Raw genomic sequence first — 72,089 nt, 5'->3', positions numbered from 1 at the left:
CAAAGTTTGATCGAAAATATGTCGCATTCATTTCATAAGTGTGGATGTTTCAAAGTTTACAAAAGTAGTTTTCATAACTAGTACATAATGATCTTTAAAGTACAAATGAAACACGTGCGACACAGTTTAAAGTAGTCAAAAGATGCTCCACATATGCAAGTATCAAAAGAATGAGCGGAAGCATGTATCACCTAATGTTCAAGGACCTGAGAAAAACATAGAAATCTGTCAACAAAAACGTTGGTGAAATCATAGGTTTAAGTAAGTAAGTGAGTAAAAGTAAGTCGAACCACAAGATTTGCATCATTGATAAATAGTAATACATTCTAAAATTTAATATTCACGAGCACCCAATTATCAAGGCTTAACGTTTCCTTCAATAGTACCCCATCACAATAGTGTTAGAACATACACTGTTTCCCGAAAATATATTTCATCCAAATAACGGTAGCGAACCATCCGAATGAGGGTTTGTCAAACCCATATGGCCATACAACATAAGTTCACGCCTACACTTACACCCTGAAAGTGTAACTAATGATAATTGAATTGAGGATTTTGTTCTAAACTCGTATGTAGAATGTTTGTTTTCCTGTACTTGTGTTCACTTAGTTAAAAAGAAACGTTTATGTTTTCTCATCCCAAATGTGTAGTGACCCGAACGTTTTCGAACCTTTCTATGATTATATGTTTAATGAAAACTATATTTACATGATTAAATGTTTCCAACATGTTAAGCAATCAAACTTGTTAAGACTTGGTTAATTGAAACGGAAATTTTGTAAACGTCTGATTACCCAGTTTGACCAATGATTCACGAATGCTATAAGTTGTATATGACATGATGATACATAAATGAATAAATATATATGTTTAACATGATATAATGATCATCAAGTATCTCATTAAAAATATTAACAATAAGTTATATACTTAAAAAGGAGACTATTGACGTATGAAACTTGAAACGATACATATAACGATTATCGTTATAACCACGTCTTACTAAATATATATGAAGCATATTAATACATTGTTATATTATATATAACATGATAATATTATAATTAAATATATCATTAAGTGTATTAACAATGAACTACATAAGTAAAAACAAGACTACTAACTTAAGGATTTCGAAACGAGACATATATGTAACGAATATCGTTGTAACGACATTTAAATGTATATATCCTATTAAGATATATTAATATATCATAATATCATGATAATATAATAATTTAAAATCTCATTTGATATTATAAACTTTGGGTTAACAACATTTAACAAGATCGTTAACCTAAAGGTCTCAAAACAACACTTACATGTAACGACTAACGATGACTTAACGACTCAGTTAAAATGTATATACATGTAGTGTTTTAATATGTATTCATACACTTTTGAAAGACTTCAAGACACTTATCAAAATACTTCTACTTAATAAAAATTCTTACAATTACATCCTCGTTCAGTTTCATCAACAATTCTACTCGTATGCACCCGTATTCGTACTCGTACAATACACAGCTTTTAGATGTATGTACTATTGGTATATACACTCAAATGATCAGCTCTTAGCAGCCCATGTGAGTCACCTAACACATGTGGAAACCATCATTTGGCAACTAGCATGAAATATCTCATAAAATTACAAAAATATGAGTAATCATTCATGACTTATTTACATGAAAACAAAATTACATATCCTTTATATCTAATCCATACACCAACGACCAAAAACACCTAAAACACTTTAATTCTTCAATTTTCTTCATCTAATTGATCTCTCTCAAGTTCTAACTTCAAGTTCTAAGTGTTCTTCATAAATTCTACAAGTTCTAGTTACATAAAATCAAGAATACTTTCAAGTTTGCTAGCTCACTTCCAATCTTGTAAGGTGATCATCCAACCTTAAGAAATCTTTGTTTCTTATAGTAGGTTATCATTCTAATACAAGGTAATAATCATATTCAAACTTTGGTTCAATTTCTATAACTATAACAATCTTATTTCAAGTGATGATCTTACTTGAACTTGTTTTCGTGTCATGATTTTTCTTCAAGAACTTCGAGCCATCCAAGGATCTGTTGAAGCTAGATCCATTTTTCTCTTTTCCAGTAGGTTTATCCAAAGAACTTAAGGTAGTAATGATGTTCATAACATCATTCGTGTCATACCCCGTCCAAAATCTTCCGAACGAATACAATAACACATGGTACCATCGCGGTGAACTGACGTCTAAATGCCATGAACGACTCCATGTAATATGAGCAAATGCACAGCGGAAGGTTTCTTTCATACCTGAGAATAAACATGCTTTCAAGTGTAAACCAAAAGGTTGGTGAGTTCATTAGTTTAACAAAAATAATCATTTCATAAATTTTAATAGACCACAAGAATTTCATTTCCAGTTCTCATAAACATACGTCCCATGCATAGAGACAAAAATCATTCATATGGATTGAACACCTGGTAACCGACATTCACAAGATGCATATTAGAATATCCCCATCATTCCGGGATCCTCCTTCGGACATGATATAAATTTCGAAGTACTAAAGCATCCGGTACTTTGGATGGGGCTTGTTGGGCCCGATAGATCTATCTTTAGAGTTCGCGTCAATTAGGGTATATGTTCCCTAATTCTTAGATTACCAGACTTAATAAAAAGGGGCATATTCGATTTTGATCATTCAACCATATAATGTAGTTTCGATTACTTGTGTCTATTTCGTAAAACATTTATAAAAGCGCATGCATTCTCAGTCCAAAAAATATATATTGCAAAAGAATTTAAAAAGAGAGCAAATGAAACTCACGCATATAAATATTGTAAAACTGTTAATAAAGCATTTGCATGTATTCTCAGCCCAAAAATGTAATGAGTAAAAAAGGAATCAAATAAAACTCACCATAGTGTATTTTGTAGTAAAAATACATATAATGACATTGAACAACTGAACAATGCAGGGTTGGCCTCGGATTCACGAACCTATATCATGTATATATATTAACACATATTATCACATAATTCCTTCTATATAATATTTATATATATATATATATATATTTTTAAATGTTGTAGTTATATACATATATATACTTTATATTTTCAGTTATATTTTACGTATAGTTATTTTGTAAAATAATCAATATTCATTCATATAGTTATATATATATATATATATATATATATATATATATATATATATATATATATATATATATATATATATATATATATATATATATATATATATATATGTGTGTGTGTGTGTGTGTGTGTGTGTTTGTGTCTGTGTAATTGGTATCATAACAAAAATCAATAATTTGTTAAATGTAATGTCTATATGATTAATGTTAATAATATTAATAGTTATAATAATAATAATTTTTCTAGTGAGGATAACAATAATAATAATAAATATAATGATAATAATAACAATAATAGTAATAATAATAATGTTAATGATGATAATATGAATGGTAATACTTGAAATGATAATTTTAATAAAAATACTTTTGTTAATAGTAATAATTTGAAAAATGATAATTTTTATGATAATACTAATAACAAAAATGATGATGATAATTTTTATTAGTAATGGTACTAATAATTATATTTTTAATATTTGTCATATTCTAATAGCAAATATAATTAATAGCAATAATAATAATAATAATAATAATAAAATGAGTAATAAGTAAACTACCTCAAGAAAGTAGCTCTTAAAAAATGCCCAAGTCCGGGTTTGAACCCGCGACGTCCCGCTAACCCGACATCTTCCCAAACCACTCTTCTATCTTAACATTTATGATTTAGTTCGCTAACCACAACTATTTAACCTGGTTATATCTTTTTCCTTTTCTTCTTCAAAACCCATTAATCATTATTTACCAAGCTAAACCTTCATGATCTTATCTCGTCACCCTTTTCATCTCATTGTTGGGATTTAACAAGTTCCATTATACTTAAAACCATTTAAGAATCAATTAAAAAGCGGAAGCATGTAAAATTACCAATTGAAACTTGTATATCTTTAACCATATAAAAGTTAAATCCCAAGAAAAGGATCAAGTTGAGAAATAAGCTTACAAACTACAAGCAAGAATAAGATGTTATACCTATTCCAAGCTAGTTGAAAGTGATGAAGATGATGATGTTGAATGGAGCTTCAAATGGATGAAACCTCAAGTTGTTATACCCCAAACTTATGCACCAACACCTTAGCTTTTGGTTAGGATTTAATATACACTTGAAATGGACTTGCAAAATCAAATTATGAACCTCTTTTGGCCTTAGAAACCCCACGGCAGTAGCAGCAAAAGAGAGCAGATTTTTTGCAAGTTTTTGATGTATTTTGATGTGTGTAGCATGTGTGTGTCTCTAGGAGTCAAGATGCTTGCATGTATATGGAAAAAGGGAATTGTCTTTGACCAAGAAGGAATCAAAGAGCATGTGTACTCTAACTCCCATGTCACTCCCATTATATTTTATAAAGAATGGTTTTTATAAAATTTAGATTTTATAAAAACTAGTTTTATAAAACTTCCATATTAATTTTATGTACATTTCATTACATAAAACCAATTTATATAAAATGTAACATAAATTAATTAATTATTTAACCTATAAATAATTAAATCCATAATATATAAATTATTCCATAATTTATATGTACACATCAAGTAATATTTAAGAAAACCATTTTTCTTAAAGTTCAAGTGTCGCGTATTTGATTAATGAACCAATCGTTAAAATCAAATACAAATAAGGTGTCGGTAAGTTTGTTATTGGGTATGACCCGACTTGGATCAAAACATATTAGCCACGTTAATTTAATATGTCTCTCGGGCATACGAAATACTTTCAATCTCCCACTTGCACGAGAAACATAAGAAATTAATGCAAGTGATGGATACAGCCTAACACACCGTCCATCACCCCTAATATGTCATGACTTTGTGCCATTCAATAACATCATCCCTTTCGAGTTCCCATCTCGAATATGATCAGGTGAATCTTTCATTATTTCCTTTCGTCCTAGATGTCATGTTAAATCCAGGAGATACAGAGTGATCACTCTCTTATAGATTTAACTTTTCAGGCCTTAGACATCTGACTCTCAACGAATAAGAGGGACAAATTCCATCTTGACTACATACGTCCTAGATATACACTTTGTAGTATACCTGAGTTCTTCCTTATGTACTACCATATTTCAGAATAGTGAAGGAAAGAATCAAGGCACAATACTCGGTGAATATCCGAACCCAATATGTATCTCAGGTCAGAGGATACAATGATATTCTCCTTTACTCAAGATTACATGTGATCAACCACAAAGGCTCTATACAGTAATTCTTGAGAGCGGGTCTTCCAATATTTGTGTCCCACAAATATCTATGAACCTTGGTAGCAACCTTGCCCTACATTCAACCTGAATGTGTACCAATCCAAGTTCATAATAGTCTAAAACTCACACTTGTTCCCACAAATGTGATCGACTACGGAAATTTAGAATAATTGCTTATTCATGGATGAAATATGCAAAATAGGAACATAACTCAAATAAATTAACACCATAGTTATATTAATGAGTTTGAATAATTTCGTTCCGGTACAATACATAAAATAGATCATATCCAATCACTAGAATATCGAAGCCCTAATGCACAAACATGTCCCTCATGCTTTGGCCCATGTAAAAGCTTCGTGAGTGGATCCGCAACATTTTGATCTGCGTGAACTTTGTGAATACATATCTTTCCCTTTTCAACCTCATCCCTGATGTAGTTGAATCTCCGATCAATGTGACGAGTCTTTTGATGAGCACGAGGTTCCTTGATTTGAGCAATCGTACCCTCGTTGTCACAAAAGATCTCAAGAGGGTACTGAATGGAAGGGACCACTCCTAAGTCGTCGATGAATTTCTTCATCCATGCCGCTTCCTGAGCTGCCAGTGAGGCGGCAATGTACTCCGACTCTGTAGTGGATAACGCAACAACCTCCTGTTTCGAACTCTTCCAAGAGACCGCACCACCATTTAACATGAAGACATAACCGGATTGTGATCGAGAGTCATCTCGATCAGTTTGGAAACTCGCGTCCACGTAACCTTTTACGGCGAGTTCCTCCTCACCAGACCCATATATTAGAAACATATCCTTAGTCCTCCTAAGGTATTTCAATATGCTTTTAACAGCAATCCAATGACTATTTCCTGGGTTATTCTGGTATCTACTTGTCAAGCTTAGAGCGCATGACACATCCGGCCTAGTACATATCATTGCATACATGATAGACCCAATAGTAGATGCGTATGGGACTTTCTTCATTCTCTCTTGTTCATCTTTCGTGGCAGGACACTGAGATGAACTGAGAACGGTTCCCTTTTGAATAGGTACCAAACCTCTCTTGGAGTTTTCCATCTTGAACCTTTTCAAGATTTTATCAATGTATGTACTTTGACTTAAACCTATCAATCTCTTGGATCTATTCCTATAGATCCCTATCCCCAAAATGTATTGTGCTTCTCCAAGATCCTTAATGGAGAAGCAACTCTTTAGCCAAGTTTTGACCTCTTGCATTGTGGTTATATCATTCCCAAATAATAATATATCATCCACATATAGCACAAGGAACATTATAGAGCTCCCACTAGCCTTCTTGTATACACAAGCTTCATCACCATTTTTAATGAAGCCAAATTTCTCGGCTTCCTCATTAAAACGATGATTCCACATTCTAGATGCTTGTTTCAATCCGTAGATTGACTTCTTTAACTTGCATACCCTTTTAGGATATTTTGGATCAACAAAACCTTCAGGCTGGACCATATAGACATCTTCCATAAGATATCCATTTAGGAAAGCGGTTTTGACATCCATTTGCCATATTTCATAGTCGTAGTGAGCAGCAATGGCAAATAATATCCTAATAGACTTTAGCATTGCCACTGGCGAGAAAGTTTCATCATAATCAACCCCTTGAGTTTGAGTGAAACCTTTTGCTACAAGTCTAGCTTTATATGTATCCAAGTTTCCATGTATGTCGGTTTTCTTCTTGAAAAGCCATTTGCAATCAACTAGCTTAGAGCTAGGAGGTTTCTCAACAAGTTCCCACACTTGGTTTTCATACATGGATTGCATCTCGGCGTTCATGGCTTCCTGCCATTTATCTTTATCAATCCTTGATAAAGCATCTTCGTAGTTTGTCGGTTCATTCAAATCAACCGTATAGCATCCATCCACGAGAAAACCATATCTCTCAGGAGGATTACTAATCCTACTAGATCTTCGAACGTCTTGTGTACTTTTATCATCCACTTGATCATTTTCAACATCCTCATGTTGAGTACTAGTGCCAACCAATTGTGTATCATCGGTTTGATCTTGTACCTCTACAAGATCTATCTTCCTTTCACCATCACCTTCCATAAGGAACTTGGTTTCTAGGAATTCCGCTTTCCGAGCAACAAATACCGTTTACTCGGATGGATCATAGAAGTAATATCCCATGTCATCTTTGGGATATCCTATGAAGATACACTTTGTGGATCGAGCATGTAGCTTATTTGCTACATAATGCTTAGGATAAGCTTCACATCCCCATACTTTCAAGTATGAAAGAGAAGGAGGTTTTCCAAACCACATCTCGTGAGGAGTTCGTTCCACTTTCTTGGTTGGGGCCATATTTAAAATACGAGCCGCGGAGCTTAGACAATAACCCCAAAATGATAGAGGCAACGAGCTTCTTGCCATCATAGATCGAACCATATCCATTAGGGTTCGGTTCCTCCTTTCAGAAACTCCATTAAGTTGGGGTGTTCCGGGTGGAGTAAGTTGTGAGATAATCCCACAACTCCTAAGATGATCTTGGAAGGCATCGCTTAGGTATTCACCTCCTCTATCGGTACGAAGTACCTTAATTGTCCTATTGAGTTGATTTTGTACTTCATTTTGATATTCTTTGAATGCTTCAAACGTTTCGTCCTTGTGTCTTAATAAGTAGACATATCCGAAACGACTAAAGTCATCAATGAAAGTAACAAAGTATCTTTCACCATTCCTAGTCATGGGTTTAAAGGGTCCACATACATCCGAATGTATTAATCCCAATAAATCTTTAGCCCTTTCATAGGTCCCTTTGAAAGGTGCTTTAGTCATCTTGCCTTGTAAACAAGATTCGCATACATCAAACGAATCTATTTCATTTGATTTCAAAAGTCCATTCCTTTGAAGTGTATGCATTCGGTTCTTGTTTATGTGACCAAGGCGACAATGCCATAAATAGGAATCACTCAAATCCCTTTTGAGTTTCTTGGTGCTAGTGTGGTATATAGAGCTCGATGATGCGTCATCATGAACCAATTCATAAATTCCATTTGAAGGCGAAGCCTTGAAATAGAATACATTATCTTTAGAAATATGAATATCATCATCAATAAAATTAACAACGTAACCACATTGTTTTAAGCGAGAAATAGAAATAATGTTTCTACACAAATCCGGAGCATACAAAACATTTTCTAAAATAAGCTCCAATCCACTTGGAAGCTTCAAAACAAATTCTCCTTGAGCTTTAACATGCACCTTTGCACCATTGCCCATATAGAGATTTGATGTTCCCACCATACGATCACTTCTTTTGAACCCCTGCAAAGAATTGCAAATATGAGTTCCAAATCCCGTGTCTAATACCCATGTATTAGAAGAAGTAATACTAAGCTCTATATATACCATATATATATTACCTGAGGTTTTCCCTGCATCCCTCTTGTCCTTCAACTCCTTAAGATAGATCGGACAGTTTCGTTTCCAATGACCCATTTCACCGCAACCGAAACATGGGTCTTCCTTGGGGTTTGCCTTCTCGGCTACCTTTTGCTTCTTAGCCTTGTTGATGTTTGGGGTAACCATCTTCCCTTTCCCTTTGCCTTGATGGGCGGGTACTTTTCTCTTAGCCACCTTTGGCTTAGAGGTGTTACCTTTGGACCCACCTTGATCGATTGCTAACACGTGTAAAGCCCTTTTACCCATGCTAGTTTCCGCCGTTCTAAGCATACCGTGAAGCTCACCTATGCTCTTATCCATCCCATTCATATTGTAATTAATTACAAATTGATCAAACCTTTTTGATAGGGAGTTAAGGATAAGATCGGTGGCTAACTCATTGGATATGTTTAGGTTAAGTCGGTTAGCACGATCGATAAGGCTTTTCATCTTGAGTACATAAGATGAAACCGATTGGGTATCGTCCATACGACAAGCATGTAGCGCCCGAACCGTTTCGAAGCGCTCGACACGCGCTTGTTGGAGGAACATCTCCTTCAATTGTGTTATCATGTCGTATGCACTATGGTGCTCGAAATCCTTTTGGAGTTCGGGTATCATAGTCCCAAGCATTAAGCATGAGACTTGAAGGGAGTCGTGGCAATACTTATCGTAAGAGGCCATTGCCTCCACATCATTCTCATCCGATTGATCGGGAATGGGGTCCTCAAGCACATACATTTTATCCTCTTGTTTGAGGACAATCCGAAGATTGCGGAACCAATCCATAAAGTTTGTATGGTTGAGTTTGTCTTTCTCTAAGAGAGACCTTAATGATAGGTGGTTTAGGTTAAATGGTGCGTTTGGAATGTTGTTGTTGTTATTGGCGGCCATCTACAAAATTAACAAAGTTCGTTTAAGTATCGATTTTAATTTAACATTCAATACCCTTTTAAATTTTAATTGACTTATTAAATATTAGAATCCAACGGTAAATCAAATTTCGGTTAGGTGACCTTTATCCCGTTATTTGATTTAGCTAGGTAGTCATTATATGACAATTGCAATCCTTTTGCAACTTCTAAGTTATGGGATCATGCAATCCTTTTGCATGGCATATTTATCCCATCAACGCCTATTTGTTCTTCATGCTTCGGTGACCCTAAGTTCATGATTCCCAAATCAAGTCGTCCTACTTGTATAGACTTGTAGACTTAACATACAAGTGGTTAGGTGACCTTTATCCCACATGTATGCGAAGTGTACCTTATTCATATTAGTTCGCTCATGACGGTTAGGTGACCTTTATCCCATCAAGAGTTTCCTAATACGTCTAAGTGTTTCCACAAAAGGATGGCGTTTAACTTGTTTGCCTTGTTAATAAGGGATTTTAAGTTTTCATTAATTCTAGTTTGAGAAAACTTTTGCACCATACACCAACATGCATTTAGTGTATGGTTTATTTGAAAATCCATTTTCATGTTATGTAATAAAGCCAATTTTATTACTTTGATATAAACCATTTTATATGTATGATCCTTATCATGTTCTTAATAACCGATTATTAATGTCCTTTTAGCCGTTTTTAATTTAACCATTTAAATTGACGTTTTGCATGTCGTTAATAATGTCAATTTTAACCAATTTAAATTGCCATTTTAGTTTGTTGTTAACTTGTGTGATTAACTTGTAGCATACAAACATACAATCCACATAATCATACAAAACAACCACGCATGCAAAATCATATGTTCACAATCAAGCCATTTTTGGTAGACATTTGTTTAGCCGAAAACAAATGCCTACCGGTTAAGGGTAATAACACAAAGTAGGAGATTTTAAAATCTCCCACTTAATCTTGCATCCAAATGCTTCTTCTTGTGTTCTTCAAGTCTTCATCATCTTCATCATTTTACAAAATATATCCTAATACATTTTGTCTAGAAAATGAAATACAACCTAATCTATTTTACATGCCAAATATAAAATAAATTACATAACCAAAATAATATTATTACAAACCAATTGAATAAATATTATTACAAACCAAATGAATGAATAATAAATCAACCAAACAAACATTCATTCAAACACAAGGTCTTGGCTATGATTGTGAACAACAACATACAACTAAATATGACCAAATGGCAAGTTCCAAACCCATTTGAAACCTCCCTAAATTCGGCCAAACTATGAACCCCACCCAAACCCAAAATTTTTTGCATTCTACTATCATGCATGTTCATAAAATGCAAAAATATAGTGGGTTTAATAGATCATCTCGAAGCATATTTCTACAACTTTGGCTCTAGATACCATTGTTGGGATTTAACAAGTTCCATTATACTTAAAACCATTTAAGAATCAATTAAAAAGCGAAAGCATGTAAAATTACCAATTGAAACTTGTATATCTTTAACCATATAAAAGTTAAATCCCAAGAAAAGGATCAAGTTGAGAAATAAGCTTACAAACTACAAGCAAGAATAAGATGTTATACCTATTCCAAGCTAGTTGAAAGTAACGAAGATGATGATGTTGAATGGAGCTTCAAATGGATGAAACCTCAAGTTGTTATACCCCAAACTTATGCACCAACACCTTAGCTTTTGGTTAGGATTTAATATACACTTGAAATGGACTTTCAAAATCAAATTATGAACCTCTTTTGGCCTTAGAAACCCCACGGCAGCAGCAGCAAAAGAGAGCATATTTTTTTGCAAGTTTTTGATGTATTTTGATATGTGTAGCATGTGTGTGTCTCTAGGAGTCAAGATGCTTGCATGTATATGGAAAAAGGGAATTGTCTTTGACCAAGAAGGAATCAAAGAGCATGTGTACTCTAACTCCCATGTCACTCCCATTATATTTTATAAAGAATGGTTTTTATAAAATTTAGATTTTATAAAAACTAGTTTTATAAAACTTCCATATTAATTTTATGTACATTTCATTACATAAAACCAATTTATATAAAATGTAACATAAATTAATTAATTATTTAACCTATAAATAATTAAATCCATAATATATAAATTATTCCATAATTTATATGTACACATCAAGTAATATTTAAGAAAACCATTTTTCTTAAAGTTCAAGTGTCGCGTATTTGATTAATGAACCAATCGTTAAAATCAAATACAAATAAGGTGTCGGTAAGTTTGTTATTGGGTATGACCCGACTTGGATCAAAACATATTAGCCACGTTAATTTAATATGTCTCTCGGGCATACGAAATACTTTCACTCATCATCATTGTGAACATCATCGTTCGAATCATAACCATCACCTTATGTTTGCTATCACTTTCTTCATTAGATTAACATCATATACATGTCGGATTTTATCACCTTTAACATCATTATCCTCATTATCATTAATGACTCAACTTCTAATCATCATCATCATTTACTATCATGTTTACGGTATCAACAACTAATAATTTACTTATATATATCATGTACCATCGACCACTGGTTTGATATGGTCCAACAAAATAACAGTTTTGGCCCAACAACTATTAACAGTCCGTGGCCCAATTACATAGCATGGATCTTCAGCCCACTCATTAAAACCACACGGCCCAACTGTAAGAGATTTATTTGGCCTGTATACTGCCCGTTTCCAAATAGATAGGTTGATTAATTTGTTGTATATTATCGTGGAATCCAGCACAACGTTACTTTATGATTCTTTGCTTTAGTTACCGTCCCTAGTTCTAATTAAAAACACCAGCTATAATTTTATAATTGGAGTTTAATCACCTAGTAGGAATTCAATGGGGTTCGGTTTTGAAATATAACAGGAAGAAGACAACTTGAAGTCATCATTCGTCCCCTCCCATCTTGCATTAATTTCTCGCAGACAAAATAATCCACCTTCACTATGTGTTTTACCCCACCATTATAACAAAAGTATCATGTTCAATAAGATGATTGTAGTGGTTTGTTTTCCATCGAATATTGGATTAGAATCCAAAGTAGTACCTATCTTGAACCCCACTTGTATTTGAAAAACACGCTGCTTACTTATATTTATATTTTAAGTTGACAACTTTTAACTTGTGGACATATTTTCCTCCATTCTTTAGTATGTAAAGACCACTTTACATAAAGCAATAACAATTACATAGCAAGTGGGTTTTTTTCTTAATGATTTTATCGGCCAAAAGAAACAAGAATTATGGCTTTTAAATTCAAGTAACAAGTGACAAGTGATTTTGAAAGGAGAAAAGAATTTATATATATTAAGGGATGTATAGACTTTTTCATTGACAGTAACAAAAAAAAAGAAGAAAAAAAATATTTCTTGTGGTGGCGTTTGAAAAAGGAAGCAAGAAGAAAGGGAAAGGAAAACGCAACATAGTACCTTTGGTTTGTTTGGTATTAATAAAAGGAAAACAGAATAAGTATGCTTGCACTTGATCATGAAAACAAATGGCAGCATAACAGCAAAAAAAAATATATATATATATAAAAAGGTGATTGATGGAATGGTGTTGTTTTAGTGATCTTAGAATCAAAGTGGTGATGAAGTGGTGAGGATCAATGAAGCTAGTGAGGTCGGTTGTTTTACTCGAGTTGTAGAGAGAGGGAAGAGAAAAGAGGTTTGTGGTAACGATGGTGCTAATTTGAGTATGGTTGTTGTTTTGTGCTTGACTAAAACCAAAAAAGAAAGAAAGAAAATAAGGTGGTGTTTGATGGGTTATGGTTTGTTGATCAATCAAAGTAACAAAGTGATGGTGGTTAAAGATGGTGATCAAGGTGAAGGTGATTATGGTTCAACAAAGGTGGCGTATAACAATGGTGTGGGTTTGGTTGTGTTGGTCGAACTAGGAACAACCGGTTGGTTCATGATTATGATGGGTTTATGTGGGATGGCCAAGGTAGTTAGCACAAGTTAGTGATCGTCTAAAAATGATGAAAGTGTCGATGGTGTTGATGGGTTGAAGAATATCAAGGTGGTTGAAGTGATGGATGGATGGTTTCGGTGATGGTGGTGGTTTTGCTATTGAATCCGTAAACAGAAAACATAAACTATCAAAAGTTATGGTGATGATGGTGGAGGTTTGTTGTTATGTATGTGTTTTTATCAATCGGATGTAAATGTGAATGTATATGTAAATGTGAATGTATATGTAATAGGTCAATATATGGAGCTGATTAAAACAGTAGCATGATTTGATCGAGGCTTGTATGTTTGTGGTAATTTAGTCTCCATGATTGAGATGTGAAACAGAGTGAAGAAAAATATATTTACTCATATTGATTCCAATCAATTTTTGTCTTATAACTGAATTGAGATTGACATATAATATAAAGGTGAGACAGGGAAACAAGTTTGATAATGTTCGATAGTTAAGTTTAACAGAATTTTGATTCTTTATGTGATTATAAATGTATATATAATTAATTAATAATTAATATTAGTAATATAATTATGTTAATAATAACAATACTTTTAATATTTTTATTATTATTATTAATACTAAAAATAGTAATAATAATATTAATTAACAAAGATAATGCTAATCATTAATATTTAATATCAATGATAATAAGGAAAGTAATAATAATACTATTAGTATAATGACTATATTTTAACTTGTACTCAAATGTAATATATTAACCCTACATTTCATTAGTTATGTAATACTTATTTATATAATAATATATCTGAATATTTATATATTTTATATTTATATATACATTATAACATAATATTAATTATATGTAGAAGTCATATATATATTCAAACTTCTATATATATAATTACGTCTTAAACATCAAGTGTTATTACGTGGATAAATATATTACTTATATTTATCGAGACAAATAACCTCAAAATATAACATTATACATTTAATACTTTGTTAACGTTGACAAATCATATATAGATTTATTTTAATCACAACATTATTATCTTATATATTATTTTACATATTCAATTCGAATGATTAAATTGTATTCTATTATTTCAAATCATTATATATAATTATATTTATATATATATACATATACATATTTATTAAAACACAATAGTTCGTGAATCGTCGGGAATTGTCAAAGGGTAATTGATTACATGAATATATAATTCAAATCTTTCGAGACTCAACATTACATATTTTGCTTATCGTGTCGGAAACATATAAAGATTAAAGTTTAAATTTGGTCGAAAATTTCTGGGTCATCACAGTACCTACCCGTTAAAGAAATTTTGTCCCGAAATTTGATCGAGGTTGTCATGGTTAACTATAAAAATGTTTTCATGACGAATATGAGTTGATAAATAGAATTTTATCATCATTGAATAATATGGATAAAACAATTTGATTGCGCGAAGAGTATAAGTGAAGCTATCGCAAGAGAATGAAATGAGTGAATGTATATTCGTTTTAACCGATGACGTAGTTATGATTGATTTCCGGAATTTGTGAAATTTAAAGAAAATCTTCATAATAAGATTTGGTTCTTCGGCGATTAAAGAAATCAGGATCTCCTTTAATTTAATGCGGTAATCTGTTTCGATTGCTATGTCGGATATTTCACTATAAATCCACCCTCTTTGTTTCCTCACAACTCACACCTTCTATTCTTCCCCCCTCAATTCATACTTTAAAACATTCATCAATATGCTCCATCCCATTCTGATCCTTGATATATTCTTAACTTTCATATCTGTCATTCTTCTCTTTCATCTACCGCCAAAAGAATCTATTTACTTCTACTATACTCTTGGGTTTATAGTGTTTTTTCATTCTCCCGTGTCTTTATATTGCTATACGCATTGATATACATGGTTTGTAATTTCGGGGTTATTATCGAGCTTTATATTCTCTTTTAAATTCAAGAGTTCCATACTTTTGTCTCCTCTTCCCGACTTCAAGTCAAGCGAATAATGGTCCAGAATTCGTATGGATTTTGAAATGAACATAGTTAATGTGCTCAGAAAGAAATCGTAATGGCACGATCTTGATTTGGCAAATTACTAGAATATTCAAAAAGATAGAACTATCAAGAAGATATGTTATTAATATTGTTTAGAGATTGAGTAGAATGCAAGATTCGTGTAAATGGCACATGATGATGGTACTGAGAATCATCACGTTTCATTAGAAACTCGGCATGAATTACTGTAATATAATCACGTTGATCAAGTGTCATTATATTATACTAACTCATGTATCAGTTTCCAACACTACTTCAAAAATATTCATATTTTACATTCGAAGGTTCGCAGAATATAGAAACTAAAACAGTTTCCTTTTATGATATAATACGGATAGTGCAGAGAGATAATTAATATCGAACGAGAATATTTATGAAGATATCTTCAGAAATTTTGAGGATATTAATAAAGAAAGGTACGATGATATCTTAGGATTTCAGAATCAAATTGTGATGAAGAAATTCATTCACGATGATTTAGAGTGGTTAAGGAGTAAGGTATTAGCTAAAGATTTCATCAGAAATAGAATCATCTGGATTCTTTATGTACAAGTTTAGTCCTTGTGATTTGTTCAGAGACTCCTTCGTAGTTTGTTCCATCAGTTTTTCAGTTTCAAACTTTTTCTGAGTTTTACCACCATACAATTCTTTATCACCAAACTTTTGGCTGTTAAGGTCGTTTACAATTTTTGTTGCTTCATTCAATGTTTCAAAATTCAGAGTATTAATTCGTAGACCGAGTGCTTTTCAGAATTTTAGAATGTAAGATCATAATTCTAAGAGATAGATGTTATATGTGTACATATAACTGTTGATGCAGAAACGGTGCGAGATTCGAAATACTGATTGCTAATTCTCGGTAATTGATATGACAACTCTCGTTTTAAGATACGGATAAGTATTTGATAGGGTTTTTAATGAACAAATATAATGATTCTTCGGAGAGACTTGAGTCAATGAGTAATGAAGTTACTGGTAAGTTTAATGCTAATGTGATGAAATATAAACGGTTCATCGGTAACGATGATGAAAGGCAAACTTATATATCAAAGTTATAATAAGGCTAATCAGAATGAAAGTCGAAGTTGATTTGCTAGAGCTGTGACAAAATTGACTAATTTTGGAAAGGTATTGTAAAGTTATTTTCGGTAATAACACGCCAATGGATCTGGCACAGTTTTGAATTCAAAGTATGGCTTCGAAAGATGTAGGAATCTAAAAGTGATGTCTTCTGTTAAATCTTGACCTGGATTTTGATAGGTCAAAATCCGAATATGAAATTAGATTTGAATGAAAATAATTGTTCTTTGGTGAACGGATACATATATGTGTGGTTGTATGTAGGATAGTAGGTGACTGTTGAAACAGAACTGAAGGATGTACAGTGCAACATGTTAATGTGAGATTTAAATATTCCTCGGTTTTTACCTACCCGTTAAAATATTTTCACCATTAACAGTTTGTACGAAAGAATTTTTAATCACAATCTTTATGAAAATGTATATACATATATATTTTCTTCAAATGTAATTATGGATTTAATGAGTCAATATAATATTAGACTCATTTGATTTTCGATTTGAGCTAGAATAAGTAATCTCTAAAACTATTAGGATCCACATATTCTTCGCAGAATATTGATGAAGTTATGGATCAATACTTCATCGTTAATTGATGTTGGTACTTCTTGGTAGCTATGGTGCGTATGATGTTGATGTTCGTGGGACAGATTGTGAAATTTAGGCTTGGGATGCGGATGCTATTGTTGGTGGTACTGTTGATGTTGATGATGTTGCTGAAGCTGGTACATTTTGCACCATTTTTTTTTTCAAGGCTACAACTCAGGCGCGAGGCTCGTTGACTTCTTTGATTACTTCGGGATGATTGTCGGTAGGAATGAGCGAGTGAATAAGGTTTTGAATTTGAGATAGTATATAATCATAGCGAGATATTCGGGTAATGAGGGTGAAAATGGTGTTTCGGATTGGTTCGCCGGTGATTGCTTCAGGTTCTTCACCAAGAGATGGATTTGGTTGATGGAAGGATTACCTTTTTCTCACCTCCACTGATTATGCCGACTACGAACCCATCAGATGAATTGGGGATGGATGGTTGATTGATTCATTCTGGTGATGCTGCTCTCAGAGCTGGAGTGGGACTCCATATCGGAATCTGAGGGACTTGAACTAATGGTGAGTTCCATTGCGTACGATTGAATAGAGGATTTTTCGATATGAAATGATTTTCAGATATCGGATGATATCCTAATTACATAGAATATCTATGTATATAGAACAAAAGATTTCGTAGATTACGGAGGAATTTACGAAATATATCAGGCATAGTTTATGGTAACGGATACGCTAAGATATGGATTAGCAGATGCGCTAAGATATGAATTTTGTATATACACTATTCATGCAGTCAATGCAGTAAGATGTGTCTAGACTAAGGATGATAAGCAGGTAATTTTTGACAAGAATGATAAGCAAAACTTTTGACATGCGGACCAGGTTGAAGTCCAGACTCATTAATATAACCTAACAATTACTAGGTCGAAGTCCAGACTTCACTAATGCATCCTAACAACTACCGGTTAGAAAAACTAATGTTGACCTGGTTTGCTAAGACCACCGCTCTGATACCACATGTCATACCCCGTCCAAAATCTTCTGAACGAATACTATAACACATGGTACCATCGCGGTGAACTGACGTCTAAATGCCATGAACGACTCCATGTAATATGAGCAAATACACAGCGGAAGGTTTCTTTCATACCTGAGAATAAACATGCTTTCAAGTGTCAACCAAAAGGTTGGTGAGTTCATTAGTTTAACAAAAATAATCATTTCATAAATTTTAATAGACCACAAGAATTTCATTTCCAGTTCTCATAAACATACGTCCCATACATAGAGACAAAAATCATTCATATGGATTGAACACCTGGTAACCGACATTCACAAGATGCATATTAGAATATCCCCATCATTCTGGGATCCTCCTTCGGACATGATATAAATTTCGAAGTACTAAAGCATCTGGTACTTTGGATGGGGCTTGTTGGTCCCGATAGATCTATCTTTAGAGTTCGCGTCAATTAGGGTATATGTTCCCTGATTCTTAGATTACCAGACTTAATAAAAAGGGGCATATTCGATTTTGATCATTCAACCATATAATGTAGTTTCGATTACTTGTGTCTATTTCGTAAAACATTTATAAAAGCGCATGCATTCTCAGTCCCAAAAATATATATTGCAAAAGAATTTAAAAAGAGAGCAAATGAAACTCACGCATATAAATATTGTAAAACTATTAATAAAGCATTTGCATTTATTCTCAGCCCAAAAATGTAATGAGTAAAAAAGGAATCAAATGAAACTCACCATAGTGTATTTTGTAGTAAAAATACATATAATGACATTGAACAACTGAACAATGCAGGGTTGGCCTCGGATTCACGAACCTATATAATGTATATATATTAACACATATTATCACATAATTCCTTCTATATAATATTTATGTATATATATTTTTTTTAAATGTTGTAGTTATATACATATATATACTTTATATTTTCAGTTATATTTTACGTATAGTTATTTTGTAAAATAATCAATATTCATTCATATATTATATATATATATATATATATATATATATATATATATATATATATATATATATATATATATATATATATATATATATATATATGTGTGTGTGTGTGTTTGTGTGTGTGTTTGTGTGTGTGTGTGTGTGTGTCTGTGTAATTGGTATCATAACAAAAATCAATAATTTGTTAAATGTAATGTCTATATGATTAATGTTAATAATATTAATAGTTATAATAATAATAATTTTTCTAGTGAGGATAACAATAATAATAATAAATATAATGATAATAATAACAATAATAGTAATAATAATAATGTTAATGATGATAATATGAATGGTAATACTTGAAATGATAATTTTAATAAAAATACTTTTGTTAATAGTAATAATTTGAAAAATGATAATTTTTATGATAATACTAATAACAAAAATGATGATGATAATTTTTATTAGTAATGGTACTAATAATTATATTTTTAATATTTGTCATATTCTAATAGCAAATATAATTAATAGCAATAATAATAATAATAATAATAATAATAAAATGAGTAATAAGTAAACTACCTCAAGGAAGTAGCTCTTAAAAAATGCCCAAGTCCGGGTTTGAACCCGCGACGTCCCGCTAACCCGACATCTTCCCAAACCACTCTTCTATCTTAACATTTATGATTTAGTTCGCTAACCACAACTATTTAACCTGGTTATATCTTTTTCCTTTTCTTCTTCAAAACCCATTAATCATTATTTACCAAGCTAAACCTTCATGATCTTATCTCGTCACCCTTTTCATCTCATCATCATTGTGAACATCATCGTTCGAATCATAACCATCACCTTATGTTTGCTATCACTTTCTTCATTAGATTAACATCATATACATGTCGTATTTTATCACCTTTAACATCATTATCCTCATTATCATTAATGACTCAACTTCTAATCATCATCATCATTTACTATCATGTTTACGGTATCAACAACTAACAATTTACTTATATATATCATGTACCATCGACCACTGGTTTGATATGGTCCAACAAAATAACAGTTTTGGCCCAACAACTATTAACAGTCCGTGGCCCAATTACATAGCATGGATCTTCGGCCCACTCATTAAAACCACACGGCCCAACTGTAAGAGATTTATTTGGCCTGTATACTGCCCGTTTCCAAATAGATAGGTTGATTAATTTGTTGTATATTATCGTGGAATCCAGCACAGCGTTACTTTATGATTCTTTGCTTTAGTTACCGTCCCTAGTTCTAATTAAAAACACCAGCTATACTTTTATAATTGGAGTTTAATCACCTAGTAGGAATTCAATAGGGTTCGGTTTTGAAATATAACAGGAAGAAGACAACTTGAAGTCATCATTCGTCCCCTCCCATCTTGCATTAATTTCTCGAAGAAAAAATAATCCACCTTCACTATGTGTTTTACCCCACCATTATAACAAAAGTATCATGTTCAATAAGATGATTGTAGTGGTTTGTTTTCCATCGAATATTGGATTAGAATCCAAAGTAGTACCTATCTTGAACCCCACTTGTATTTGAAAAACACGCTGCTTACTTATATTTATATTTTAAGTTGACAACTTTTAACTTGTGGACATATTTTCCTCCATTCTTTAGTATGTAAAGACCACTTTACATAAAGCAATAACAATTTCATAGCAAGTGGGTTTTTTTCTTAATGATTTTATCGGCCAAAAGAAACAAGAATTATGGCTTTTAAATTCAAGTAACAAGTGACAAGTGATTTTGAAAGGAGGAAAGAATTTATATATATTAAGGGATGTATAGACTTTTTCGTTGACAGTAACAAAAAAAAAAGAAGAAAAAAATATTTCTTGTGGTGGCGTTTGAAAAAGGAAGCAAGAAGAAAGGGAAAGGAAAACGCAACATAGTACCTTTGGTTTGTTTGGTATTAATAAAAGGAAAACAGAATAAGTATGCTTGCACTTGATCATGAAAACAAATGGCAGCATAACAGCAAATATATATATATATATATATATATATATATATATATATATATATATATATATAAAGGTGATTGATGGAATGGTGTTGTTTTAGTGATCTTAGAATCAAAGTGGTGATGAAGTGGTGAGGATCAATGAAGCTAGTGAGGTCGGTTGTTTTACTCGAGTTGTAGAGAGAGGGAAGAGAAAAGAGGTTTGTGGTAACGATGGTGCTGATTTGAGAATGGTTGTTGTTTCGTGCTTGACTAAAACCAAAAAAGAAAAAAAGAAAATAAGGTGGTGTTTGATGGGTTATGGTTTGTTGATCAATCAAAGTAACAAAGTGATGGTGGTTAAAGATGGTGATCAAGGTGAAGGTGATTATGGTTCAACAAAGGTGGCGTATAACAATGGTGTGGGTTTGGTTGTGTTGGTCGAACTAGGAACAACCGGTTGGTTCATGATTATGATGGGTTTATGTGGGATGGCCAAGGTAGTTAGCACAAGTTAGTGATCGTCTAAAAATGATGAAAGGGTCGATGGTGTTGATGGGTTGAAGAATATCAAGGTGGTGGAAGTGATGGATGGATGGTTTCGATGATGGTGGTGGTTTTGCTATTGAATCCGTAAACAGAAAACATAAACTATCAAAAGTTATGGTGATGATGGTGGAGGTTTGTTGTTATGTATGTGTTTTTATCAATCGGATGTAAATGTGAATGTATATGTAATAGGTCAATATATGGAGCTGATTAAAACAGTAGCATGATTTGATCGAGGCTTGTATGTTTGTGGTAATTTAGTCTCCATGATTGAGATGTGAAACAGAGTGAAGAAAAATATATTTACTCATATTGATTCCAATCAATTTTTGTCTTATAACTGAATTGAGATTGACATATAATATAAAGGTGAGATAGGGAAACAAGTTTGATAATGTTCGATAGTTAAGTTTAACAGAATTTTGATTCTTTATGTGATTATAAATGTATATATAATTAATTAATAATTAATATTAGTAATATAATTATATTAATAATAACAATACTTTTAATATTATTATTATTATTATTAATACTAAAAATAGTAATTATAATATTAATTAACAAAGATAATGCTAATCATTAATATTTAATATCAATGATAATAAGGAAAGTAATAATAATACTATTAGTATAATGACTATATTTTAACTTGTACTCAAATGTAATATATTAACCCTACATTTCATTAGTTATGTAATACTTATTTATATAATAATATATCTGAATATTTATATATTTTATATATACATTACAACATAATATTAATTATATGTAGAAGTCATATATATATTCAAACTTCTATATATATAATTACGTCTTAAACATCAAGTGTTATTACGTGGATAAATATATTACTTATATTTATTGAAACAAATAACCTCAAAATATAACATTATACATTTAATACTTTGTTAACGTTGACAAATCATATATAGATTTATTTTAATCACAACATTATTATCTTATATATTATTTTACATATTCAATTCGAATGATTAAATTGTATTCTATTATTTCAAATCATTATATATAATTATATTTATATATATATACATATACATATTTATTAAAACACAATAGTTCGTGAATCGTCGGGAATCGTCAAAGGGTAATTGATTACATGAATATATAATTCAAATCTTTCGAGACTCAACATTACAGATTTTGCTTATCGTGTCGGAAACATATAAAGATTAAAGTTTAAATTTGGTCGAAAATTTCTGGGTCATCACAATTCGATCCATACATAAAAAGCTATCATATTCGAAGTGGTAAACTAGTAATCACTAGAACATAGTTTAGTTAATTCTAAACTTGTTCGCAAATAAAGTTAATCCTTCTAACTACACTTTTAAAATCAACTATACACATGATCTATATCTATATGATATGCTAACTTAATGATTTAAAACCCAGAAACACGATAAACACCATAAAACCGGATTTACGCCGTCGTAGTTACAACCGGGGGCTGTTTAGGTTTGGATAACTAAAAACTATGAAAAACTTTGATTTAAAAGCTATACTTCTGGGAAAATGATTTTTCTTATGAACATGAAACCATATCCAAAAATCATGGTTAAACTCAAAGTGAAAGTATGTTTTTCAAAACAGTCATCAAGATGTCGTTCTTTCGACGGAAATGACTACCTCTTTCAAAAATGACTTGTAACTTGTATTTCCGACCATAAACCTATACCTTTTCTGTTTAGTTTCATAAAGTCTAGTTCAATACGAAACCGTGGCCGCTTAAATCACTCAAAACGGATTAGAAACGAAGAAATGGCGAGCAAAACAAAATTGGTAAAAACTACTCATTTTAGCTACGTGAAAATTGGTAACAAATCTATTCCAACCATAACTTAATCAACTTGTATTGTATATTATGTAATCTTGAGATACCATAGACACGTATACAATGTTTCGACCTATCATGTCGACACATCTATATATATTTCGGAACAACCATAGACAATCTATATGTGAATGTTGGAGTTAGCTATACAGGGTTGAGGTTGATTCCAAAATATATATAATTTGAGTTATGATCAATACTGAGATATGTATACACTGGGTCGTGGATTGATTCAAGATAATATATATCGATTTATTTCTGTACATCTAACTGTGGACAACTAGTTGTAGGTTACTAACGAGGGCAGCTGACTTAATAAACTTAAAACATCAAAATGTATTAAAAGTGTTGTAAATATATTTTGAACATATACTTTGATATATATGTACATATTTGTTATAGGTTCGTGAATCCACCAGTGGCCAAGTCTTACTTCCCGACGAAGTAAAAAATCTATGAAAGTGAGTTATAGTCCCACTTTTAAAATCTAATATTTTTGGGATGAGAATACATGCAGGTTTTATAAATGATTTACAAAATAGACACAAGTACGTGAAACTACATTCTATGGTTAAATTATCGAAATCGAATATGCCCCTTTTTATTAAGTCTGGTAATCTAAGAATTAGGGAACAGACACCCTAATTGACGCGAATCCTAAAGATAGATCTATTAGGCCTAACAAACCCCATCCAAAGTACCGGATGCTTTAGTACTTCGAAATTAATATCATATCCGAAGGGTGTCCCGGAATGATGGGGATATTCTTAAATATGCATCTTGTTAATGTCGGTTACCAGGTGTTCACCATATGAATGATTTTTATCTCTATGTATGGGATGTATATTGAAATATGAAATCTTGTGGTCTATTATTACGATTTGATATATATAGGTTAAACCTATAACTCACCAACATTTTTTGTTGACGTTTTAAGCATGTTTATTCTCAGGTGATTATTAAGAGCTTCCGCTATCGCATACTTAAATAAAGACAAGATTTGGAGTCCATGCCTGTATGATATTGTGTAAAAACTGCATTCAAGAAACTTATTTTGTTGTAACATATTTGTATTGTAAACCATTATATAATAGTCGTGTGTAAACAGGATATTTTAGATTATCATTATTTGATAATCTACGTAAATCTTTTTAAACCTTTATTGATGAAATAAAGGTTATGGTTTGTTTTAAAATGAATGCAGTCTTTGAAAAACGTCTCATATAGAGGTCAAAACCTCGCAACGAAATCAATTAATATGGAACGTTTTTAATCAATAAGAACGGGACATTTCAAAATGTAAGTTCAAACGAGTAAAAGTGGGACTATGATCTCACCTTGAGCGCAAGAGTAAATAAGTACTTCGACAAGTAACGTGTGCAAAGAACAATGCTAGTCTTGACCTAAACAAATAGGTTGTATCAATATCGATAGTCACGATTGGTCAAAGATGTTCAATTAGTCCTATGGCTCAATACGACTCGATTATGCAGCATGTGAATCAAATAGTCAAGTTTCATGCAAGATACAAGTATAGGATCATGTTAGAAAGATTGCATAATCATTTGGTTAAGTTTGACAAAAAGTCAAACTTTGGTCGGTCAAAGTCAATGAAAAAGTCAACGCGTTCGGGTCGGGTCACGAACTATTTTTCTGTGCTAATTATTCATATATAAACATGTTAGAACAAGTCTCATGTGAATCTGAGGTCCATAGGGTGCCAAACATTTTTCATATAATTGACATGTAGGTCAGAACCTGAACACGCCTTAGGTCGCGCCGCGACCCAAGGCTGCCGCGCCGCGGCATTTAACGGGTGCTGGTACCTGGTCAGTTTCAATTGTTCAAGTCTTTTTTCGAACTTCGAACAAACACAAATCACAAACCGTAAACACTTATGACTCGCACCTTATATCGTTGGAAAGCTCTTTTGACAAGAAAGACAACTAAGCACATTTAACCAACCGAAAACATTATTTGCAATAACCGACTTTTCAAATCAAATGATCAATCAATGCACACATTTAATGCTTCAAATTTTATAGGTGCACAATTATGATTCGGGCATTTAATGCATGCATACAACACGCCGTTTTGTAGGTAATCGAGCATACAATACAACATACTACTTACCAACAATAATTCATGGCATTCAATGCATCAAATATTCTTTTCAAGCTTATCAAACCCTAACTCAAATTCACCAAAATTACTAATCAAGTTTTTGGAGTTTTCTCAAGCAACCTACACATCAAATTGAAGCTAGTGATACTAGGAACACATTTAATACATGCATTTATGACATTTAACAACATTCAAGCAACCAAATCACCAAATGAAACACACCAAAGTTCATACTCAAGCTAGTTACTTCAAATAATGAAATCGAGCATATAAATCATATAATCATGTTAGACTTGAGCCATAGACACTAATTAACAACTTTATAACTTAAAAATATCAAGAACACAAAATCTAGTGATTTTAGAAAGTTACCCAAATGTAATGAAATTGGTATGGAATCAAAGAGGAAGTAGCAAGGATTCCAAATATGTAATTTGTTTTGATTGAAGCTTGCTTGAACGAATTTAGATGATGATTCTTGAAGATGAAGATTGAGAGAAAAGTTGAAAGTATTAAATGAAAAGTGAAAATGAAAATGGAAAATAATGGGTGGAGGAGATGGAGTGTTGACCATTTGACCTAGTCAAAAGTTTGGCACTTGGGGAAGTTTGGTCCCTCTAGTTCCATTCGGATGCGTGAATTACCTAACGAGATAATTTAAAACGCATATTAACGGGATATGTTATAAACATATAACGGACTTTAAATAATTAAACAGAAAAGTAAACGGAAAAAGGCGGGATGTTACACCCAACGACAACTCAGAAATTATAAACCATATATATCGATGCATATAGCAATATAAAGACACGGGAGAACTAAAAACACTATAAAACCAAGAGTATAGTAGAAGTAAATAGATTCTTCTAGCGGTAGATGAAAAAGAAGAATGACAGATATGAAAGTAAGAAATATATCAAGAAGCAGAACTGGATGAAGCATATTGAAGAATGCTTTAGAGTATGAATTGAGAGAGAAAGAATAGAAGGTGTGAGTTATGGAAATAAGGAAACGAATGGGGTGGATATATAGTAAAATATCTGACAGAGCAATCAAAACAGATTATCGCATTTAATCAAAGCAGATCCTAACTTCCTTAATAATCGAAGAACCAAATCTTATTACGAAGATTTTCTTCTAAATTCCCTGAATTTTGGAAATCGACCGTGACTTCGTCACCGGTTAAGTCAAACCTACATTTATTCATTTTCATTTTTTTTGCGATAGCTTCACTCGTAATCTTCACATAAACGAATTGTTTATTCCATACTACTCATTGATGATAAAACTCTAATTTCTAACTCATATGCGTCATGAAAACATACTTATTGTCATCCATGACCATTCCACTCAAATTTCGAGACGAAATTTTGTTAACGGGTAGGTACTGTGACAACCCGAAAATTTTTGACCAAATTTAAACTTAATCTTTATATTATTTTGACACGATTAGCAAAGTCTGTAATGTTGAGTCCCAAAAAGTTTTGGAACTATATTCATGTAATCAATTACCCTTTGACTGTGCTCGACGATTCACGAACATTTATGTGTATATAGATATGTATATATAATATATAGTTATATTAATTGAAAATGTTAACAAAGTATTAGATGTATAATACTTTACATGAACGTATTTGTTTCAATATATGTTTAATATATTTATCGACGGAATTAAAAGATAATCTCAAATTATTGAATTATCAGATACATTGTGATATGATTACGGGTCTATGTTATGAGGTCCACTGTGATTTAAGAAATCTATTCTTTTTGATAACATTTGAAAAATGGTAAAGTGATTTATAAGTAAGAACAAATATGTCAATTAACGGAAACTAGACAAGTGTTAGTAGAGATTCCTGTTTAATTTCCAATTCATATTTTATAATATTTTCCTCGTGACTTTGATAAGATAACTATGTTAACTTTCATTTTATTTGATATGAAAGTAAGAAACGTGGAGTGTAAATAACTTAAATGTTGGATATCGACAAGTTAAGTAACTCGACATTTTTTATTAAGATGATTTCATACGTTTATTTAACCTTTGAACTTTATCCCATGCTTCACCAACAGACTATAATTTAAAAACTTAAAACCTATTATGAATATATATAATTCTACTTTTCTAAAACGTTTTATGATATAACGATTTCCATTATTTTAACCTTTTAACAAAATGATTCTTAAATATATTTAGTTTTGGAAAACAAAATTATCATATTTATTTGATTTAGTTTCAGACGTACAAAAAAGTTTTCAGTTTAAAAAGAACTTATTTATTATTAAAACGTATATAACTTTTATACATATCTAGAACCACTTTTGACAACTCATTATTTAACCAGTATGATAAAGATAACGATATTTATATTTTATTTTATTAAATATATATAACGAATTAAATTAATATTATATATATTTATACGCGTATTATACGTACATAGTTTTATACTTTTACTATACTTTAACTTTACCGTTACTTTACTTTTACTTTACTTTAACTTTAATAATTCACTTTAATAATTCATACTTTAATAATTCACTTTAATAATTAATACTTTAATAATTCACTTCAATAATTCAAAAATCTATTATAAATAGAATTCAATAGGTTTCATTATTTCATAGAAACTTGAAAATATATTTCTCTAAACTCTCTCAATCGATTTATATATATATATATATATATATATATATATATATATATATATATATATATATATACTCTGTATTATTTCAAGATATTATTAGTATACATAAAATATTACGACGAGGTTCTGCTTGCATGTTTTCAAAATTGGTTTTGCGAGCGCTATAGGGCTAAGGAAATTATGGGTTATAGCTATGGAGGTTATGGATAATGTTCGGGAGTATGTTCATGAGGTCAAACTAGTGTTTATCATCTCTATTTCGTCTACATACTTTCCTGAAATATTGAATCACAATATTGATACGTGAGCACTCATAATTTAACTTTTATATATTAGTAATGTATCCCTGACTAGTGCTCGAGTATATATAATTATGCATGCTTGTATGTTTAATTTTGTCGTTAAATAGTTTATGATAGATCATGAGTTTAATACACATACTACTGAGATAAGGTATATGATATGCATGTCGTTGGAAAGCAGGCGAAAAATCAATAACTTTTCATTTAGATATCGAATAGTTTCGATGAACGGATTAAAAGATGTAGTCAATTGAATTTTCTATAATTTTAAGTATTATTGTTAAAATAATTATGATTATTACTATCGTCGTTATTATCGTCGTTATTATTATTATCTAAATAATTATTATTATTATTATTATCATTATCATTATTAGTATAAATATTATCATTAAAAATTGTTATTGTTATTACTATCGTTATTATCATTAAAAGTTATTGTTAATATTATTGATAATATTAATATTATTATTAGTATTATCATTAATATTTATTATTACTAGTATCATTATCAATTAAAACTAATATTAGTATCATCTAATTATTATGACTAATATTATTATCAATATTATGAATGCAATTTAAAAGAGGACTAAAAGCTATTAAACAAATCGATTAGGAAATAACGAGTATAAGTATCATGATGATATTAAAATATTGTATGATATTGATTTAAGAGAAAAATATCCTTTTTCATTATTTTATCATTATTATTATTATTATTAAAAGTATCATTTATATTAAAACTATCATTTTTATTAAAATTATCATTTTTAATAGAAATGTCATTGTTATTATGAAATATCATTTTTATTATCATTTTAGTATATTAAAAATTATCATTTTGAATAGAATTATTACTATTATATAAGATATTATTATTATTACAGTTAATATTAAAAAGTATCGTTATAATTTTCATGATTAGAATTATCATTTTATCATAATTAATATCATCATTTGTAAATATAAATATTGTTATTATTATTAGTAGAATAATAATAATAATAATTATTATTATTATTATTATTATTATTATTATTATTATTATTATTACAAAATAATACAACTGTTATTATTATTATTATTATCAATATTATTTTATCAAAGAAATATGTGATATAAAGATATTTTTACTACACGTAATATAATTACATTAATAATACATACCACCATGTTTTTATAATATTGAGTGAACTGTATAAATTTTATTACTTAAAATATATAAAAGTATATTTTTATATATAAATTTTAATATAAATTTTCATTTATTAATAAATGACTTGTATTATTAGAAGCTATATAACAACTATATTTAAGCTATATAATAAACACGTATGAATTTTTAGAAGTCATTTTGGGTCAAATTGATTTTTGTTGACTTTTGCATGATAATCTCGAGCATTAGGATTGTGATACACTACGACTTGACCTGAATTTGTTAGACAGATATTGACCAATATATAAATATATATACTTAATATAGGTTCGTGAATCCGAGGTCAACCTTGCACTTGTTCAATGACGTCATATGTATTTTTACTACGAAATACAGTATAGTGAGTTTCATTTGCTCCCTTTTTAAATGCTTTTGCAATATACATATTTGGGACTGAGAATACATGCACTTTTATAAATGTTTGATGAAATAGACACAAGTAATCGAAACTACATTCTATGGTTGAATCGTTATACCGGATATCGCCCTTGTTGAACTTGGTAGCCTAAGAATTGTTGTTTATTATAATTGCCACCAATTGACGCGAATCCTAAAGATAGATCTATGGGCTCTGACACACCCCAGTCAGAGAATTTGAACTGCTTTAGTACTTCGATTTTATATGTTTGGGGATATTCTAGATGCATTTTGTTAATGTCGGTTACCAGGTGTTCAATCCATATGAATGAATTTTAAACACTTGCGAGTGTATGATTATTGAATAAATGAAATCTTGTGGTCTATTAAAATTATGGAAATGATTGATTACGATAAACTAATGAACTCACCAACCTTTTGCTTGACACTTTAAAGCATGTTTATTCTCAGGTATTAAAGAAATCTTCCGGTGTGCATTAGCTCATTTTAAGGATATTACTTGGAGTCATTCATGGCAGATTTTGAAAGACGTTACATTCGAGTCGTTGAGTTCATCAAGATTATTATTAAGCCAATTATAGTTGGATGTATTATGAAATGGTATGCATACTATCAACTTTCGATGTAAAGAAAGTTTGTCTTTTAAAAACGAATGCAATGTTTGTAAAATGTATCATATAGAGGGCAAATACCTCACGATGTAATCAACTATTATGAATCGTTTATAATGTATATGAATGGGGCATTTCAGTGCAAACGAGAAGGGGTTTTGAGAGTGGGGAATCAAGAAAATTGGATAGTGAAATTAGGGTTTTGGTGTAAAACCACCTTTAAGAACAGGGTGGTTTTTGAGCAAAGCCAAATTTCAAGACAGAATGTGTTTTCGAGCAGTAACAAAATAGTTATGAAGGAAAGTCTTAGAGCAGATATTAGAGCAAGCACCTAGATTTTGAGTAGACAAGGTAACAGAGCACTGGTCTATCTTTTCAAGCAGACCAAGTTTTCGAGCAGCAAAGGTATTCGAGCAGCTAAGGTATTAGAGCACTATCCTAGTTCTAGAGCACTTTAAGCTTTTCGAGCAGACAACTAGGGTTTCAAACAAAACTAAACCTTCTAGACAGAGTGGTTTTCGAGCAAAACCAGGTTTTCTTACAGTAAAGTTTTCGAGCTCTATGAGACAAAGTCTAAGAGTTTCGAGCAACAAGAGATTTTTCGTCCAAGGTTTTCAGGCAGTAAAAGTCACTGTTTTTAGACAATCTTTTAAATTTTAGGACACAATTTTCGAGCAAAGAAACAAATTACACACTGTTTTCGAGCAAAAGTCTCATTATCCTCACTATTTTTGAGCAATTTTGACTGAAAACACTTTAATCTGTTTGAAAAATTCAAAGAGTTTGACTTATAAGTGAGAGAAAAACAATGCACGTGAACTCTTACACAATAGTACAATTTTATGCACAAAAGGACAAGTCCTTTATCCTTTATGACATAAATCAAGGGATTATGTCAAGGACATGTCCTTTTCACTTCTGTTATCAGTGAAAAATCAGTCACAGAATAGAAATTTTCGAGCAGGAATCTTAGGGTTTTACTGTTATCAGTGAACCCTAAATAGTTTTCGAGCCGCTTTAAACCCAGATGGGGGTTTTCGAGCAGGCCGATAATTGCAGAAAACACAAGAACTTTGATTTCAAGACTGAATAAAACACGAATTAATGGCAAATTCTTTATAAAGAAAGTAGATTTAGTGTCCTTTAAGTATCTTTAACACATTTTGAGTTATTTTGAACGGGCATAATACGATTAATTCATGTTTTAAGCACTCAAAATGAAGAGGAAATAAGCATATCAGCAGAAATAGGTTATTAAACACATGAGTAAATCATAGGCACATTCTAACAGAGATCTTCATAAGACACGTCTATAATTAACATATGCATCATTGTAAGAAGTAATAACATGTTAATTAACTCTACAATACTTTAAAAGAACATCATATCAAAATGAGTATCACATTTTTGCACATACCCTTTACACACACTTAAAATCTGAGATATTAATATTAAGATTCAGTAATGATTGTATAGGAATAAATCAGTTTCAAGCATGGATAATCGAAGTATTTGCAAGAACAAGCAGAAAATGAAAAACAAGTTGAGTTATCGTGATACCTAAACCGAAGAACACACAAAACTTCAAAAACATGAGTCACGAGGCTTCAATCCTTGGATCTACAAGCAAGATAGCAAGTCCTGCTCTGATACTAATTATTAGTCCTAATTGAGCCTATATCGATCGGTTACTTGATGTTTGTGTGGGTTAGTGGAATTACTTAGTATGAACTTGAGAGAGAACAAGATAATATGTAAGAGTAAAATGAGATAACTAGTTGCATTAGATGTGGGGAGGTTGTTTATATATGACAACCTCCCTAGTTACAAAAGTTACATAGTTACCATGGTAGTTACTAGTAAATACATTACAAACAAAGATTAAAACCGTGTGCCACTAAACTATTACATAAACATATGTCAACAATCTCCCCCTTGGCGTGCGGTTTTAAAAAAAAATATCACTTCCTAATCATCAGCTTTGGCTAGCACCTTCTGAGGCCTTCTTCTTTGCTTCTTCCTCAGCTTTCATCACCTTAATCACGTCACTTCCCGGTGTATAGTTCCTTTCATAGTGTTTGGGAAGGATGAACTTTTTGAGGCTAGTGACTTTGTATTCAAATTGAGGAATATATTGAGAACCCGTGAAGTAGTTCTTCTTACCGTTAGTCCCCAACGAAGTATCTAATTGCCTCATGTAGAGCCTGAATTCAAGGAGTTCATTGATGTGATTTTCCATCTCGTTCGAATCAGATTATTATTTTTTCTTCCTTTTCTATTAAACCCGTGAACCCAATTCATCTCCTCCTTCACTACAAAACACGATCGAACAATTTATGTTACAGCATCAATTAATCACTTACACTATAGAAACTCTTCTAGTATTCGCGAATTTAAACAGAAGAAAAGGGAAAAACTGAAGCAGAAAAGGGAGTCGACCCTGTTCTTGACTCAATTATCAAAAGCTCGAATTCGTTTTAAATTTTCAAAATTTATAAATGCGGTTCTATTAGGAATGATGTAATCAAACTATCTGTAAGGTTTCATACTTTAATCTATTCGATTAATTTCAAATTTCCAAGTCAAAGTTGAAAACCAAAAAGTCAACTGAATTGTTCTTGAGGAAAATTGAAAATCGTTCTTATGTTTTAAGTCTAATTTGTGACGACCCGGAAATTTACGACCAAATTTAAACTTAATCTTTATATGATTTTGACACGATAAGCAAAGTCTGTAATATTGAAATCTCAAAAACTTTGGACTGTGTTCATGTATTCATTTACCCTTCGACTGCTCTTGACGATTCAGGAACAACTAATTGTAAATAGATACATATATATATATATATATATAAATATAAATATAAATAAATATATATAATAATTAGAATCATTTAATTTGTTACATTATTATTAATATTACTAACATTATTGTTATCATTATTAATTTCATTATTATTATAGTTAGTAGTAAAATTTTAGTTTAGTTATTATTATGAATATTATTATTATTATTAATATTTTTATATTATTATTAATATTAGTATTAATTCTATTATTATTATTATTATTATTATTATTATTATTGGTATTTTGATTATTATTAATATTTATAGTTATTAAAATATTAATATTAAATGTTATATATATAAAAGCAAACATATACGCTTTATTAATTGATATCACTCATTGTTCTTTTAGTTATTTGTACATTTCTGTTTGTCTGAGATTCCTTGCTGATCACATACACTAATTAATCAATCAATGATTCACAAAAATTTAAATTAGTTACTATGCTTCATTGTATATAATTGAACTTATGATTGATTTTCTGTTTCCCTTCCATTTCAATCAATTCATTACATCTCTATCTCTCCCCATTTTCTATTACAAAATTATAATATATTATTATCTCTAGTACTATTATATACATATAAAATAAATATAAATATCATCCATGTGTATAAGAACAAACAAAACACAAGACACCAAGAACAACCTCCATCACCTTGATTCACTCTTAAACCACAACCACCATCTTAGATCACCCTTGTACTACGGCAACCGTTATTATTTTCGGTTCAACCACCAAACCAAAGAAACAACCACCCTTTTTATCACCACCTTCTAACACCGCAATTGTAGTGACCCGAACTTTTCCATGTTTATATATATTAATTGAGATTGATATTTACATGATTAAATGTTTCCAACATGTTAAGCAATCAAACTTGTTAAGACTTGATTAATTGAAATATGTTTCATATAGACAACTGACCACCCAAGTTGACCGGCGATTTACGAACGTTAAAACTTGTAAAAACGACATGACGATATATATATGGATATACATATGGTTAACATGAGATTATGATAAGTAAGTATCTCCATAAGTATATTAATAATGAGTTATATACATATAAACAAGACTACTAACTTAAGGATTTCAAAACGAGACATATATGTAACGATTATCGTTGTAACGACATTTAAATGTATATATATCATATTAAGATATATTAATATATCATAATATCATGATAATATAATAATTTAACATCTCATTAGATATAATAAACAATGGGTTAACAACATTAATTGAGATCGTTAACTTAAAGGTTTCAAAACAACACTTACATGTAACGACTAACGATGACTTAACGACTCAGTTAAAATGTATATACAAGTAGTGTATTTAGATGTATTAAAATACTTTTGGAAGACTTCAAGATATATATCAAAACACTCATACTTAACGAAAATGGTTACAGTTACTTTTCCATTCTTTTCTTTCATCAAGAATTCTAGTCGTATTCTTACCCGTATTATACACAGCTTCAAAACGTACTTACTATGAGTATATACCAATAGGAACTAGCATGGGATTCCACTCTTGATTATGTCATGTATGACTAATCAATTTTAACTTCTACCATGAGCTAGTCAACTAACTAGAACTCCTTTTAACCCCACTCACCACTCACCAATTACCACTCATCATTCACTCCATTTCACTTCCAATTCTCTTTCTAATTCTCTCTCAACACACACACACTATTATGAACGTATTTTTCCAGTAGTTAATCATCATCTTCATCAAAAATCACTTCAAGAATCAAGCTATAATCATCATAGGAAGAACACTTCAAAAATCCCTTCAAGTTTACTAATTTACTTCAAAGCGTTCTAATCCATTCCAAGTAATCATCTAAGATCAAGAAACCTTTGTTATATATAGTAGGTTATCTTTCTTATTCAAGGTATTATTCATATTCAAACTTTGATTCAATTTCTATAACTATAAACTATCTTAATTCGAGTAAAAATCTTACTTGAACTTGTTTTTGTGTCATGATCCTACTTCAAGAACTTTCAAGCCATCCAAGATCCTTTGAAGCTAGATCATTTCTTGTCACTTCCAGTAGGTTTACCTAATAAACTTGAGGTAGTAATGATGTTCATAACATTATTCGATTCATATATATAAAACTATCTTATTCGAAGGTTTAAACTCGTAATCACTAGAACATAGTTTAGTTAATTCTAAACTTGTTCGCAAACAAAAGTTAATCCTTCTAACTTGACTTTTAAAATTAACTACACACATGTTCTATATCTATATGATATGCTAACTTAATGATTTAAAACCTGGAAATACGAAAAACACCGTAAAACCGGATTTACGCCGTCGTAGTAACACCGCGGGCTGTTTTGGGTTAGTTAATTAAAAACTATGATAAACTTTAATTTAAAATTTGTTATTCTGAGAAAATGATTTTTATTATGAACATGAAACTATATCCAAAAATTATGGTTAAACTCAAAGTGGAAGTATGTTTTCTAAAATGGTCATCTAGACGTCGTTCTTTCGACTGAAATGACTACCTTTACAAAAACGACTTGTAACTTATTTTTTCGACTATAAACCTATACTTTTTCTGTTTAGATTCATAAAATAGAGTTCAATATGAAACCATAGCAATTTGATTCACTCAAAACGGATTTAAAATGAAGAAGTTATGGGTAAAACAAGATTGGATAATTTTTCTCATTTTAGCTACGTGAAAATTGGTAACAAATCAATTCCAACCATAACTTAATCAACTTGTATTGTATATTATGTAATCTTGAGATACCATAAACACGTATACAATGTTTCGACCTATCATGTCGACACATCTATATATATTTCGGAACAACTATAGATACTCTATATGTGAATGTTAGAGTTAGCTATACAGGGTTGAGGTTGATTCCAAAATATATATAGTTTGAGTTGTGATCAATACTGAGATACGTATACACTGGGTCGTGGATTGATTCAAGATAATATTTATCGATTTATTTCTGTACATCTAACTGTGGACAACTAGTTGTAGGTTACTAACGAGGACAGCTGACTTAATAAACTTAAAACATCAAAATATATTAAAAGTGTTGTAAATATATTTTAAACATACTTTGATATATATGTATATATTGTTATAGGTTCGTGAATCAACCAGTGGCCAAGTCTTACTTCCCGACGAAGTAAAAATCTGTGAAAGTGAGTTATAGTCCCACTTTTAAAATCTAATATTTTTGGGATGAGAATACATGCAGGTTTTATAAATGATTTACAAAATAGACACAAGTACGTGAAACTACATTCTATGGTTGAATTATCGAAATCGAATATGCCCTTTTTATTAAGTCTGGTAATCTAAGAATTAGGGAACAGACACCCTAATTGACGCGAATCCTAAAGATAGATCTATTGGGCCTAACAAACCCCATCCAAAGTACTGGATGCTTTAGTACTTCGAAATTTATATCATATCCGAAGGGTGTCCCGGAATGATGGGGATATTCTTATATATATATATGCATCTTGTTAATGTCGATTACCAGGTGTTCACCATATGAATGATTTTTATCTCTATGTATGGGATGTGTATTGAAATATGAAATCTTGTGGTCTATTGTTACGATTTGATATATATAGGTTAAACCTATAATTCACCAACATTTTTGTTGACGTTTAAAGCATGTTTATTCTCAGGTGAATACTAAGAGCTTCCGATGTTGCATACTAAAATAAGGACAAGATTTGGAGTCCATGTTTGTATGATATTGTGTAAAAACTGCATTCAAGAAACTGATTTCGATGTAACATATTTGTATTGTAAACCATTATGTAATGGTCGTGTGTAAACAGGATATTTTAGACTATCATTATTTGATAATCTACGTAAAGCTTTTTAAACCTTTATTTATGAAATAAAGGTTATGATTTGTTTTAAAAATGAATGCAGTCTTTGAAAAACGTCTCATATAGAGGTCAAAACCTCGCAACGAAATCAATTAATATGGAACGTTTTTAATCAATAAGAACGGGACATTTCAGTTGGTATCGGAGCGTTGGTCTTAGAGAACCAGAAAATTTACATTAGTGTGTCTTATCGAGTTTGTTAGGATGCATTAGTGAGTCTGGACTTCGACCGTGTTTTCTTTAAAAATGATTGCTTAACATTTTTGTTGGAAACTATATATTTTTAACATATGAATATTATGTGATATATTAATCTCTTAACGTGTTTGATATTATGTGATAGATTTCTACCTCTAGAACAAGTCCCATTGACTCACCTAATAATAATGAAGAGTCAAATGTAAATTGGAATGATTCGTGGACTGATTCACAAGTTCCCGAAGAGGAACCGGAAGAAGAGTCGGAACCGGAAGAAGAATCGGAACCGGAAGAAGAAATAGAACCGGTGAGGGAAATAATAAAACGGTTAAGTAAAAGAGAATCCTCAACCAACCGACCAAGGTTAATTATGGTCAATGGTGTTTCCGCCAAGGAAGCAAAATATTGAGAGGATTACCAATTCTCCGATGAATCGGATTCCGACGAGAATTTCGATGATGTTATAGAAATTACCCCAACTAAATTTAAAAAGGCAAAAGAAAATAATAAGGGAAAGGGCATAAAAATAGAGAAATCTAATTCCAACCCCGATGAACTTTATATGTATCGTCAACCCCCGAAGTCCTTAAGTTGTAACAATGACCCGGGAACCTCTAAACCACCAGATTTTTCTAAACCAATGTGGACAACGACGGCTCGTATTAGGGGAACATCGTATATCCCTAGAAACTTGGCAACACGAACCAAAACCGAACAAGAAGAAACGAGCGAGTCGAAATAAGATAGTTGTATTCGTGTGGTGTAATATATGTAATATAGTGTGCTTATGCTTTATGATATATGTAAAAATTGCTTGTATTAATAAGTATTTTTTTTATGAATCTAACTCTTGTCTATTTTACAGTATAAAAACACAAAATGGATAGACAACCCAATATTTTAAGAGACCTACCCGGAGACATGATTGATGAAATCTTGTCTAGAGTCGGTCAGAATTCCTCGGCACAACTATTTAAGGCGAGATCAGTTTGTAAGACATTCGAAGAACGTTCCAAGAATGCCTTGGTTTATAAAAGGCTTTCGTTCGAAAGATGGGGGATATCACATTGGGAAATCCATAAGTTACGATGTGTTTACTTTGACGCATATATTGCGGGGAACCCAAATGCTATTTTACGCAACGGGTTAAGAAATTATTTTGACTCAGTATATCCGAATATGGGACTTCGTGATTTAGAAAAAGCGGCTAACATGCAACATAAAGAAGCATGTTATGCTTACAGGTTAGTAATGTTCGCTTCTCACCAAAGTGAGAACAAGAACATCGGACTACAACTATTAAATAAAACGTTCCCACAAGTGACGGAGTCGGTAATTGGGGTAAGAAATGAGGTTTTTAGGTTATTACGAGACTGTTGGTCATTACGTAACCCTCGTCCCTTTGATGACGTTACAACACGCTATCTTATCAACGGCCATAACGGTTATGTTCCACAAGACCAAGGATGGGAAGTAGTCCTAGTAAAACCAGAATGCATGACTTGTTTCTGGACGTATGAATTACGTGTCTTTATTGCCTTTGCTGAACGACTTGTGTACTAGCTAGAATTATCTTCACAACTATCTTGTATCAAAGTTATTGTGTGCTATATTTCATGCTTTATGTAAAATAAGCGGTATTGTAAGTTTGTAAAATATTGTATAAAAGTTTGAACGCGAAATATTATTACAATCAGTTTTTCATATAGAATTGTAGTAGTTGAATTGTATATTAGCTACTAAGTATGAACTTAACGGGTAGGTACTACCCGAATTTAAACTTATAAAACGCTAATATGAAGAAAAAGCTTTTATAAATGAGTTCATATTATGCTACGAAATACTATTAACTACTCTTAATATTCTGTATGATTAACTTGTTCCATTTGACTATTTTGAAGGAAATGGCACCGACTACTCGACACATCGTGAATATGAATGAAGAGGAATTCCGTACTTTTCTAGCTTCAAACATAGCCGAAGTACAGGCTGCGCTACATACCAACAATAACCTTGGATCTGGCAGTACAGGAAATCGTGTAGGATGCACCTACAAAGAATTCACTGCCTGCAAACCTTTGGAATTTGATGGAACTGAAGGACCGATCGGATTGAAACGGTGGACCGAGAAGGTCGAATCGGTGTTTGCCATAAGTTAGTGTACTGAAGAGGACAAAGTGAAGTACGCTACGCATACCTTCACAGGTTCTGCGTTAACATGGTGGAATACCTATCTAGAGCAAGTGGGACAAGATGATGCGTACGCACTACCGTGGTCAGCATTCAAGCACTTGATGAACGAGAAGTACCGTCCCAGAACCGAGGTCAATAAGCTCAAGACAGAACTTAGAGGGTTACGAACCCAAGGATTTTATATTACCACGTACGAAAGACGATTCACAGAATTGTGCCTATTGTGTCCGGGAGCATTCGAAGATGAGGAAGAGAATATCGACGCGTTTGTGAAAGGATTACCGGAAAGAATCCAAGAAGATATAAGTTCACACGAGCCCGCCTCCATACAACAGGCATGTAGAATGGCTCACAAACTAGTGAACCAGATTGAAGAAAGAATTAAAGAACAGACTGCTGAAGAGGCCAATGTGAAGCAAGTCAAAAGAAAGTGGGAGGAAAACGGTGATAAGAATCACCAATACAACAACAACAGCAATTACAACAATAATCGCAACAATTATCCCAACAATAGCAACATCAATCGCAACTACAACAAACGGCCCAACAACAACAACAACAACAACAACTACAACAATCATCCCAACAACAATAATAACCGCAACAACAACAACAATCAGAAGCAGCTATGCCAAAGGTGTGAAAAGTATCACTCGGGGTTCTGCACCAAATTTTGCAACAAGTGTAAAAGAAATGTTCATAGCGCGGCGAAGTGTGAGGTCTACGGACTAGGGGTTAATAGAACGAAAGGAACAAATGGTGTCGGAACGAGTAATGGCGGAGCAAGTAGTGTCGGAGCAAGTTATGCCAATGTAGTTTGTTATAAATGTGGAAAAATTATTAGAAATTGCCCGAACCAGGAGAACACGAATGGAAAAGGCCGCGGAAGAGTTTTCAATATTAATGCGGCAGAGGCACAGGAAGACCCGGAGCTTGTTACGGGTACGTTTCTTATTGATAATAAATCTACTTACGTTTTATTTGATTCGGGTGCGGATAGAAGCTATATGAGTAGAGATTTTTGTGCTAAATTAAGTTGTCCATTGACGCCTTTGGATAGTAAATTTTTACTCGAATTAGCAAATGGTAAATTAATTTCAGCAGATAATATATGTCGGAATCGAGAAATTAAACTGGTTAGCGAAACATTTAAGATTGATTTGATACCAGTAGAGTTAGGGAGTTTTGATGTGATAATCGGTATGGACTGGTTGAAAGAAGTGAAAGCAGAGATCGTTTGTTACAAAAATGCAATTCGCATTATACGAGAAAAAGGAAAACCCTTAATGGTGTACGGAGAAAAGTGCAACACGAAGCTACATATTATTAGTAATTTGAAGGCACAAAAACTAATAAGAAAAGGTTGCTATGCTGTTCTAGCACACGTCGAGAAAGTACAAACTGAAGAAAAGAGCATCAATGATGTTCCCATTGCAAAAGAATTTCCCAATGTATTTCCGAAAGATTTACCGGGATTACCCCCACAGCGATCCGTTGAATTTCAAATAGATCTTGTACCAGGAGCTGCACCAATAGCTCGTGCTCCTTATAGACTCGCACCCAGCGAGATGAAAGAACTGCAAAGCCAATTACAAGAACTTTTAGAGCGTGGTTTCATTCGACCAAGCACATCACCGTGGGAAGCTCCTGTTTTGTTTGTCAAGAAGAAAGATGGTACATTCAGGTTGTGTATCGACTACCGAGAGTTGAACAAACTTACCATCAAGAACCGCTACCCACTACCGAGAATCGACGACTTATTTGATCAACTACAAGGCTCGTCTGTTTATTCAAAGATTGACTTACGTTCCGGGTATCATCAAATGCGGGTGAAAGAAGATGATATTCCAAAGACTGCTTTCAGAACACGTTACGGTCATTACGAGTTTATGGTCATGCCGTTTGGTTTAACTAATGTACCAGCTGTGTTCATGGACCTGATGAACCGAGTGTGTGGACCATACCTTGACAAGTTTGTCATTGTTTTCATTGATGACATACTTATTTACTCAAAGAATGACTAAGAACACGGTGAACATTTGAGAAAGGTGTTAGAAGTATTGAGGAAGGAAGAATTGTACGCTAAGTTTTCAAAGTGTGCATTTTGGTTGGAAGAAGTTCAATTCCTTTGTCACATAGTGAACAAAGAAGGTATTAAGGTGGATCCGGCAAAGATAGAAACTGTTGAAAAGTGGGAAACCCCGAAAACTCCGAAACACATACGCCAGTTTTTAGGACTAGCTGGTTACTACAGAAGGTTCATCCAAGACTTTTCCAGAATAGCAAAACCCTTGACTGCATTAACGCATAAAGGGAAGAAATTTGAATGGAATGATGAACAAGAGAAAGCGTTTCAGTTATTGAAGAAAAAGCTAACTACGGCACCTATATTGTCATTGCCTGAAGGGAATGATGATTTTGTGATTTATTGTGACGCATCAAAGCAAGGTCTCGGTTGTGTATTAATGCAACGAACGAAGGTGATTGCTTATGCGTCTAGACAATTGAAGATTCACGAACAAAATTATACGACGCATGATTTGGAATTAGGCGCGGTTGTTTTTGCATTAAAGACTTGGAGGCACTACTTATATGGGGTCAAAAGTATTATATATACCGACCACAAAAGTCTTCAACACATATTTAATCAGAAACAACTGAATATGAGGCAGCGTAGGTGGATTGAATTATTGAATGATTACGACTTTGAGATTCGTTACCACCCGGGGAAGGCAAATGTGGTAGCCGATGCCTTAAGCAGGAAGGACAGAGAATCCATTCGAGTAAAATCTATGAATATAATGATTCATAATAACCTTACTACTCAAATAAAGGAGGCGCAACAAGGAGTTTTAAAAGAGGGAAATTTAAAGGATGAAATACCCAAAGGATCGGAGAAACATCTTAATATTCGGGAAGACGGAACCCGGTATAGGGCTGAAAGGATTTGGGTACCAAAATTTGGAGATATGAGAGAAATGGTACTTAGAGAAGCTCATAAAACCAGATACTCAATACATCCTGGAACGGGGAAGATGTACAAGGATCTCAGGAAATATTTTTGGTGGCCGGGTATGAAAGCCGATGTTGCTAAATACGTAGGAGAATGTTTGACGTGTTCTAAGGTCAAAGCTGAGCATCAGAAACCATCAGGTCTACTTCAACAACCCGAAATCCCGAAATGGAAATGGGAAAACATTACCATGGATTTCATCACTAAATTGCCAAGGACTGCAAGTGGTTTTGATACTATTTGGGTAATAGTTGATCGTCTCACCAAATCAGCACATTTCCTGCCAATAAGAGAAGATGACAAGATGGAGAAGTTAGCACGACTGTATTTGAAGGAAGTCGTCTCCAGACATGGAATACCAATCTCTATTATCTCTGATAGGGATGGCAGATTTATTTCAAGATTCTGGCAGACATTACAGCAAGCATCAGGAACTCGTCTAGACATGAGTACTGCCTATCATCCACAAACTGATGGGCAGAGCGAAAGGACGATACAAACGCTTGAAGACATGCTACGAGCATGTGTTATTGATTTCGGAAACAGTTGGGATCGACATCTACCATTAGCAGAATTTTCCTACAACAACAGCTACCATTCAAGCATTGAGATGGCGCCGTTTGAATCACTTTATGGTAGAAAGTGCAGGTCTCCGATTTGTTGGAGTGAAGTGGGGGATAGACAGATTACGGGTCTGGAGATTATACAAGAAACTACCGAGAAGATCATCTAAATTCAACAACGGTTGAAAACTGCCCAAAGTCGACAAAAGAGCTACGCTGACATTAAAAGAAAAGATATAGAATTTGAAATTGGAGAGATGGTCATGCTTAAAGTTGCACCTTGGAAAGGCGTTGTTCGATTTGGTAAATGAGGGAAATTAAATCCAAGGTATATTGGACCATTCAAGATTATTGATCGTGTCGGACCAGTAGCTTACCGACTTGAGTTACCTCAACAACTCGCGGCTGTACATAACACTTTCCACATCTCGAATTTGAAGAAATGTTTTGCTAAAGAAGATCTCACTATTCCGTTAGATGAAATACAAATCAACGAAAAACTCCAATTCATCGAAGAACCCGTCGAAATAATGGATCGTGAGGTTAAAAGACTTAAGCAAAACAAGATACCAATTGTTAAGGCTCGATGGAATGCTCGTAGAGGACCCGAGTTCACCTGGGAGCATGAAGATCAGATGAAGAAGAAATACCCGCATCTATTTCCAGAAGATTCGTCAACACCTTCAACGGCTTAAAATTTCAGGACGAAATTTATGTAACGGGTAGGTACTGTAGTGACCCGAACTTTTCCATATTTATATATATTAATCGAGATTGATATTTACATGATTAAATGTTTCCAACATGTTAAGCAATCAAACTTGTTAAGACTTGATTAATTGAAATATGTTTCATATAGACAACTGACCACCCAAGTTGACCGGCGATTCACGAACGTTAAAACTTGTAAAAACGACATGATGATATATATGGATATACATATGGTTAACATGAGATTATGATAATTAAGTATCTCCATAAGTATATTAACAATGAGTTATATACATATAAACAAGACTACTAACTTAAGGATTTCGAAACGAGACATATATGTAACGATTATCGTTGTAACGACATTTAAATGTATATATATCATATTAAGATATATTAATATATCATAATATCATGATAATATAATAATTTAACATCTCATTAGATATAATAAACAATGGGTTAACAACATTAATTGAGATCGTTAACTTAAAGGTTTCAAAACAACACTTACATGTAACGACTAACAATGACTTAACGACTCAGTTAAAATGTATATACAAGTAGTGTATTTAGATGTATTAAAATACTTTTGGAAGACTTCAAGACATATATCAAAACACTCATACTTAACGAAAATGGTTACAGTTACTTTTCCATTCTTTTCTTTCATCAAGAATTCTAGTCGTATTCTTACCCGTATTATACACAGCTTCAAAACGTACTTACTATGAGTATATACCAATAGGAACTAGCACGGGATTCCACTCTTGATTATGTCATGTATGACTAATCAATTTTAACTTCTACCATGAGCTAGTCAACTAACTAGAACTCCTTTTAACCTCACTCACCACTCACCAATTACCACTCATCATTCACTCCATTTCACTTCCAATTCTCTTTCTAATTCTCTCTCAACACACACACACTATTATGAACGTATTTTTCCAGTAGTTAATCATCATCTTCATCAAAAATCACTTCAAGAATCAAGCTATAATCATCATAGGAAGAACACTTCAAGAACACTTCAAAAATCCTTTCAAGTTTACTAATTTACTTCCAAGCTTTCTAATCCATTCCAAGTAATCATCTAAGATCAAGAAACCTTTGTTATATACAGTAGGTTATCTTTCTTATTCAAGGTATTATTCATATTCAAACTTTGATTCAATTTCTATAACTATAAACTATCTTAATTCGAGTAAAAATCTTACTTGAACTTGTTTTTGTGTCATGATCCTACTTCAAGAACTTTCAAGCCATCCAAGATCCTTTGAAGCTAGATCATTTCTTTTCACTTCCAGTAGGTTTACCTAATAAACTTGAGGTAGTAATGATGTTCATAACATCATTCGATTCATATATATAAAACTATCTTTTTCGAAGGTTTAAACTCGTAATCACTAGAACATAGTTTAGTTAATTCTAAACTTGTTCGCAAACAAAAGTTAATCCTTCTAACTTGACTTTTAAAATTAACTACACACATGTTCTATATCTATATGATATGCTAACTTAATGATTTAAAACCTGAAAACACGAAAAACACCGTAAAACCGGATTTACGCCGTCGTAGTAACACCGCGGGCTGTTTTGGGTTAGTTAATTAAAAACTATGATAAACTTTGATTTAAAAGTTGTTATTCTGAGAAAATAATTTTTATTATGAACATGAAACTATATCCAAAAATTATGGTTAAACTCAAAGTGGAAGTATGTTTTCTAAAATGGTCATCTAGACGTCGTTCTTTCGACTGAAATGACTACCTTTACAAAAATGACTTGTAACTTATTTTTCTGACGATAAACCTATACTTTTTCTGTTTAGATTCATAAAATAGAGTTCAATATAAAACCATAGCAATTTGATTCACTCAAAACGGATTTAAAATGAAGAAGTTATGGGTAAAACAAGATTGGATAATTTTTCTCATTTTAGCTAAGTGAAAATTGGTAACAAATCTATTCCAACCATAACTTAATCAACTTGTATTGTATATTATGTAATCTTGAGATACCATAGACACGTATACAATGTTTCGACCTATCATGTCGACACATCTATATATATTTCGGAACAACCATAGACACTCTATATGTGAATGTTGGAGTTAGCTATACAGGGTTGAGGTTGATTCCAAAATATATATAGTTTGAGTTGTGATCAATACTGAGATACGTATACACTGGGTCGTGGATTGATTCAAGATAATATTTATCGATTTATTTCTGTACATCTAACTGTGGACAACTAGTTGTAGGTTACTAACGAGGACAGCTGACTTAATAAACTTAAAACATCAAAATATATTAAAAGTGTTGTAAATATATTTTAAACATACTTTGATATATATGTATATATTGTTATAGGTTCGTGAATCAACCAGTGGCCAAGTCTTACTTCCCGACGAAGTAAAAATCTGTGAAAGTGAGTTATAGTCCCACTTTTAAAATTTAATATTTTTGGGATGAGAATACATGCAGGTTTTATAAATGATTTACAAAATAGACACAAGTACGTGAAACTACATTCTATGGTTGAATTATCGAAATCGAATATGCCCTTTTTATTAAGTCTGGTAATCTAAGAATTAGGGAACAGACACCCTAATTGATGCGAATCCTAAAGATAGATATATTGGGCCTAACAAACCCCATCCAAAGTACCGGATGCTTAAGTACTTCGAAATTTATATCATATCCGAAGGTTGTCCCGGAATGATGGGGATATTCTTATATATATGCATCTTGTTAATGTCGATTACCAGGTGTTCACCATATGAATGATTTTTATCTCTATGTATGGGATGTGTATTGAAATATGAAATCTTGTGGTCTATTGTTACGATTTGATATATATAGGTTAAACCTATAACTCACCAACATTTTTATTGACGTTTAAAGCATGTTTATTCTCGGGTGAATACTAAGAGCTTCCGCTGTTGCATACTAAAATAAGGACAAGATTTGGAGTCCATGTATGTATGATATTGTGTAAAAACTGCATTCAAGAAACTGATTTCGATGTAACATATTTGTATTGTAAACCATTATGTAATGGTCTGTGTAAACAGGATATTTTAGATTATCATTATTTGATAATCTACGTAAAGCTTTTTAAACCTTTATTTATGAAATAAAGGTTATGATTTGTTTTAAAAATGAATGCAGTCTTTGAAAAATGTCTCATATAGAGGTCAAAACCTCGCAACGAAATCAATTAATATGGAACGTTTTTAATCAATAAGAACGGGACAATTCAAAGGTAACCCCACTTGTGCAACATGGGATTAAATAATTTGTAAGCTAGAATGCATGTTCGATCAACCCCTTTTAAAAATTCTATTTTACGGATGAATCAAGACAAACCAAAGCCACGATCCAATATATATATTCGCATGCTCGACTTTCGATTCAATTGCTAACTACTTCTTTTACGAGTAGTTAAACATCCATTTGGTATTGTTTAAAAATTTAGTTTCTTTTTCTTTCTATGGTCCCCGAATCAATCAACACCCCATTTAATATGCTTACATTTCCTTTCACTTTTGGTTGGCCAATAATGGAGCTATTAAATTAAATGGATCCAATGTTAAATCTATTACAACTCCATCGACACAAAGGGGCCACATAATTGATGCTTTAAAACTTGATAGGTGATTATGTTAAGAAATAGAGAAGGGTGACGGTTAGGAATAATAAGAAACATGATGTTAAAATGATGGGAGACAAGAAGAATATTTGGGGATAACTAACTATTGTATTTTTCTGTTTTAAAATTTGATCCCAAACTCCACAAACAATTTAAGATAGGGACATTCTATTAGTAGGCCGAGACCCACTTGATCTTTCTTGAGAGCTAGTGGACCTATTCTTGTGTTAGGCTGGAATTGAATCAGTTTTTTCTTGTTGTTTAGCCGAATGGGTTTTTGGTTTAAACATAGGTTTCATATTGTTAGGAATTGGGCCGTTACCTATTTGTTCCCTATTGAAGCCCATTATCTCACTTGATTTAATGAGGGTGATAATTTTTTGAACAGCATAATGATTGATGAGGATGTTTGGATCACGAATATGGTGATTACTATGATGATGATAAACGTATTAATTAATGGAGGCGAGATAGTTTGATGTTGAATATGGGTTAAAAGGATTTATTACGTGGATTAAAAGTAGAATATAATAGATAGAGTAACGGTTTGGGCGAGTGGCGGATTAATGAGAGATCATGGGTTCGAGCCTGGGCCGGGGCGTTTATCTTTTTAAAGCTTGTTTCACTAAGGTAGCACTTTTATGATTTTTGTTATTATTATTATTATTATTATTATTATTATTATTATTATTATTATTATTATTATTATTATTATTATTATTATTATTATTATTATTATCAAGATTTTTATATATTATTATCATCATTTTTACTAACACTACTATTATTTATTATTATTATTAATATCTTTATGTTTATTAAAAAATATTACAACTTTCTATTATAACTATTATTTTACCAAATAAAGTAGTAGTTATATAAAAACATATCTTAATATAATCCTATATATATAAAGATATTAATCTTAATACATTATATAATATAAATAAACTTAGTCAATTAAATATGATATGTGTTAATATATATGCATGATATAGGTTCGTGAATTCGAGGCCAACCCTGCATTGTTCAGTTGTTCAATATAGTCATATGTATTTTTACTACAAAATACATTAGGTGAGTTTCATTTACCTTTTTACCCTTTATATTTTTGGGCTGAGAATACATGCGCAACTTTTATAACTGTTTTACGAAATAGACACAAGTAATTGAAATTACGTTCTATGGTTGAATGATCGAAACTGAATATGCCCCTTTTTATTAAGTCTGGTAATCTAAGAATTAGGGAACAGACACCCTAATTGACGCGAACTCTAAAGATAGATCTATCGAGCCCAACAAGCCCCATCCAAAGTACCGGATGCTTTAGTACTTCAAAATTTATATCATGTCCGAAGGAGGATCCCGGAATGATGGGGATATTCTTATATGCATATTGTGAATGTCGGTTACCAGGTGTTCAATCCATATGAATGATATTTTTGTCTCTATGCATGGGACGTATGATTATGAGAAATGGAAGTATGAAATCTTGTGGTCTATTAAAATTATGAAATGATTCTTTATGATAAACTAATAAACTCACCAACCTTTTGGTTGACACTTTAAAGCATGTTTATTCTCAGGTACGAAAGAAATCTTGCGCTGTGCATTTGCTCATATTAGAGATATTACTTGGAGTCATTCATGACATATTTCAAAAGATGTTGCATTCGAGTCGTTGAGTTCATCAAGATTATTATTAAGTCAATTATATTTGGATATATTATGAAATGCTTTACATGCCTGTCAACTGTCGATGTAACGAAAGTTTGTCTTTTAAAAACGAATGCAATGTTTGTAAAATTTATCATATAGAGGTAAATTACCTCGCGATGTAATCAACTGTTGTGAATCATTTGTAATTGATATGGACTTCGTCCGGATGGATTAGGACGGGTCTCTACAGTTGGTATCAGAGTGGTGGTCTTAGCGAACCATGTCTTGCATTAGTGTGTCTAACTGATAGTTGTTTAGATGCATTAGTGAGTCTGGACTTCGACCGTGTCTGCATGTCAAAAGTTTTGCTTATCATTTCTAGTCGGAAATCATCTGCTTATCATCCTTAGGAAATTACCTGCTTATCATTCTTAGTCTAGACATGTCTTACTGCCTCTATTGCATAGACAATGTATAGATAAATTCATATTTTAGCGAATCTGTTATTGTTACCATTGCCTGACAGCTTCCGTAGATTCCTCCGTAACTTATGGGATTTTAGTATTATATATGCATATGTAAATTATGTATTGCAGGGTACTAATCTACATCCTATAATCTATTTCTTATCGAAAATCCTTCATCTGATCGTACGAGATGAATCCCACAACCAATTCGAATTCCTCGGATTCCGACAGCTATTCCGATATGGAGTTTCGCCTAAGCTCCGAAAGCAGTGACACCAGAATGAATCAGCCAACCAGCCATCCCCAATTCATCGGATGGGTTCGTAGTCAACTTAATCAATGCAGACGAGAATAAGTCGATCCTTTCCGCCAACCGAATTCACCTCTTGACGAAGAACCTGAAGCACTTACCGGCGAACCTGTTCGTAATACCATTTTCTCTCTTAGTTCCAGAATATCTCGTCACGATTATATACTATCTCAAATTCTAAATCTTATTAATCTACTCGTTCTGATCGACAATCATCCCGGTGTAATAGAAGAAGTTAACCAACTTCGCACTCGAGTAATCAATTTGGAAAATATGGTGCAAAACTTACCAGCTTCAGCAACATCAACAGTACCGTCACCACCAACAACAGCAATATCCACATCCCATACCTCAACGTTACAATCTGTATCTCGAACATCAACATCATATGTACCATAGATACCAAGGAGTACCAACAACAATGAACGATGAAGTATTGATCCATAACTTCATTGAAGAAATATTCTTCGAAGAATATGTGATTCCTAATAGTTTTAGAGATTACTTATTCTAGCTCAAACCGAAAATCATATGAGTTTAATATCATAATAACTCATTAAATCTATGATTACATCTGAAGAAAATATATATGCAAGTATATATTTTCATAAAGATTGTAATTAAAATTCTTTTGTAACAACTGTTAATGGTGAAAATATTTTAACGGGTAGGTAATACCAGAGGAATATTTAGATTTCACATTAATAAGTTACACTGTACATTCTTCAATTTAGATTCAGCAGTCATTAACAACACCGCTCAAATCCACACATATACGTATCCGTTCACCAAATAACAACTATTTTCATTCAAATTCAATTTCATATTCGGATTTGGACCGATCAGAATCCAAGTCAAAATTTGACAAGTGGCTTAATGAAGAAAATAATGAAGAAAATAAAATTAATTAGTAACCAATTAATTAAACTACGTAAAATTTTAAACCTATAATAATCAAATCCTAGCAGACTGTTCCTAGCTAACCGTTCCTATATGACTATATCCCTATAATATACTAGTTTTGGTTGAACTATTGGACTATCGGACTACTATCATGGACAATTAAAAAGTATTAAAAGAGTAGGAAATATTAATTACAACACATTTTGAATTAAAAGATCCTAAATAAATTACATCTACTACAGTTAAATATTTCCTCAAGTTGCCACTTGATTTCATCTTAAACTTCGCTTGTATCATGACGATTACAATCTGCGTTCAAACCTTTCATGATTCTTGAAGACACCTCAATCTAGAGGATAAACCAACCGCACTTCATCCACGAAAGAAAAGATTGATGCATATAGTTATGCACCTAAAAAAAACTCTCGAAAACTGAGTAAACGTCTAACACATAGCTGTGCTAATTCCTTTAGCGTTATTATTACCCAAAATAACCTTGCAGTTCTTTTTCAAAATAGCCAAATTTATCACAGCTTCAACAAATTAACTTCGACTTCCATTCGAATTAGCCTTACTATAACCTCGATATATAAGTTTGCCTGTCGTCATCGTTACCAGAGAACCGTTTATATTTCACCACATTAGCAGTAAAATTACCAGCAACTTCAATGAATTTGGACTTTCTGAAAAATCATTATATTCATTGAAACCCCATCGTGTATTCATCTATACCCTGTAACAATAATTGCCATACCAATTACCGATAATCAGCAATCAGTATTTCGAATCTGGTAGCATTTCTACATCAATAGTTATATGTATACATATAACAATTATCTCCTCGAATTACGATCTTCAATTCTGAAATTTTGAAAAGACACCCAGCCTACGAATCAATACATTGAACTTTGGAAAAGCTGAATGAAGCAGCAGAAACTGTAGGCAACCGTAAACAACCTTAGTCATCGGAAGTTTGATGATAAAGAATAGTATGTTGGAAAAGCTCAGAAAAGTTGGAACTGGAAATGGATTGAGCTAACCACGAAGGAGACCAAGGACAAATACAAGGACCAAACCCTGCATTCAAAGAATCCAGGTAATTCAGAATCCGATGAAATCTTTAGAGAATATCTTGCTCCGAGGTCATATTAAAAATCTTGCGGAAAATTTTTGTTCATCAACCTTCGAACTTAGAAATTCCAAAATATCATCATAAATATCTTCGATATTTCTGAGGATATTTTCATAAATATTCTCGTCCGAAATTATTTATCTCTTAGTGATATCTATATTACATCATAAAGGAAACTACTTTAGTTTCTAAATTTCTGGAAAATTCGAAATTGAATTATGAATGATTTTGAAGTAGTGTTGGAAATTGATGCATGAGTTAGTATAATATAATGACACTTAATCAACGTGATTATATTACAATAGGTCATGCTGAGTTTCTAATGAAACGTGATGACTCACAGTTCATAACGTCATCATGTGCCATATTACATAACTCTTTCATTTTACTTAACTTCCGGACATATCAAGAATATATATTCTTGATAGTTCTATCTTCTGTGATTCCGGTAATTTAACAAACCAAATCATGCTATTATCTTTCTTTTATGCTATTAATCTTAGTTATATTCTTTCGAACTTCATACACACAAACCGAGATGTCTTGATCGCTTTAATTCAGGTCGGGAAGAGAAAACAAAAGTATGGAGCTCCAAAATATAAGCACGACAACAACAATGGAAATTACAAACCGTGTATATCAATGTGTATGGCAACATAAAGACACGGGAGAATAATAAGCACTATAACCCCCAAGAGCGAAGTAAAAGTAAATAGATTCCTCCGGAGGTAAATGGAAAAGAAGAATGACAGATGTGATAGTTAGGAAAATATCAAGAATCAGAACTGGATGAAGCATTTCCACAATATTTTGGAAGTATGAATGGAGGAAGGAAGTATAGGAATGGTGAGAATACTGGAACGGAAGAAGTTCATTTATAGTGAAAATATCAGACGGAGCAATCAAGGCAGATCAACACATTTAATTAAAGAGATCTTAATTTCCATCAATCCTGAATAATCAGATCTTATATAATTCCAAGATTTTCCTTTAAATCCCTTAAATTCCGAAATTCAACAGAGACAATGTCAAAAGTTAAGACGAAACTTTATTTCTACAATTCAATCTTTTGTGATAGCTTCATTTGTGCTCTTAAAATAATTGAATTGTTTTATCCATATTACTCAATGATGATAAAACTCTATTTATCAACTCATACTCGTCATGAAAACATTTTTAATGTTATCCACAACCACCTCACTCAAATTTCGAGACGAAATTTCTTTAACGGGTAGGTACTGAGATGACCCGGAAATTTACGACCAAATTTAAACTTAATCTTTATATGATTTTGACACGATAAGCAAAGTCTGTAATATTGAAATCTCAAAAACTTTGGACTGTGTTCATGTATTCATTTACCCTTCGACTGCTCTCGACGATTCAGGAACAACTAATTGTAAATAGATACATATATATATTTAAATATAAATATAAATAAATATATATAATAATTAGAATCATTTAATTTGTTACATTATTATTAATATTACTAACATTATTGTTATCATTATTAATATCATTATTATTATAGTTAGTAGTAAAATTTTAGTTTAGTTATTATTATGAATATTATTATTATTATTAATATTTTGATATTATTATTAATATTAGTATTAATTCTATTATTATTATTATTATTATTATTGCTATTTTGATTATTATTAATATTTATAGTTATTAAAATATTAATATTAAATGTTATATATATAAAAGCAAGCATATACGCTTTATTAATTGATATCACTCATTGTTCTTTTAGTTATTTGTACCTTTCTGTTTGTCTGAGATTCCTTGCTGATCACATACACTAATTAATCAATCAATGATTCACAAAAATTTAAATTAGTTACTATGCTTCACTGTATATAATTGAACTTATGATTGATTTTCTGTTTCCCTTCCATTTCAATCAATTCATTACATCTCTATCTCTCCACATTTTCTATTACAAAATTATAATATATTATTATCTCTAGTACTATTATATACATATAAAATAAATATAAATATCATCCATGTGTATAAGAACAAACAAAACACAAGACACCAAGAACAACCTCCATCACCTTGATTCACTCTTAAACCACAACCACCATCTTAGATCACCCTTGTACTACGGCAACCGTTATTATTTTCGGTTCAACCACCAAACCAAAGAAATAACCACCCTTTTTATCACCACCTTCTAACACCGCAATCACCACCATAACCATTACCATCTCACCACTTGCATAAAAAAAATCGAACATCTCGTTAATATTAATTCTTTCTTGTCGTGTAAACTACAATCATCACCACCTCTCTTTCTACAATCACTACCATGCTTCATGAACTCCTTTTGTTGCAACTTGGATCACCACCACCGAACCACCTTAGCCATATAACCATCGAGATAATCACTATCCTCACACATCGATCTTCCTGTTTTACGTATTATTTGAAAAATCACAATAACCACCACCACTTAAACCCATCACCACCATGAAACAAATTAGGTTCGGTACACTGTTTTCTCGTGGGTTGATACTATGTTCAACCGGACACCACCATTTTCAAACATCATCATCATAACCTGCTACAATCGTCTAGTATTGAATTCACTGTAACTATTATATTCATCTCCTGTTTGCTGTTTGTCGCAACTCACCACCATTACAATCATCATGTTCGCTAGCCGAGGTATAAACACCATGAAAGCTCACCATCTCCCTCAACCTTTTAATTATTATTGCTGCAAACCACTGTCCTTTACAGCCATTAAATCGCCACACAAGTCCACTGTACTTGCTATATTCTTTTTGAACAAAGTTATGATGATATGTACACTTTGGTTTTCTTTATTTTTGGTCGACAATTCAAAGACAAAGGTAACCCCACTTGTGCAACATGGGATTAAATAATTTGTAAGCTAGAATCCATGTTCGATCAACCCCTTTTAAAAATTCTATTTTACGGATGAATCAAGACAAACCAAAGCCACGATCCAACATATATATTCGCATGCTCGACTTTCGATTCAATTGCTAACTACTTCTTTTACGAGTAGTTAAACATCCATTTGGTATTGTTTAAAAATTTAGTTCCTTTTTCTTTCTATGGTCCCCGAATCAATCAACACCCCATTTAATATGCTTACATTTCCTTTCACTTTTGGTTGGCCAATAATGGAGCTATTAAATTAAATGGATCCAATGTTAAATCTATTACAACTCCATCGACACAAAGGGGCCACATAATTGATGCTTTAAAACTTGATAGGTGATTATGTTAAGAAATAGAGAAGGGTGACGGTTAGGAATAATAAGAAACATGATGTTAAAATGATGGGAGACAAGAAGAATATTTGGGGATAACTAACTATTGTATTTTTCTGTTTTAAAATTTGATCCCAAACTCCACAAACAATTTAAGATAGGGACATTCTATTAGTAGGCCGAGACCCACTTGATCTTTCTTGAGAGCTAGTGGACCTATTCTTGTGTTAGGCTGGAATTGAATCAGTTTTTTCTTGTTGTTTGGCCGAATGGGTTTTTGGTTTAAACATAGGTTTCATATTGTTAGGAATTGGGCCGTTACCTATTTGTTCCCTATTGAAGCCCATTATCTCACTTGATTTAATGAGGGTGATAATTTTTTGAACAGCATAATGATTGATGAGGATGTTTGGATCACGAATATGGTGATTACTATGATGATGATAAACGTATTAATTAATGGAGGCGAGATAGTTTGATGTTGAATGTGGGTTAAAAGGATTTATTACGTGGATTAAAAGTAGAATATAATAGATAGAGTAACAGTTTGGGCGAGTGGTCGATTAATGAGAGATCATGGGTTCGAGCCTGGGCCGGAGCGTTTATCTTTTTAAAGCTTGTTTCACTAAGGTAGCACTTTTATGATTTTTGTTATTATTATTATTATTATTATTATTATTATTATTATTATTATTATTATTATTATTATTATTATTATTATTATTATTATTATTATTATCAAGATTTTTATATATTATTATCATCATTTTTACTAACACTACTATTATTTATTATTATTATTATTATTAATATCTTTATTTTTATTAAAAAATATTACAACTTTCTATTATAACTATTATTTTACCAAATAAAGTAGTAGTTATATAAAAATATATCTTAATATAATCCTATATATATAAAGATATTAATCTTAATACATTATATAATATAAATAAACTTAGTCAATTAAATATGATATGTGTTAATATATATGCATGATATAGGTTCGTGAATTCGAGGCCAACCCTGCATTGTTCAGTTGTTCAATATAGTCATATGTATTTTTACTACAAAATACATTAGGTGAGTTTCATTTACCTTTTTACCCTTTATATTTTTGGGCTGAGAATACATGCGCAACTTTTATAACTGTTTTACGAAATAGACACAAGTAATCGAAATTACGTTCTATGGTTGAATGATCGAAACTGAATATGCCCCTTTTTATTAAGTCTGGTAATCTAAGAATTAGGGAACAGACACCCTAATTGACGCGAACTCTAAAGATAGATCTATCGGGCCCAACAAGCCCCATCCAAAGTACCGGATGCTTTAGTACTTCGAAATTTATATCATGTCTGAAGGAGGATCCCGGAATGATGGGGATATTCTTATATGCATATTGTGAATGTCGGTTACCAGGTGTTCAATCCATATGAATGATATTTTTGTCTCTATGCATGGGACGTATGATTATGAGAAATGGAAGTATGAAATCTTGTGGTCTATTAAAATTATGAAATGATTCTTTATGATAAACTAATGAACTCACCAACCTTTTGGTTGACACTTTAAAGCATGTTTATTCTCAGGTATGAAAGAAATCTTCCGCTGTGCATTTGCTCATATTAGAGATATTACTTGGAGTCATTCATGACATATTTCAAAAGATGTTGCATTCGAGTCGTTGAGTTCATCAAGATTATTATTAAGTCAATTATATTTGGATATATTATGAAATGCTTTACATGCCTGTCAACTGTCGATGTAACGAAAGTTTGTCTTTTAAAAACGAATGCAATGTTTGTAAAATTTATCATATAGAGGTCAATTACCTCGCGATGTAATCAACTGTTGTGAATCGTTTGTAATCGATATGGACTTCGTCCGGATGGATTAGGACGGGTCTCTACATAATTAAGAGTATAAAAAGTTTCTAGGAGAGATTTACAAACTTTTTCATGTTATAATCTCAGTCTAGAACATTCAAAAATCTCGAATATGATTTGGAGTTCAAAAACAGGTATTATTGCCTGATGTATCAATTTTTTTTATTTATTCTGTTTAATTAATTCAAACAACAATTATGGATCGTTTTTGTATATATTTTAATTCCTAAAACTATTAAAGTAGTTCGTTGTTATTTGGATTTGATCCCTGGTCGATTGGGAAGTGAAGAAGAAGGAGAAGAAGATAAACTGTTAAATACACGGGTTATATTTAATTAGATAGGTTTAATTCCAAGAAAAACAGAATTGGTCTGATGGTTTGATGGGTTGTCGTGTGAGCATGGGGTTACGGGTTCGAGCTCAGCTGGTGACATTTTTTTTATCTGATTATTTTGAGGTAGTTTTCATCTTTATAATTATTATTATTACTAATATAAATATTAATAATAATTTATTATTATTGTTATTATAATAATTATTATTATTAGAGTTATTATTACTAGTTGTTATCATTAATTGTTATTATTATTATTAGTATAATAATTGTTATTAGCATTATAATTATTCTTACTATTACCATTATTATTATTATTATGAGTATTATTATTATTATTATTATTATTATTATTATTATTATTATTATTATTATTATTATTATTATTATTATTATTTTTATTATTATTATTATTATTATTATTATTATTATTATTATTACTAAAATAAGTATTATTATTATTATTAAGATTATGATTATATTATTATCATGAAAATAATACAATTTATTATATATATTTTTTAAAATATTATTATTGGTATTATTTTATAATTATTAGTATTATTATTATTTAAAAAAATATTATTAATATTATCTTTATTATTAGTATGATTATCATTAATAGTATTGTATTTGTTAAAAACTATTATCATTATTATCATTTTTACAAAATTATTATTTTGTTATCATTAAAACTATTATTATTATTATCAAGTATTATCTATATAATTATTATTAAAATAATATTAATTATGAAGATAAAAGTTTTAAATGACGTTGTTAAGATTATAAGTATTAAAATAAAGATTATAGATATGAAAATGTATTTAAATTACATAACTTAACTATACTAATAATTATATATATATATATATATATATATATATATATATATATATATATATATATATATATATATATATATATATATATATATATATATATATATATATATATATATATATATATATATATATATATATATACATATATATATATATATATAATTAATAAGACTTATATATTAATAAATATAACAATTACATCACTAATAATAATATATATATTTGTTCGATTACGAGCATATGTTTTAATATATATATATACTTAATATAGGTTCGTGAATCCAAGGCCAACCCTGCATTGTTCAGTATCGTTGTATGCATATTTTTACTACAAAATATCGTATCGTGAGTTTCATTTGCTCCCTTTTTAAATGCTTTTTCAATTTTTATTTTTGGGACTGAGAATACATGCGTTGTTTTTATAAATGTTTGACGAAATAGACACAAGTACTAAAAACTACATTCTATGGTTGGATTATCAAAATCGAATATCACCCCTTTAGCTTGGTAACCTAAGAATTAGGGAACAGTACCCCTAATTGACGCGAATCCTAAAGATAGATCTATGGGCCTAAAAAACCCCATCCGAGTTACAGATGCTTTAGTACTTCGATTTTTATACAGATGAGAGGATTCTATTTTGGGGATATTCTATATGCATCTTGTTAATGTCGGTTACCAGGTGTTCACTATATAAATGATTTTACCTTTATGCAGACGAGAGGTTTCTGCTATGGGAATTATATTTATAAAATGAAAATCTTGTGGTCTATTAAAATTATGGAAATGATCGATTATGATAAACTAATGAACTCACCAACCTTTTGGTTAACACTTTAAAACATGTTTATTCTCAGGTATTAAAGAAATCCTCCGCTGTGCATTTGCTCATTTTAGAGATATTACTTGGAGTCATTCATGACAAATTTCAAAAGACGTTGCATTCGAGTCGTTGAGTTCAACAAGATTATTGTTAAGTCATTGATAGTTTGATATATTATGAAATGGTATGCATGCCTGTTAACTTTCGATGTAATGAAAGTTTGTCTTTTAAAAACGAATGCAATGTTTGTAAAATGTATCATTTAGAGGTCAAATACCTCGCAATGTAATCATATGTTAATGTATTCGTCCTTATGGATTAGGACGGGTCGTCTCATGTTGTAATCGATCAAGGTATTAAAGTCGATCCCGTAAAAATTGAAGCCATTGGTAAATGGGAAACCTTCACTACTCCTACTCACATTCGTCAATTTTTAGGCCGATTTCTCCTTGGTTGCTCGTCCTTTAACTGCGTTAACTCACAAGGGAAAGAAATTCATTTGGGTGGCCGAACAAGAGTCGGCATTTCAAGTCCTAAAGAAAAAGTTAACCACCGCTCCTATCTTGTCTCTTACAGAAGGCAATGATGATTTTGTTGTATATTGCGACGCCTTGAAACATGGTTTTGGGTGTGTATTGATGCAACGAAAGAAAGTTATTGATTATGCCTCTCGACAATTGAAAATTCACGAACGAAACTACACGACACATGATCTCGAACTCAGAACCGTTGTCTTTGCACTCAAAATGTGGAGACACTATCTTTACAGAACCAAAAGTACCATCTTCACCGACCACAAAAGCCTCCAACACATTTTCGATCAAAAACAACTAAACATGAGACAACGGCGGTGGATCAAAACATTGAACGATTACGATTGTGAACTTCGTTACCATCCCGGAAAGGCAAATGTAGTAGCCGATGCCTTGAGCCGAAAGGAAAGAATGGTGCCTCTTCGTGTCCGGGCTTTAAAAATCACCATCCACACCAATCTCAATAGCCAAATCCGTGTAGCCCAAGATGAGGCTCTCAAAAATGAAAATATGTCTCAAGAACACTTGAATGTTCTCGTCTCTCAATTCGAAGTTAAGGAGACCGGACTTCGATATTTCGTTGGAAGATTTGGGTGCCTAGTTATGGGTATTTATGAAGCGTTATCCTAGACGAGGCCCATAAGTCAAGGTATTCGATTCATCCTGGTGCCGGTAAGATGTACCACGATCTCAAAGAACAATATTGGTGGCCGAACATTAAAAGGGACATTGCTACTTATGTTGGAAAGTATTTAACTTGTTCCAAGGTCAAAGCCGAACATCAAAGGCCATCCGGGTTACTTCAACAACCCGAAATCCCGCAATGGAAGTGGGAAATAATAACGATGGACTTTATCACGAAACTACCAAAAACGGTGGGCGGTTATGATACCATTTGGGTTATAATTGACCGTCTCACCAAATCCGCTCACTTCCTAACCATGAAAGAAATAGACAAAATGGACAAACTTGCACAATTGTATATAAAGGAAATTGTATCCCGTCACGGTGTACCCTTATCGATTATTTCCGACCGAGATGCCCGTTTCGCTTCTAGATTTTGGGGTGCCTTGCAAGAATCCTTGGGAACCCGTTTAGACATGAGCACCGCATATCATCCACAAATTGACGGACAAAACGAACGCACGATTCAAACCTTGGGAGACATGTTACGAGCTTACGTTATCCATTTCAGAAAAGCTTGGGAATAGCATTTGCCTCTCGCCGAATTCTCTTACAACAATAGTTATCACGCGAGTATTAACACCGCACCTTTTGAAGCTTTATATGGTTGGGCGAAAGTAGGTGACAAGCAAATCACCGGACCCGAACTCATTCATGAAACAACCGAGAAGATCGTTCAAATCCGAGAAAGGGTCAGGACGGCCCGTAGTCATCAAAAGAGCTATGCTGACATTAGACGTAAAGATCTCGAATTCCAAGTGGGTGACGGTGTAATGTTAAAAGTCGCACCTTGGAAGGGTGTAATCCGTTTCGGGAAACGTGGAAAGCTAAATCCGCGATATATTGGTCCTTTTGAAATCTTGGAGCGTATCGGACCCGTTTCTTACTGTTTAGATCTTCCGACTCAATTGAGCTCCGTTCATCCTATTTTCCATGTATCAAACTTGAAGAAGTGTCTTTCCAAACCCGAACTCGTCATCCTGCTCGAGGAGCTTACCATTGATGACAAACTTCACTTCGTGGAAAAACCGGTTGAAATTGTGGACCACTCCGTCAAGACGCTAAAACAAAGTAAAATCCCGATTATCAAAATTCGTTGGAATGCCAAAAGAGGACCCGAGTTTACTTGGGAAAGACAAGATCAAATGCAAAGGAAGTACCCTCACTTATTCGTAGAATTGATAACGCAAGATCTCGAGGAAGAAACAACGACCACTACATCTACTTAAATTTCGGGACAAAATTTCTTTTAAGGAGTAGGTAATGTAATGACCCGTCTTTTTCCATTTACTTTTCATTTATTTATTTTAAAGTCCGTTATTAAATTATAACATCACCCGTTAATTTGTGTATTTAAATTTTATCGTACGGTAAATTCATACACCCGCTTATAAACTCGAGGGACTAACTTTGCCATTTGACCAAATTGGTAACTAGTGGTTGACTAGTCAACCACCACCCTCCCCACCATTTCATTCTCTTTTCTTTTTCTTTTCCATTTTTCTCTCATTTATTACTACCAAACTTTCATCCTTTTCATCTTCATCACTAAATCATCATCTAAATCAAGAATAGGGAGCTAACATCAAAACAAATTGTACTTTCGGAACCCTCTCATCATCCTCTACACATAGATACCAATATCATTACTTGGGGTGAGCTTTTCAAAAACTCTAGATTTTTGTTCTTGGTGTTCTTAACTAATCAAAGTGTTAATTAGTGTCTACGCCTCAAGTCTAATATGAATACATGAATTGTTTGCATGTTCTTGTTATTTTGGTGTAACTAGCTTAAACTTGAAAAATGACTTGTTTAATCTTGAGATTTGGTTTATTAAATGTTTTTATATGTTAAAGTGCATGTATTAGATGTGTTACTAGCATCATTAGCATCAATCTGATGTGTAGGTTGACCTTGAAAGACTCCATTAACATGATTGTTGAGTTTATGATTTTTGGTTATGGTTTGGTAGCCTTAAATGCGAATTTTGATGCATTAAATGCTTTGCAATGTTGTTGATAAGTGTTTAGTAATATTGTATGCATAATTACCTACGAAACAGCGTATTATATGTGTGTGTTAAGTTTCTCGAATCATCAAATTGCATTTATGAATTTGAAGCAATAATGATGAACATTTAATCAACTTAGATTTGGTTGTTGTAAATGATGATTTTGATTGATAATATGTGTTTAGTCGCATTCCTTGTTAAAATACCTTTCCAACGATGTATGGTATGCATTTTGAGTGTTTTCGGTTCATAATTTGGGTTTGAATGAAGTTTGGTTCGTGCACATAACAAATATCAGCAACAGCATTTTCCCAGGTACAGGAGCGCCGCTTTTGTACTAAAAAGACATATACATATATATATATATATATATATATATATATATATATATATATATATATATATATATATATATATATATATATATATATATATATATATATATATGTATATATGTATATGTCGTATATGTATGTATATGTATATGTTTAGATTTTTTTTATGTATATATATATACGTGGTATATGTATATATATATTTTGTATATTTTTAACAGGATTACATACATGTTAATGATCCAAATAATTAGGGTTTAAAGATTCAACAAAATTTCTTTTTTTTTTATAATCGTGTATATGTATATGCATATATATTTTTTTTACATGAACAATATGAATATAAATGATCAAGAATGAATATGATTATGAATAAAAACATGAATTGAAAGATAGAACTTAAAAGATTTGGATCTAGGGTTATACCTTGATGATGTATGATGAAGATTAACAAAAAGAAAAGAAGAAAACTTGAAGATGAAGATCCAAGCACTCGAATACTCAAGAACACTTTGAAGATCACGAAGAACACGTTGAAGATCACTTGAAGATTAACCCAAAAACTAGAAGAAAATAACCAAAACTTTGAAGTGGTGATGGTGGTATTCGGTTTTGTCAAAAAACAAATGGTGGTGGTGGTGTTTTTGGCCGCCCACTTCAAGAGAGAAAGAGGAGAGGAGAGTGATTGTGAGGTGATTAGTGAGAATGTAAATGAATGATGAAAATGATCTCCTAAACACCTCCTTTTATACTTGAGTTAGGAAAGATCTAGAATTAGGGTTTACTTAGGAGTGCTTAGGGAACAAGTTAGGTTTTAAGGTTTATGGGGGTGATTATGGCATTGATTTTGGGGGGCAAAATGGTCTTTTTGCCTTGCCCAAAATCGTCTAGGGTTAGGAGGAAGGGATGGAACTTTTTCGTTTTAGTCCTTGTACTTTTGGTTAGTTAAAATGGCTCATTAAATGTTCTAGTTTAATTGTTTGAATGCAACAAGTTTTTGAGTATTACATTTTGTTCACGAAAGTTAATTAATATATTTTATAACTCTTAACACTTAACAATTGTTGATTAAAGTTTAATCATTAAGTTTTAATTATATTGTTTGGGCATTTAATATTGGAAAAATATAGAATGGAAAAATGAGGGTCGTTATAGTACCTCCCCGTTATTAGAAACTTCGTCCCGAAGTTTTAGGTAGACTTCTGGGATGCATCAGCGTTTGAGAAGAGATGGGGATATTTTCGTATCATTTGGTCTTTGAGTTCCCATGTATATTCGGGGCCTCTACGCGAATTCCAACGGACTTTAACGATAGGTATGTTGCTTTTACTCGTTTGTTTGACCTCTTCATGCATGATTTCTATAGTTTCTTCAACGAAGTGTATTTGTTCATCAATGCGGATATCATCCAAAAGAATAACAAGTGTGTCATCAGCAAGACACCTTTTAAGATTCGAGACATGAAACCCATCATGTACTTGGCTAAGTTCAGTTGGAAGCTCTAATCAGTACGCCACGGGACTGAGTTTACTTCATTTACCGAAGCGGACGACACCTTTCCAAGGGGATACTTTCAACATGACTTTATCTCCAACTTCAAATTCTATATCCTTCCTATGCTTATCAGCATAGCTCTTTTGTCGGCTGCGGGCAGTTTCTAATCGTTGCTTAATCTGGACGATCTTTTCGGTAGTTTCATGAATAATTTCAGGACCAGTTAAATGTCTGTTCTCGAGTTCATCCCAATACAAAGGGGATCTACATTTCGAACCGTATAAAGCTTCAAAAGGTGCAGCTTTAATGCTAGAGTGATAACTGTTGTTGTAGAAAAATTCAGCTAAAGGCAAGTGCCTATCCCAACCTTTGCCGAAATCGATTGCACAAGCACGTAGCATATCTTCCATGGTTTGAATGGTTCATTCACTTTGACCATCAGTTTACGGATGATAGGCCGTACTCATGTCGAGTTGAGTTCCAAGAGCAGATTGCAAAGTTTTCCAGAATCTAGAAATGAATCGACTGTCGCTATCAGAAATAATTGAGATAGGAACTCCATGACGTGAGACAATTTATTTAATATAGAGTTGTAATAATTTCTCCATCTTGTCGGTTTCCTTGATCGGTAAGAAATGTGCAGATTTAGTAAGATGATCAACTATGACCTAAATAGTTTCGTTACCGTTTGAAGTCTTAGGCAACTTAGTAACGAAATCCATAGTGATACATTCCCACTTCCACTGCGGGATATCGAGTTGTGTCAACAGACCAGAAGGCTTTTGATGTTCAGCCTTGACTTTCAAACAAGTGAGACAATTACTAACATAAGTAGCAATGTCGGCTTTCATGTTAGGTCACCAGTAGAATTCCTTCACATCGTGATACATCTTACTGGATCCGGGATAAATAGAGTACCTAGTCTTATAAGCTTTGTCCAAGACTAGATCACGAAGATTATCGAAGCGAGGAACCCAAATTCTATTACCAAAGTACCGTGTACCATTAGCTTTCACTTGGAGTTGGTTCTCGAAACTGATAAGTGCTGGTTTAATAGCTTCAAGTTGAGCTTCACAGATTCATCATATAAGATTCGATTTGATTTTCAGGTTTAAAGCACGAACACGTCTAACATTGTCTTTTCGACTAAGAGCATTGGCAACTACATTCGCCTTGCCAGCATGGTAATTCAGCTCACAGTCATAATCATTCAATAACTCGAGCCATCGTGTTTATCTCATGTTTAATTGCTTCTGGTCACAGATATGTTGAAGACTTTTATGATCAGTATACACCGTGATTCTAACCCCATAGAGGTAATGTATCCACATCTTTAGTGCATATACCACGGCTCCTAATTCCAGGTCATGTGTGGTATAGTTCTTCTCATGTTTCTTCAACTGTCTAGATGCATAGGCAATAACCTTTTCACGTTGCATTAAAACACAACCAAAGCCTCGCTTTGAGGCATCGCAGTAAATAACAGAATCGTCAGAGCCTTCATTGTCGAGATATGGTTTGCAGACACGATTCATAAGATCCATGAACACGACAGAAGCATTAGTTAAGCCAAAAGGCATGACACAAAATTCATAGTGCCCATAACGAGTACGAAAAGCAGTCTTAGGAATATCAGATTCCTTGACCCTAAGTTGGTGATAACCAGACGTCAGATTAATTTTTGAATAAACACTCGACCCTTGAAGTTGGTCAAATAGATCATCAATACGCGGTAATGGATAACGGTTCTTGATAGTAAGCTTGTTGAGTTTGCGGTAATCAATACACATCCTCAACGTACCATCTTTCTTTTTAACAAATAGAATAGGAGCTCCCCATGGGGATGAGCTTGGGCGAATGAAACCTTTATCCAATAGTTCTTGGAGTTGGTTGAAAAGTTCCTTCATTTCGGAAGGTGTTAAACGGTATGGTGCTTTAGAAACAGGAGCAGCACCAGGAGATAAATCAATCTGAAATTCGACTTGTCGAGGAGGTGGAAGACCAGGAAGATCTTCATTAAATACCTCGGGGTAATCTCTAACCACCGGCATGTCATCAATAAGCTTTTCCTTTAGTTCGACTATCTTAACATGGGCTAATATCGTGGGATAACCTTTCATAAGATATTTACGGATTTTGATGCAAGAAATGATGTTGAGCTTGGAACCACTCTTGTCGCCTTGAATGATGAGAGTCTCTCCATTTCCCAACAGAATGTTAACTGTCTTATCGAAACACAAGATTGAAGTATGTAATGGATGTAACCAGTCCATTCCGACTACGACATCAAAACTTGCTAACTCGACCGGCAAAAGGTCAATCTTAAATTCTTGGTCAGCTAGTTTTATAACGACCCGTCCTAATCTATCTGTACGAATACATTACATTTGGTTACATCGTGAGGTACTTGACCTCTATATGAAACATTTTACAAATATTGCATTCATTTTTAAAAGACAACCTTTCATTACATCGAAAGTTGACAGGCATGCATACCATTTCATAATATATCAAACTACCAATGACTTCTTATCAATCTTGAAGAACTTAATGACTCGAATGCAATGTGTTTTGAAATATGCCATGAATGACTCCAAGTAATATCTTTAAAATGGGTAAATGCACAGCGAAAGATTTCTTTCAAACCTGAGAATAAACATGCTTTAAAGTGTCAACCAAAAGGTTGGTGAGTTCATAGGTTTATCATAAAACAATAAAATTCATCATTTTGATAGCCACAAGATTTAAATCATGCATGGTACAAATGGGCCCGAATCCTATACCCACCTGTAATGCACATGCGATATCTTTTAAATACAGCACACCTTTCTCATGTACAAAATCATATTTCATAAATCTTAGTAACCGTACACATATCTTGTGCACAAAAATAACATACACATAACCTGTGTATAAAATCATTCTCTCGATACATAACATTCACTTTTCATTGCTTTCATAGCTTGGCTTGGTAACCGACCTTAACATATAATGCGCATAATAATATCCCCAAAACAGAACATCTCGTCTGTATAATAATCATATAAACTTCGAAGTACTAAACACCACGCCCACTAGCCCTTCCATCTAGTGAACATTCTGGGTGGGGGTGTTAAACTCGGTAGCTACCTTTAGGATTCACGTCAATTAGGCGTGCACTAATTCTCAAAATTAGTGATGTTCCCTAATTCTTAGGTTACCAAGCAACAATAATCAGGGGGAAAATTGGCAATTATCACGTCCACATAATTCAATGGTGGCAATTATCACGTCCACATAATTCATTCGAGGAATGTTTTGCTTGTGTCTATCTCGTCAAACATTTATAAACGCATTTCATGTATTCGCAGTTCAAAATGTATTTCAAAAGCATTTAATAAAGCAGTTGTAAAAGTAGCGCATGTATTCTCAGTCTCAAAAATGTAAAGAGTAAAAGGGAATCAAATGAACTCACAATTCAATATTTTATAGTAAAAATATTCATACGACGAAACTGAACAATGCAGGATTGGCCTCGGATTCACGAACCTATATTATTTGTATATATATTAAAACACGTACTTATAATTAACAAATATATCTATATTAATATTAATGTTATACTTTTTATATTGATAACTTATATTCTTTTTATATAGTTAAATAAGTAAAATTATAAATTTTGTTATGTTATATATAATAATTTTATTTTCATATATATATATATATATATATATATATATATATATATATATATATATATATATATATATATATATATATATATATATATATATATATATATATATATATATATATATATATATATATATCAATTGTTTTGTTAAAACTAGTAATTATAATAATACTTTAAATAATATTTGTAATGGTAAAATGATGATGATGATAATAATAATAATAATAATAATAATAATAATAATAATAATAATAATAATAATAATAATAATAATAATAATAATAATAATAATAATAATAATAATAATAATAATGATAATAATAAAAAAATAGAAAGGCTACCTTATTGTAATAGGAATTTTAAAAAAATAAACGCCGCTGCCTGGGATCGAACCCTCAACCTCTTGATTAAACTAAACACACCTAACCATACCTAACCACCCCTCTGCTCCTCCATTTATGCTTTAATTTATCTCCTAAAATCCTCTTAACTCTTAACTGTTTTCATTTTCATAATCCAATCATCATTATAATTCTATCAACATAATCTAACATTATCAATATTGTTCCACATTCACAATCATCATAATATCAGTGGGTTTCGTCCCAACTTAAAATTGATACGGCCCAATATGTTAAGCAAGGACTCGGCCCAGTAGGCCCACACCCTTATGACAGCTTTTATTGAAGAAAAAAATATGCACAATCCTGGTTTCGAACCCATGACCTCTAGATAACCCAATACACACCCAAACCATCCAAGCTGTTTTGTTTTTCTGTTAATGTATCTATCTTATTTTCTTTTAACCTATCTATCCTGTTTGTCTCTTCTTCTTCTCAAAATCTTACAGACCCGTCCCTTGCATACATCCTCATTTCTTCATCTACTATCTAAACATCATCATCTTAATATTTTTTGCTAATATCATAATCATTCTAAAAGAAAAGAAACTCATTATCATCAAACTTATTTCATCACTCACATCATTTATCATCGTCACCAAACCGTAAACACGATCATAATCATCATTATTATCATATATCCGTCATCATCATCTTCTATTATAAAAGACCATCATCATCATCATTGTTCGTTATTATCTTTTCCACTATACGATCAATAATAAAAAAAAATGAAGTGATGAAACAGATTTGTCCAGCGGTAGTTAGATCTTAATTCTAGTTGGACCATAACTAAATAGTTGGGCCTAACAATAATCTCTGTTGGGCCTCTAATTGGACTAAGAAATTTAATAACAAAAATTACGTTACTGTTGTAGGTGAAACAACAAAAGCAAAAGCTAATTACATGATCAAATATCGATTACTCAATAAGTTTTGTGGTGATGTTTTTCTGCAGAAACCGTAACAAACTAGTAGCAAAAACATACGATTCGTAGTGGTGGTTTACGAAGGTGATGATGAATAGTAGTGGGTGTTCAATAATGGTGGGTTTTGGTGATGGTTTTCGTGGGTAGTAATGTAGTGACCCGAACTTTTCCATGTTTATATATATTAAATGAAATTGTTATTTACATGTTTAAGTGTTTCCAACATGTTAAGCAATCAAACTTGTTAAGACTTGATTAATTGAAATAGGTTTCATATAGAGAATTGACCACCCAAGTTGACCGGTGATTCACGAATGTTAAAACTTGTAAAAACTATATGATGACATATATATGGATATATATATATATATATATATATATATATATATATATATATATATATATATATATATATATATATATATATATATATATATATATATATATATATATATATAGTTAACATGATATTATGATAAGTAAACATATCATTAAGTATATTAACAATGAACTACATATGTAAAAACAAGACTACTAACTTAATGATTTTGAAACGAGACATATATGTAACGATTATCGTTGTAACGACATTTAATGTATATATATCATATTAAGAGATATTCATACATCATAATATCATGATAATATAAAAATTTAAAATCTCATTTGATATTATAAACATTGGGTTAACAATATTTAACAAGATCGTTAACCTAGAGGTTTCAAAACAACACTTACATGTAACGACTAACGATGACTTAACGACTCAGTTAAAATGTTTATACATGTAGTGTTTTAATATGTATTCATACACTTTTGAAAGACCTCAAGACACTTATCAAAATACTTCTACTTAACAAAAATTCTTACAATTACATCCTCGTTCAGTTTCATCAACAATTCTACTCGTATGCACCCGTATTCGTACTCGTACAATACGCAGCTTTTAGATGTATATACTATTGTTATATACAATCCAATGATCAGCTCTTATCAGCCCATGTGAGTCACCTAACACATGTGGGAACCATAATTTGGCAACTAGCATGAAATATCTCATAAAATTACAAAAATATGAGTAATCATTCATGACTTATTTACATGAAAACAAAATTACATATCCTTTATATCTAATCCATACACCAACGACCAAAAACACCTACAAACACTTTCCTTCTTCAAATTTCTTCATCTAATTGATCTCTCTCTAGTTCTATCTTCAAGTTCTAAGTGTTCTTCATAAATTCTACAAGTTCTAGTTTCATAAAATCAAGAATACTTCCAAGTTTGCTAGCTTACTTCCAATCTTGTTGAGTGATCATCCAACCTCAAGAAATCTTTCTTTTTTACAATAAGATATCTTTCTAATACAAGGTAATACTCATATTCAAACTTTAATTCAATTTCTATAACTATAACAATCTTATTTCGAGTGGAAATCTTACTTGAACTTGTTTTCGTGTCATGATTCTACTTCAAGAACTTTCAAGCCATCCAAGATCCTTTAAAGCTAGATCCATTTGTCTCTTTTCTAGTAGGTTTATCCACAAAACTTGAGGTTGTAATGATGTTCATAACATCATTCGATTCATACATATAAAGCTATCTTATTCGAAGGTTTAAACTTGAAATCACTAGAACATAGTTTAGTTAATTCTAAACTTGTTCGCAAAAAAAAGTTAATCCTTCTAACTTGACTTTTAAAATCAACTAAACACATGTTCTATATCTATATGATACGCTAACTTAATGATTTAACCTGGAAACACGAAAAACACCGTAAAACTGGACATACGCCGTCGTAGTAACACCGCGGGCTGTTTTGGGTTTGATAATTAAAAACTATGATAAACTTTGATTTAAAAGTTATTCTTCTGGGAAAATGATTTTTATTATGAACATGAAACTATATCCAAAAATCATGGTTAAACTCAAAGTGGAAGTATGTTTTTCAAAATGGTCATCAAGACGTCGTTCTTTCGACTGAAATGACTACCTCTTACAAAAATGACTTGTAACTTATATTTCTGACTATAAACCTATATTTTTCTGTTTAGATTCAAAAAATAGAGTTCAATATGAAACCATAGCAATTTGATTCACTCAAAATGGATTTAAAATGAAGAAGTTATGGGTAAAACAAGATTGGATATTTTTTTGATTTTTGTAGCTACGGGAAATATTAACAATTCGATACAAATCATATCCTAGCTAACTTATATTGTATTATACATGTATTCTAATATATTATGTAATCTTGGGATACCATAGACACGTATGCAATTGTTTTGACATATCATATCG

The sequence above is a fragment of the Rutidosis leptorrhynchoides genome, chromosome 6 (assembly GCF_046630445.1).
Source record: "Rutidosis leptorrhynchoides isolate AG116_Rl617_1_P2 chromosome 6, CSIRO_AGI_Rlap_v1, whole genome shotgun sequence".
NCBI lineage: Eukaryota > Viridiplantae > Streptophyta > Magnoliopsida > Asterales > Asteraceae > Rutidosis > Rutidosis leptorrhynchoides.
Note: the sequence above shows the minus strand (reverse complement) of the source record.